At 38.2% G+C, this 72,089-nt stretch overlaps 2 protein-coding genes across 2 annotated transcripts; both read right to left on the bottom strand.

Moving 5' to 3' along the window:
• Positions 1-23,432: 23,432 nt before the first annotated feature.
• DTD2 (D-aminoacyl-tRNA deacylase 2) lies at positions 23,433-32,660 on the bottom strand. The gene is made up of 3 exons (XM_036881346.2): positions 32,477-32,660; positions 29,318-29,387; positions 23,433-25,234 (listed from the first exon to the last, which is right to left on the bottom strand). The coding sequence occupies exons 1-3, from the start codon at positions 32,585-32,587 to the stop codon at positions 24,909-24,911; spliced, it is 507 nt and encodes a 168-aa protein (XP_036737241.2). The 5' UTR covers positions 32,588-32,660; the 3' UTR covers positions 23,433-24,908.
• Positions 32,661-43,988: 11,328 nt separating this feature from the next.
• GPR33 (G protein-coupled receptor 33) lies at positions 43,989-45,004 on the bottom strand. Its single transcript, XM_036881203.2, is given in 5 exon segments — positions 43,989-44,084; positions 44,086-44,165; positions 44,168-44,523; positions 44,525-44,638; positions 44,640-45,004. Coding segments are annotated over 5 exon segments (1,011 nt in total).
• Between the last annotated feature and the right edge of the window lie 27,085 nt (positions 45,005-72,089).

Below are 72,089 nucleotides of genomic sequence, written 5' to 3'. Positions count from 1 at the left end.
CTCTGATACAATGACTCCAGTTTCCTACCAGCAAACATTTGGGAAACTGAAAATGATAGATTACCTTAAAGATTGCTTCTACTTCAGAGGTTACACAATTCAATGATGGTAGAAGAGTATTACCCCAGCAATGGGACTCTACAGTGTACCCATGGAACCCTAGGGTCCTGATGTTAGTTATACTCAAGATGTTAATAAGTGTCCCTTTAAAAGGAAATTCTTAAATAAATTTGAGAAACACTGTGTGTTAATATAAGCCATCTCTTAGAGAGTCATTATGTGTATTAGTAAGCTACATTTCATGCAATGCTTCCCAAGCTTATTTGGCAATGGAATATAGTATTTTTTCTTAGAAGAATGCATAGTAATATCTTTTAGAACTTATGTTCCCAGGAACAGACTGGGAAATGCAGCTCTGGAAGTTTGTTGTTAGTGATACACTCCAGTCATGTCAGTTTGCTCAATGCTGATGAAACCATTGAGGAGACTGGAGCCTATGTGTGGTCGGCTCATGTCACAAAACTCGTGTTGGGCACAACTGTCAGTCTCACTGTGATGTGAGGCCTGAAATGACATAGATATCCCACTCAAACAAAAGATCTGCTGGCCCTTTGTGATGCAACTTTCTACTTTTCGGGTTATTAAGCATTGCTCATCAATGTACTGCTAAGCTTGCTGCACTCTGTGACAACTTTTAGCACTAAACTTCCAGTAACAATTTTTGGCAATGGATAGGATATTCTTCAGCAGGCAAACTATCACTATCAATATTCAGACAAGAAGTACTTACAGGATAGCATAGATCTTGATCCCTGATGGCAAGTGAGCAATAGTAGGCCATCTAACCTCAAAATAAGCACTTAGGGCTGCTTCTTCTAAGCAGGAATACTGTACAAAGGCAAATCCACAACTATGTATTTGATAATACTTTACACAGGAAACGATTACAGATCTGTTCATACTTGACTAGGACACCTAAGGTCCCTTCCAATTCCTTATTGTCAGATCAGATTAAGAAATACAGTATTTCACATGTGCATAAACTTCATGGTTTGTTCCGACATTGCTGTCATATGTCTACAGGAAAGCCATGTAACCTCTTTGGGCCTCAGTTTCCTCCTCTGGCAAAAAAGTGAGTCATGGTTAAAGGTCTCTAAGATCTTCGATTTAAAAAATTCAAATATTCTATTGTTATTCTTACAAAAATCCCTTCAAAGTAAATAGGGTAGCTATTATTTGGAAGAAATAGAAACCAAAGCCCAAAATAGCTAAATGATTTGTCCATGTTTGGAACAAGATTCCAGAAATAAGATTTTAAAACTAGACTTTCTGAATACTTGTCTGATATTTTTTCCATATTATCACAGCACCACATATATTCAAAACTGTATAAAATATGTTAAACTAACAATGACTTAAAAAATGGTTCCTTTATAGGTATGTAGTCATATATATTAAAAAATAATATTATTAACATCAACTTGAAAATAATTTTTTAAAAATTAAATACACAAAAACATAATCCTACAGCCTCCACATGACAATTATTTTCATTTATTTGATTTTCTTCCAACTCTTCATCAATGTCTAAGCAAAGTCATATGCATATTTCACATCAACTTTGGATTCATAGTAATTTCATTACAACTGGCCATATACACATCAGTTCCTGCTTATGACATTGCTAGCACTCAGTCACATGGACCTGAGGGGAGGTGGAAACTTGCTGTCTCCTGCTTATAGGTAGGTATAATTGACAAGGAGTGAAGAGGACCTAAAATAATTCTGTAGTTTACTATGATCCCCTTTTCCTTCATATCTGGCTTAAAAAATCTCATTGTTAGAATCATTCCTCTGGTTTTCATGAGAAAGACAAGGAGAGACTTTTGAAAGTCAATGATGCTGTAACCTGGAGTGGGAGAGAAAATCCTGGAGCTCTGTTCTTATTCCTTTAATCTGTTTTCACCTTGAAAGACAGGGAGGTTATAACCCTGGAGGAGTGAGCAGCAGGAAAGGAAGGCTTCGGTAGAAAGGAGGAAGATCAGGCAGCAATAAACCTGCAGCAGCCAGGGGGAAGGCTCTGGATGACGGGATCTGGAGCCAACCCCAGAAAGGTGTCTGCGGGGAATCAATACTAGTGGGGCTGAGAGGAATTTAGAAAAGAGTCCTTGGTCAGCTTGTCAATTTTTCCCTGCCAGAAAGTTCCTGATGGGAACCACAGGAAGCACCATGATATGCCAAATGAATCACAAAGTCAATCTGTCAAGGTGAAGAAGCAAAATGTAATGACATTAGCAGCTCAGTTTGAAACAAGACCCAAAACCCAAGAAATGGGATAGGTCAAGCCAGTGCTAGGACTCAGGAAGAGGACTATGTTACTAATATTACACACACCCTCAGCTTCGGCTGCAAGCTCTTTAGGGAAGTAAACTGTTTACTTACAGAGAGGTTATTTGAGAGAATAATTTAGTCCTTTAATTTAGGCATGTTTCATCCTTTACAAGAAGCATATAAGGCATCCCACTGAACCCTCATTCACCAAATGGAGACATTTGAATGCAAAAACTGATAATGGATGATCATCCACTTAAAAATTAAATACATTGAAATAATAATCACATGAGATATTATGGCAATATTCACATCTACGTAATTTGTTGTAAAATTCATAATCTAACATTATTTGTATAGCTCAAGAAATCGAACTTACCCAGTAAAAGGGCAAAACTCTACCTTTTTGATAAAGAACATACTTACCGAATTATCATATGTGATGAAAAACTATATACAACATCATAAAGAAACCTATGAAAACTCTTAACAGTTGTATTTACGAATTTAGACCTATTATTAGCTTCTTGGGACACATCATTCCTGAAGTAAATTCTAATAAAAATTAGTTTATACATCAAGCTTTTGTTTAGCTACAAACTTAAGAAGAGAGAACCTTATCTAGATGCAAATATTTAACTGACCAGTAGGAATAATCGCTACAAATTAAATAAACCATATAATACAGTTAAAATAATCAGTGGAGCCAGAGTTGTAGATCATGGAAAAAGAAGAATAATGTTAATAATATGGAATAGAATTATATACTCTTGAACTCAATTTGCCAACCTACAGGCATTCATAGACCAGAGCCCAAATCCATTTATAGACCCTACTTGCTCATCATAATATTTTATTGACTTACACACTTTCTCTTTTTGCTTACTTCCTCTTCCTTACACTGCCTAAGACTAAAATTTAAAAATATTTTTCTTAAAATATTTATGATAAAATGTTAAGATTTTAAAAAGCAATATATAAAAATCCTTTTATAAATGAACTTTGTTAAAATGTTTGTGTGGTTATGATCAAACAGTACAAAGGAATAAATAAAAATGAAATAATTTTATTGAATATTGAGATTAGAGACTTAAAAAATTTTTTTATTAAGGGATGATTGATATACACTCTTATGAAGGTTTCACATGAAAAAACAATATGGTTACTACATTTACCCATATTATCAAGTCCCCACCCACACCCCAATGCAGTCACTGTCCATCAGTGCAGCAAGATGCCACAGATCCACTATGTGCCTTCTCTGTGCTACACTGTTCTCCCTGTGATACCCCACACCATCTGTACTAAACATAATACCCCTCAATCCCCTTCTCCCTCACTCCCCACTCACCCTCCCACACCCCTACCCTTTGGTAACCTATAGTCCCTTCTTGGAGTCCCCGAGTCTGCTGCTATTTTGTTCCTTCAATTTTGCTTCTTTGTTATACTCCACAAATGAGGGAAATCATTTGGCATTTGTCTTTCTCCACCTGGCTTATTTCACTGAGCATAATGTCCTCCAGCTCCATCCATGTTGTTGCAAATGGTAGGATTTGTTTCTTTCTTATGGCTGAATAGTATTCCATTGTGTATATGTACCACATCTTCTTTATCCATTCAGCTACTGATGGACACATAGGTTGCATCCATATCTTGGCTATTGTAAAAAGTGCTGTGATAAACATAGGGGGGCATATGTCTTTTTGAATCTGAGAAGTTGTATTTTTGGGGTAAATTCGAAGGAGTGGGATTCCCAGGCCAAATGGTATTTCTATTTTTAGTTTTTTGAGGAACCTCCATATTGCTTTCCACAATGGTTGAAATAGCTTACATTCCCACCAGCAGTGTAGGAGGGTTCCCCTTCCTCTGCATCCTCGCCAGCATTTGTTATTCTTAGTCTTTTTGATGCTGGCCATTCTTACTGGTGTGAGGTGATATCTCACTGTGGTTTTAATTTGCATTTCCCTGATGATTAGTGATGTGGAGCATCTTTTCATGTGTCTGTTGGCCATCTGAATTTCTTCTTTGGAGAACTGTCTCTTCATATCCTCTGACCATGTGTTAATCGGGTTATTTGCTTTTTGGGTGTTGAAGCAGGTAATTTCTTTATATATTTTGGATGTTAACCCCTTGTCAGATATGTCATTTACAAATATATTCTCCCATACTGTAGGATGCCTTTTTGTTCTGTTGATGGTGTCCTTTGCCATACAGAAACTTTTTAGTTTGATGTAGTCCCATGAGTTCATTTTTGATTTTGTTCCCCTAGCTTGAGGACATGCATTCAGGAAAAAGTTGTTCATGCTTATATTCAGGAGATGTTTGCCTATGTTGTCTTCTAAGAGTTTTATGGTTTCATGACTTACATTCAAGTCTTTAATCCATTTCAAGTTTACTTTTGTGTATGGGGTTAAACTATAATCCAGTTTAATTCTCTTGCAGGTAGCTGTCCAGTTTTGCCAACACCAGCTGTTGAAGAGGCTGTCATTCCCCCACTGTATATCCATGGCTCCTTTATCATATATTAATTGACCATATATGGTTGGGTTTATATCAGAGCTCTCTAGGTGGTTCTATTGGTTTATGGGTCTGTTCTTCTGCCAGTACCAAATTGTCTTGATTACTGTGGCTTTGTAGTAGAGCTTGAAGTTGGGGAGTTTAATGTCCCCAGCTTTATTCTTACTTCTCAGAATTGCTTTGGCTATTCAAGGTGTTTTGTGGTTCCATATGAATTTTAGAATGGTTTTCTCTAGTTCATTGAAGAATGCTGTTGGTATTTTGATAGGGATTGCACTGAATCTGTAGATTGCTTTAGGCAGGATGGCCATTTTGACAATATTAATTCTTCCTAGCTAAGAGCACGGGGTGAATTTCGATTTATTAGTGTCCTCTTTAATTCTCTTAAGAGTGTCTTACAGTTTTCAGGGTATAGGTCTTTCACTTCCTTGGTTAGGTTTATTCCTAGGTATTTTATTCTTTTTGATGCAATTGTGAATGGAATTGTTTTCCTGATTTCTCTTTCTGCTAGTTCATTGTTAGTGTATAGGAATGCAACAGATTTCTGTGTATTAATTTTGTATCCTGTAACTTTGCTGAATTAAGATATTAGATCTAGTAGTTTTGGAGTGGATTCTTTAGGGTTTTTTAATGTACAATACCATGTCATCTGCAAACAGGGACAGTTTAACTTCTTCCTTGCTTATCTGGATGCCTTTTATTTCTTTGTGTTGTCTGATTGCATTGGCTTGTACCTCCAGTCCTATGTTGAATAGACGTGGAGAAAGTGGGCATCCTTCTCTTGTCCCTTATCTTAAAGGAAAAGCTTTCAGCTTCTTGCTGTTAAATATGATGTTGGCTGTGGGTTTGTCATATATGACCTTTATTATGTTGAGGTACTTGCCCTCTATACCCATTTTGTTGAGAGTTTTTATCATGAATGGATGTTGAATTTTGTCGAATGCTTTTTCAGCATCTATGGAGATGATCATCTGGTTTTTGTCCTTCTTTTTGTTGATGTGGTGGATGATATTGATGGATTTTTTAATGTTGCACCATCCTTGCATCCCTGGAATAAATCCTACTTAATCATGATGCCTGATCTTTTTGATGTATTTTTGAATTCAGTTTGCTAATATTTTGTTGAGTATTTTTGCATCTATGTTCATCAGGGATATTGGTCTGTAATTTTCTTCTTTTGTGGTGTCTTTGCCTGGTTTTGGTGTTAGAGTGATGCTGGCCTCATAGAATGAGTTTGGAAGTATTCCCTCCTCTTCTATTTTTTGGAAAACTTTAAGAAGAATGGGTATTATGTCTTCACTAAATGTTTGATAAAATTCAGCGGTCAAGCCAACTGATCAAGGTGTGTTGTTCTTAGGTAGATTTTTGATTACCAGTTCAATTTCATTGCTGGTAATTGGTCTGTGCAGATTTTCTATTTCTTCATGGGTCAGCCTTGGAAGGCTGTAGTTTTCTAGAAAGTTGTCCATTTCTTCTAGGTTATCCAGTTTGTTACCATATAATTTTTCATAGTATTCTCTCATAATTCTTTGTATTTCTGTGGTGTCCATAGTGATTTTTCCTTTCTCATTTCTGATTCTGTTTATGTTTGTAGACTCTCTTTTTTTCTTGATAAGTCTGGCTGGGGGTTTATCTATTTTCATATATTTTCTCAAAGAACCAGCTCTTGGTTTCATTGATTCTTTCTATTGTTTTATTCTTCTGAATTTTTAAAATTTCTGCTCTAAACTTTATTATGTCCCTCCTTCTACTGACTTTGGGCCTCATTTGTTCTTCTTTTTCTAGTTTCATTAATTGTGAGTTTAGAGTGCTTATATGAGATTGTTCTTCTTTCCTGAGGTAGGCCTGTATTGCAATATACTTTCCTCTTAGCACAGCCTTGGCTGCATCCCACAGATTTTTGTGGTGTTGAATTATTGTTGTCATTTGTCTCCAAACATAGTTTGGTCTCTGTTTTTATTTGGTCATTGATCCATTGGTTATTTAGGAGCATGTTCTGAAGCCTCCATGTGTTTGTGGAATTTTTCATTTTCTTTGCATAATTTATTTCTAGTTTCATACCCTTGTGGTCTGAGAAACTGGTTGGTACAATTTCAATCTTTTTGAATTTACGGAGGCTCTTTTTGTGGCCTAGTATATGATCTTTACTTGAAAATGTTCCATGTGCACTTGAGAAGAATTTGTATTCTGCTGCTTTTGGGTGTAGAGTTCTGTAGATGTCTGTTAGGTCCATCTGTTCTAATGTGTTGTTCAGTGCCTCTGTGTCCTTACCTATTTTCTGTCTGGTTGATCTGTCCTTCAGAGTGAATGGAGTGTTGAAGTCTCCTAGAATGAATGCATTGCATTCTATTTCCCCTTTTAATTCTGTGAGTATTTGTTTCACATATGTAGGTGCTCCTATGTTGGGAGCATAGATATTTATAATGGTTATATCTTCTTGTTGGATTGACCCCTTTATCATTACATAATGTCCTTTTTGTCCTTGTGACTTTCTTTGTTTTGAAGTACATTTTGTCTGATACAAGTACTACAACTCCTGCTTTTTTCTATTAGTTGCATGAAATATCTTTTTCCATCCGCTCACGTTTAGTCTGTGTATGTGTTTGCGATTGAAGTGAGTCTCTTGTAGGCAGCAAATAGATAGGTCTTGTTTTCTTATCCATTCAGTGACTCTATGTCTTTTGGTTGGTACATTCAGTCCATTTACATTTAGGGTGATTATCGATAGGTATGTACTTATTACCATTGCAGGCTTTAGATTCATGGTTACCAAAGGTTCAAGGTTAACTTCCTTAGTATCTAAGAGTCTAACTTAACTCAGTTAATATGCTATGACAAACACAATCTAAAGGTTCTTTTCTTTTTCTCCTCCTTTTTCTTACTCCCCCATTCTTTATTAGGTATCGTATTCTGTACTCTTTGTCTATCCCTTGATTGATTTTGGGGATAGTTAATTTAATTTTGCATTTGTTTAGTAATTAGCTGTTCTAATTTCTTTATTGTGGTTTTATTACCTCTGGTGATCTATAGCAGTCCCACCAAAATAGACTGTAGACATGGTTTGTGGGAGGTAAATTCTCTCAGCTTTTGCTTATCTGGAAATTGTTTAATCCCTCCTTCAAATTTAAATGATAATCTTGCCAGATAAAGTAATCTTGGTTCCAGGCCCTTCTGCTTCATTGCATTAAATACATCATGCCACTCCCTTCTGGCCTGTAAGGTTTCTGCTGACAAATCTGATGATAGCCTGATGGGCTTTCCTTTGTATGTGATCTCATTTCTCCCTCTGGCTGCTTTTAACAGTGTGTCCTTATCCTTGATCTTTGCCATTTTAATTACTGTATGTCTTGGTGTTGCCTTCCTTGGGTCCCTTGTGTTGGGAGATCTGTGGATCTACATGGCCTGAGAGACTGTCTCCTTCCCCAGATTGGGGAAGTTTTCAGCAATTACCTCCTCAATGACACTTTCTAACCCTTTCTCTTCTTCTTCTTCTGGTACCCCTATAATGCAAATATTGTTTCATTTGGATTGGTCACACAGTTCTCTGAATATTCTTTCATTCTCAGAGATTCTTTTTTCTCTCTGTGCCTCAGCTTCTTTGTATTCCTCTTCTTTAGTTTCTATTTCATTTATCATCTCCTCCACCATATCCAACCTGCTTTTATTACACTCCATTGTGCTCTTCAACGATTGGGTCTCTGATTGGAATTCATTCCTGAGTTCTTGAATATCTTTCTGTACCTCCATGAGCATGTTAATAATTTTTATTTTGAACTCCCTTTCAGGAAGAGTCATGAGGTCTATGTCATCTTTCTCAGGAGTTATATTAATTGTACCCTGGACCAGGTTTCTTTGGTGTTTCTTATTTGTATATGGCGTCCTCTAGTGTCTGTAAGCTCTACTCTCTAGAGCTGCTCAGCCCCTGAAGCAATGTTGGGGGTCACAGGGTAGCACCTGGGGGGAGGAAAGAGCTGTTTTCTGCTTCCTGGCTGCTCTGCCTGTCTCCACTGCCTGAACCAATGGGCCAAGCACACAGATATAAGCTTTTATCCCAGAGCAGCTGGATATGGATCCCTGCTTTCCACCAGTGGCTGGGATCTCAGTCATCCAGGAATTCTGCCTGTCTTAGCTTTCCAACGCCATAATCATGACAGTATCATGAAAGCACCATGAAATGTAAGTTTATGCTCCCAGAGCACATCTCTGAAGTGAGGAATTCAGCAGTCCCAGGCGTCCACTCCTTCCCTGCTCAGTTTCTCCTTCTCCCACCTGGTGAGCTGGGGTGGGGGATGGACTTGGGTCCCGCTGGGCCACAGCTCTGGTACGTTACCCTGTTCCATGTGTTCTGCTCTTTTCTCCAGGTATATGCAGTCTGGCGCAGCCCTCTTTCCTGTTGCTCTCTCAGGATTAGTTGTATTAATTATATTTTTGTATTATATGCAGTTTTAGGAGGAAGCTTCTGTCTCACCTCTCATGCCGCCATCTTTAATCTTATTACAGACTTTTTATCTTTTTAATATTTGTAATTGTTCACATTTCTTTTACAAAAGAAGGGAAAGAATTTTTGAAGTTTTCTTTTTGCAAGTTCCTGGTGCAATTTTTCCTTCTTTGGAAAGGTACCCAACACATAAACATAAATTTGTTGAATAAATGTACAAAATGGCGGTTATGACCACTGGTAGATTTTCTTTAGGAAGAAGATAAATATGGCACTGGTTATGATAAGGTAAGGATAAAATAACTCAGTATGTACCACTCACCTGCCAAATGTTGCTAGTAGAGTGCTCATATAATTTTTTGTCCACCAGGACACTTTGGTGAGTGAAAAAGGGAGCTCTTTGTAAATATATACTAAGTTCTTAGCTACAACACCTAAAGTACAAGTAACCAAAGAAAAAAGTAACTTGGATGTCATCAAAATTAAAAATTTGGGTCATTATTGGAGAATATATTCATAAATGGCATATCTGGTAATGGGTTAACATCCAAAATATATGAGGAGCTCACATGCCTCAACACCCAAAAAGCAAATAACCTGATTAAAAAATGGGCAGAGGATATGAACAGACACTTCTCCAAAGAAGAATTTCAGATGGCCAACAGGTAAATGAAAAGATGCTCCATATCTCTAATTATCAGGGAAATGCAAATTAAAACTACAATGAGCTATCACCAGTTAGGATGGGCAACATCCAAAGACAAGGAACAAAAAGTGCCGGCAAGGATGCAAAGAAAGGGGAACCCTCCTACACTGCTGGTGGGAATGTAAAGTAGTTCAACCACTGTGGAAAGCAATATGGAGGTTCCTCAATAAACTAAAAATAGAAATAACATTTGACCCAGTCATTCCACTCCTAGGAATTTACCCAAAGAAAACAAGAGCCCTGATTCAAAAAGATATATGCACCCCTATGTTTATCACAGCACTATTTACACTAGCCAAGATATGTAAGTAACCTAAGTGTCCATCAGTAGATGAATGGATGAAGAAGATGTGGTACATATATACAATGGAATATTATTCAGCCATAAGAAGAAAACAAATCCTTCCATTTGCAACAACATGGATGGAGTGAGAGGGTGTTATGGCCAATGTAATAAGACAGGCATAGAAAGACAAGTACCAAATGATTTCATTCATTTGCGGAGCATAACAACAAAGCAAAACTGAAGGAACAAAACATCAGCTGACTCACAGGCTCCAAGAAGGGACTAGTGGTTACCAAACGGAAGGGGATGGGGAGGGAGGGAGAAGGGGATTAAGGGGCATTATGATTAGCGCACATAATGTAGGAGGGGCACAGGGAAGGCAGTATAGCACAGAGAAGACAAGTAGTGACTCTATAGCATCTTACCACATTGATGAACAGTGACTGCAATGGGGTGTGTGTGGGGAACTTGATAATATGGGTGAATGTTGTAACCACAATGTTGGTTATATGAAACTTTTATAAGATTGTATATCAATGATACCTTAATAGAAAAAAAAGACCTTGAGTCATTCAAAGGACATTATCAAGAAAGTAAAAGGACAACCCATAAAATGAGAGAAAATATTTGCATATCATTTACTGATAAGGGTCTAGTATCTAGAATATATAAGAATCTCTTATAATCAACAATAAAAAGACAAATAACTCAATTAAAATGTGGGCAAAGAATGTGAGTGGACATCTCTCCAAAGAAAATATACAAAAGGGGAATGAGCCCATGAAAATATGCTCAACATTGGTCATAAGGAAGCTGAGTATCAAAACCACCAAGACATCTACTTCACAGGCACTAGGATAGCTAAAATTAAGAAACAAAAGGAAAAGTACAGGTGTTGGTAAGGAAGTGGAGAAATTAGAACCCTCATACACTGCTAGTGGGAAAATAAAATATTGCAGCTACTTTGGAAACAGTTTGGCAGTTTATCAGAAAGTTGAACTGAGTTACCATATGACCCAGCAGTTTTACTCCTAGGTATATCCTCAAGACAACTGGAAACATATGTTCACACAAAAACTTTAACTTAAATGTTTATAGCAGCATTATTCATAATAGCTTAAAAGTGGAAACAATGCAAATGTCTATTGACTAGATGAATGGATAAAAAGTGGGATAGCCATACAATGGAATATTATTTAGTCATATAAAGGAATGAAGTTCCGATACATGCTACAATATGCATGAACCTTGAAAACATTACAATAAGTGAGAAAAGCCAGATACTTTTAATAATTCAAATGTGAATTATGTATGATTCCATTTACATGAAATGTACAGAATAGGCAAATCATAGAAACCAATGTTAGATTAGTGGTTGCCAGGGTCTTGGGATAGAGTGGAAATGGGGAATGACTTTAATGGGGACAAAGCTTCTTTTGAGAATGATACAGATGTTCTAGAATTAGATAGTGATGGTGTACAAACTTATTGCACTGTTACACAGTACAACAATGTTGCAAAACCTTGTGAATACACTAAAATCCTGAATTAGACACTTTAAAATGGTGAATTTTGTGTTATGTGAATTATATGTCAATAATAAAAAATATGATATGTATAAAAGCAAGTTGTGATAATGGGTGAATGGGAATTAAATTATGGTCATTGTAGATAAGGTACTCAATGTATTTCCAATCCTGAAAGAAATACTAGGAGAAAGTTGGCATTTGAGAAGATGCCTGTTTTTATCCAGAATGAAATGTTTAAACCTGAAATCTAAAATGTTTGAGAGGCTATACTAATATTAGATATTGTTTCCAGCTCATCTCCATTTTCCTTCATCTCTCCTAAGCAATAGTCAGGCATAATTAGTGTTTTGCTTCTGTTAATATTCTTTCTCTCTCTCAGTTTCTTTTGCTTCCTCTCTGACAAACGATATTCAGCTAAAAGCTGACATTATAATTCCATTCACATGTCTTTATTTACCTCTCTGAAACTCTTGTGTACTTCTCAGTGCCCCGTAGCCCTCATTATGTAAGTCTCTCTGGTTACTTTTCCTTTTTCCTGCTGTCTTTCCTTTCTCATACAACTCTGCTTGCAGATTTTCCTACTAACCCCATTTTTATCTTCTAAAATACCATCTTATTGCTAATAAACTTTCCTATACTCTTAACCTTTCCCTACCAATCTTTTCTCTTTCCCATAATGGAAACTCAATTTCTTCCTGACCACACAGGTCTCTTTAGGTGAAGGTGATTCCTATTTCATGACCAGGAAATGGAGCTGACATTTCCTGGCTTTCTCAGGGTTTTCAGACTATGGTTCTCCTTTGCATCTCCTCTGAAGTTCACACTCTCTTAAAACATCACTCTCTCCCCAGTCCTCATTGCTGACCTTTTCTGACCTTCATGTCACATTCTTACAGTGAATGGGGTAGCCATCCAACATAACAGCTAGTAAATTCCTTGACACTCTCCACTGCCGCTCACCTTCCCATGGACTCATCCTAAATCTTGTTATCACTCATAATGGCTCTACCTCATAGATCTCATACTGTGATGGGTCTCTAATCTTTGCACATCTCCCCCTCTAATGCTCTTTGAACTTCTTTCTAACTTCTTAAAAGCTCTAGTCTTCTTGAACTTTTCCCTCATCTGGTCTGTTAGCTCTTTGCTGATTTTATTCTTTTTAAATTTTTTTCTTTTTCCAGTTTGGTTGATGAGGTCAGTTATTTTAACCACTTTCTTACTAGCACTCCCAAATCCTTGCATTCCATGACCCTAATACATAACATTTTTCAGTTTGGTTGATGAGGTCAGTTATTTTTAACCACTTTCTTACTAGCACTCCCAAATCCTTCCATTCCATGACCCTAATATATAACATCTCCTCCGCCAGACTCTGAATGTGGATCAACCAACTGCTTTTTCCTATCTGCTCTTGGACTGCCACGTAAATTGTGCAGCTGTGCTTTCTAACTTGCTGCGTTACTTAGGACTTCTAGCCTTAGCTAGTTGGCTCCCTTACCCATTTCCTAAAGTGGCTATGTCAATCATTCACTACAGTCCTCTAGCCACTACTCCACACCATCTTCCTCTCTCCCACAGATCAAGTCTGATTTTTTGCAGCAAAAGTAGAAGGCATGATGTCTGAACTCCGTAAGAGCTCTCTCCTTTTTATTTTACACTCAGCCATGTTTTCCTCTTATCTCAGAGGATACCCAAAGTTTTCCAAAATCACCCCTCTCCTTACATTTTTGATGTGGGTTCTTACTCAGTAAGTCTGCGCCATAAGCCTCTATTCTTCTTCAATTTCTCTATCTCCTCTTCCTCCAAAAACATACCCAGATTTTCTGTATCTTAAAAAAAAACCCTTAATACTGTCTTCCTACAGAACTATAGTTTTTAATTTCCTTCAGCATCCTGAGAAAATTGTCTACACTTAACTATATTTTCATAAGTCCCAATCAATCCTCAAGATATTTGGCTTACATGATTCCAAGGATCCTGTACTCAATAATGTTCATCAGGACCTCCTCTCAATGACTTTTTAAAAATTCTTTTGCTATTTGACCTCCCCAGTGGATTGACTATTTTTCACCACAACCTACTGAATAGAGATTCTCCCTTCTCCTGGATTCTATGACATTATTCTCTTCTAATTTTTCTGCTTCTTCTCTTCCCACCCTTTGTCAGCCTCTTGATGTTGTCTCTTAATACACCTGTTTCTGAAGTATCAGCTTCCTCTTGTTTCTTTCTTGACATCTTTTCTACATACTCTTGGACAATGTCATCCACTTTGGTGACTTTTCTGTGTGTATATAGTTCAGTAGTTTGAGTTATACTCACATTGTTGTGTAACAAATCTCTAGAACCTTTTCATCTTGCAAATCTGAAACTTTATACACATTAAACAACAACTCTCCTTTCCACCTCTTCCCAGGCCCTGGCAACCACCATCCTACTTTCTATGAATCTGACTGCTTCAGATATCTCGTATCAGTGGAATCACACAGTACTTTAATTTTTGTGACTGGCTTATTTCACTTAGCAAAATGTCCTCAAGGTTTATCCATGTTGTAGCATGTAACAAGATTTTCTCTCTTTTTATGGCTAAATAGTATCCTATGTGTGTATAATAATATTTTGCTTGCCCATTCATCCTTTGATGGCCATTTGGGCTGCTTCTACATGTTGTTATTGTGAATAATGCTGCTATGAACATGGATATGCATATATTTCTTCAGGACCTTGCTTTCAATTATTTTGGGTATACACCCAGAAGTGTGATTGCTAGATGAGATGGGAGTTCTATCATTAATTTTTGAGGAAACACCATACTAACTTTGGTATTTAATAGTAGTTAAACTACCAAGTTTGTGCAGTTCACTTCCAAATCTATATTTCCTGCCCCAATCTCTATGTCTCCTTTAAGATACGAATCTACAAGGGAGAGGACAATGTTTTAATATTTTATCCCCTATTTCCCAGTACTGGGTATACAGTAGATTCTAAATAAATTCTTATTTAAAAGACTATGCCTTTTGAATTCTGCATGTGTCTAACGAAGAACTAGAAGACCTAAAGTCCAATTATTTTTTCTACTGATTATTTTGTAATTCAAGGCAAATCACTGTTGCTAGCATAATGGTAGGGACCTTTCAACATGTTTATCTGAAAGGACATAAAAATTCTCCATCATAATACAAGTTGGTCACAGGGATGGTAGTGCAGTGTGGAGAATATAGCCAGTGATTCTGCTAGATCTGTCTGTGTTGACAGATAGTAACTGCACTAGTGGGGGTAAATATTTAATAATATGGTTAACTGTTGAATACTGTGTTGTGTACCTGAAACCAATACAAGATTGAATATCAATGATACTTCAAAAAAAAAAGACAAACAAATACTAGAGATGTGCACTATGATGACTACAGGTAACACTGCTGTGTGGTATACCCAAAAGCTATTAAGAGTAGATCCTAAGAGTTCCCATCACAAGGAGGAAAAAATTTTTGTATCTACGTGAAATGATGGATGTTAACTGAACTTATTGTGGTGATCATTTCACAATATATGTCAAATTATTATGTTGTCTAGCTTAAACTTGTACAGCTCTGTATATTGATCTTATCACAGTAAAACTAGAAAAAAAGAAAAAAACATATTTGTTTGCTTATCATAATGCCTATCACTACTTTCCACATACTAACTAGGTAGTAAGTATCTGGTTAATTAAATAATCAACTGAGAGTAGCAATGGCCAATTATTGGAATGTTGAATAATTTGTTTTATCTTTAAATGAAAATAGCAAGAAAAAGGAGAAATATGGGAATTAAAGTATCATTACTATATTCCTATACATATTTTAGGTTAAACACAAATATGTAGGCTATATACTGGATGAACTTCATTCTAATCATATGACCTCAGTAAATAAGTGTTTGCCAATAAAATTTTTGGAAAAGTTTAGCAAATAGCAAATTTATAACATCACTGAAAAGAAAAATATATTTTTAAAAACCCTGTTGGAGGATAAATACTCATCATTATTATTTATGAGATGATGGCAAGAACACTGAGTAACATTTAAAATAATATTCTGAAATCATTTTGAAACTAAAATTAGGCCCAGGTTTATAATGGAAAAAAACATTTCCCAACACCAAGGTGATTGAGGGCACACACATTTAATCACTGCTTAAGACAATCAGTCACTTTTTTTTTTCATGGGTAAATACAGCTTTAAAAGTTGCAGTACCTTTTGCCAACTTAGAACACTGAGAAAATGTCACTTTCTTTTTAGGAAGGAGAAGAAGAAAAAAAGAATATTATCAACAGTGTAGAAGGAGTGCAGAGCAGCAGCAGCCTGAAGTGGACCTGGCAGACTGAATGCTGAAATCGCCAGGGAAACACACAGCAGAGGGCTGAGGGAAATGCCTGAAACTCATTCTGTGGTTCAGCTTTCAAAAACCAAATGAAAACTCATGAGATGCAAGATGAGTTTTGATATTTTAATAACTTCCATACTAGGTGAACTAAAACAAACAACTCTAGCTCAAGTGGACACAAATTTAAACATTGTTTTCAGTTTATCTGATTAAAGTTTAACCAACTCCTTCTAATTTACAAGACACAGTTTTCAGAGTTTCACTAAGTGGTAGAGCTGAATGGGATCTTAGAATTTGTCCAGTACAATTCTCTCCCCTTTATGAATCTTGGAGGGACTGAGTTAACCCTGGGATAGTGTGAAACACACCGTCCATGGGAAAGCTAAAACTCCCAACAGAATCCTCTTAGCTCTTGGTTCAATCAGTTCTCAGATGCTAGCCTGTATAAAAGTCACATGTGGGGGAAAAAGTGTCTCTCAATGCTGATTCCCAGACCTCATCTCAGAAATTCTCATTCAGTTGGTCTAAGATAAGATGCAGGAATTTGCATTTTTTAGTAAGTTTTCCTAGTAATTCAGATCAAGGTGGTCCTCAGATCATACTTCGGTAAGTTGCTAGAAAGCTAGACAAATACTGGAGTCATTTAAAAATGATGTAGTGCAGGGACACTGGGACAAGCATCATAGTTAATTGTTCCTGCTTAAGATGAAAAATGCTGAAACATAAACAGTATAATAAGAACAGGAAGGATTCCATCTTAAGGCTAAGATTCTATTTTAAAAACCAGGAAGTTAGGAAGTAAGATTCCTAACATATTCTTTAGCAAACAGACAATAACTCAATCCACTTTGGGGCCAGGGTGGGCAGTCTTGATTGATATGTTCCCAGAGGGAAGCTGCCATCCTGGAGAGGAACTGACCAATTTCTTGTGCTAAGATAATTTTGTAGAATTACCTGGAGTACTGATAATAGAAGAGACTCACCGGAGATAAGCATTCTGAGACCACTTTGCAAGTCTATACCCCCGGCCCTTTGAGAAATGTTTAAGACAGAAACCCCAGTCCTTTTCTCTTTAAGTGCATACCTTTAAATAAAGCTTTCTCATTGCTCAACTTACTGCGTTTTGTCTTTTTGCTATTTCATTCTATTTCCAAGTCTCCATTTTACCCTGATAAGTAGGGATGGACTGCCAAGAGCTGCCAGATTTGGGCCTGCGAGGTCCCATCACCTGTGTGATCCAGAGGGAATTGCAGCTGCAGGAGCCTGCCTGAGGACCTCCCTTCTTTGGGAAGTTCTCAGAGTATAGTGTTGCTCCATCCATCCCATGCTCCACGGCTCCCCAGATCCTGGGGTGGTAGGGTCTGGTTCCACACAGTGCAGATTCAAGCGGACATCAGACACCAAGTGACCCTGGCTTCAAGAGATGGGAAGGGCTTTGCCCTATACCAAGAAAATGTTCAGCAAACTTTTCCTGTGCACCTCTGCATTTTCCTGCTCACAGCTGCCTACAAATCCTGCTGCCATTCATTTCTACTCTTGTTCTAATGAATTCCTTCCTTACCTACACCCCCAGAATTCTTTTTTTCTCCTTCAAAGTCAAGAACCCTCCCCTGTCCAGGATGAGGTTTCACCTGGTGCGCAGGGAGACACCTCCCAGTTGCAGCTACCCAGCAACAAAAATAGGCTCTTTTCTATTCCCAGGGGATGTCCAGGGATAGAAAGCTAACCTAACTAGAAGGGTGGTAAATTGTTTCTCCCATGAACCATCATTTAGGACCTTCCTTTAAAGAGAAAGGCACATGGAGTATACAGTCTTTCCTATAAGTATAATGAGTTTGGGCGTATTGGTGAAATGCAGCAAGTTCATATACAATCTGGGCCTCTGAGAGGATTTGTTAACTAGTAAAGGCAAAGGGGTAGAAAGAATAGGAATAAACTCTTGTTTATTCTCATATTCACAGCCACTACTGTGAATAATTCCCTTAGGTGTGCAGTACTAAAAAAAACCAAAATCCAAAAACCAAAACTGTCTTCCTGCTGTTGGGAAGGAAAGGACTCAGCTGGGTGTCGCAGGGAAGTCAGATACAGTGAGACAAGAGACCAAAGTCAAGAAAGCAAAGTAAGTTTTAATACATTGCATAGAGTAGCAGAGCGGGCCTGCCTAAGATAAGACAGGCAGGCGTGGATGCTCATTCTGAGGCTTCTTTTATGTGGTTTTGGCAGGGCAGAGTGGTCCTTGATTGACAGCTGTCAGCTTTCTAGACTTATTCTGATTGGTGAAATGGGGACAGAGGCTGTGCTGTGCCTGTGCCTCTGATGTTTCTTATCTGGGGGGACCCTGGACATATCCTGAGTCACTCTTGGACCCTGTGGCTTCACCTGATTAACTCTTTGAGTAATTTCTGGCTTTCTGGTTCTATTTGATCAACTTCCTGAGTCATCTTTGGGGGGCCCTTTCTCCTATTCATCCCGCTCATTTCTTTCTTTCTGCCTAACATTGCACTGGATTTTCTTCTCTCTGATATCCTTATGTGCCACTGCCAGCTCTACCCTCCTAAAAACTGTTTTAATTATGTCCCTCTTCTCTTTAAAAGCCTTCCATTGTACCTTATTACCTATGTCCAGGCAAAGTTTGAAATGCCCTTTCCTACCCCTTGTGCCTTTAGAAATTCTACTCATTCTTCAAAGGAAAGCTTGAAGTTGTCATTTTAACAACTTTTTAAAAGTTATTTACCACTCCAGCCAGAAGTATGTTCTTCCTTTGCTGCTATCCTGTAGCTCACTGATCACATATTACCTAGTATATTTCTGTGTCTACTTGTCCCCCACTAGATGGTAAATTCCTTGGGGTTAAGGGTTATATCTTGAACAATTTTTATTTCACACAGTTGCCAGCTCCACCTCTGACCTGCAGGTTCTGAAGACTACAACCTTTATATGGAGAACAATTAGTCATGAAGCAGTATTAAGCAAAGTCAGAACATTTTCAACATCAGGTTTAAAAAAAAGGCAAATTTGCATACAATGAAAAGAAATCAAAGCCATGAGAACTATTTGAATGTAACCAGGAGATAAGATAATTCAGGCACCAAGCAAATTAAACTTTGAAGATGATTGTAGTTACTCAGAAAGAGACTTACCTTATGGCTGCAAAGTAAATTAAAAGAATGACTGGAGTAGGAAGTGTGCCTTTGTTTATCTATACTGGTACAAAGCTAAGTAATCAATATCTCATAGTTGGAGCCAAGAGTGGCATTTTTGCTAGTATGGTCAGACATTCCTTAAAAAAAGAAAAACTCCATATCTCTCCCATATCTTTGAAAAATACTTACACGTCTCCAAAGAAAAGTCCACAATTTCTTTCCCAACCCCAACAGTTTATAACAGCATGAACTAATGGTTCTCAGATACTGTTATTCAGGGTGTGGTGCATTCTCTACATACATTCTTTTCACTCAGAAAAAAAGCTGATGTAATAGGTCAAATTTTATTAAGCTTAAGAAAAAAATGCTGGCTCAGTACAAAGAATACGGAAAAGACCAGTAAAAAGAAGTAACGTTATATTTATCATGAAGTTAGTTATTTGTGATGCATCACCCAGAACTGCTTTATTTTGTAATTAAATAAGCTTAATAAAGCTTGTTGCATCAAAATTCGTATTTATAAATAAAATAAAGGTATCTTAATTTGGTTCACAAAAAGTTTGTTTTATGAAGGATTCAAATATGGTTTCCTTAAATGAAATAGGTTTTCTCTTCTGCATTTTAAGAATGGCTTGCTTTTTATGTGCTTTTAGGTAAGTTATTACATAAATACAGTTGTACTATATTAGAAAGATACTATAGAGTGAAACTTAATAAAATGTAAAGTGACCACTTTGATAAAATAGAATAGTAAAATAGAAACAGCAACGCCCACATGTGTTCAATCTCAAAAATCCATTATGGTTTGTCTCTAACTTTTCTGATGTTACCTACTGTATTAAAAACAAAGGGTAGCCATGTTAAACTTGCTTTGTTCACAGTCCAATCTCTTTTTTTTAAAACATTGATTGTATTTTTTTAATTTAAAAAGTTTTGGTAAAGTATGCATAACATAAAATTTACCACTTAAATTACTGTAAAATTAGTCCAATGGCATTAAATACATTCACATCATTGTGCAACCATCACCATCATCTATCTTCACAACTTTTTGATCTGCCCGACTGAAACTCAACACTTGTTAAACAATAACTCCTTATTAGCTCTTGGTAACCACCAAGCCTTTATAATTCTCAGCAAGTTACTGTGAGACTTGACTCTGGTCACTGGATATAATCTGCCAGAATATGGAGATTTTTTTTTTCTTGAAAGATGTGAATTTGGTTTTGGCATGCTGACTTTTGAGGTGATATATTCAATGCAATCTCTATTTCTTAATGGCAAAGAAATCTGTATTTGAAATACTGATATAAATGAACCCAGAGGAAGAGTATTCTGGTCACTGACATATCTCTGTATTAATTGTGATATTTACTGAGATATTTACATAGATATTTACTGATATTTATTGAGCATGGACAACTGTGCTATGGAAGTACTGTGGGAGATAAAAACAAATTTTACTATGTATGCTTACTTTTCTGCCCAATAGTATTTATACTCTTGCAGTTAAGACATATAAACATAAAAGAATTAAAGCCAAAGTACTCCACCTCATAAGACACATCACAAGTGTCAAGACACATCATAGACAACCACAATGTTGAAGAAGGTAGAGGCAAGAGAAATTATTGTGGGGTCAGAAGAGATTGACTTAAGCTAGACATTGAATGATGATGGATTTAGAGGAGAGCAGAGGGCAACTTAGGTATAGGTGTGATGTAAGAAAAATATAAACAAGAGTTATACTGAAGAATTTCTATAGGGGAGAAGTGGAAGGTTTTAGAAAGTTGAGCTGGAATCAGATTATAAAACCATGATACCAGCATTAGAAATCTGGGCTTCATTCTGAGTAACTGCTTCTGGGATTCCAGTGTACACAATCACATGGGGAGACTGGGGACTAGACAGATATTAACTCCTGAGATTCTGATTCAGTAAGTTTGGGATGGTTATAGAAAACTGAATTTTGTTAAAATCGTTAGGTTCCCCACGTGATTCCTGTACAGGTGGTCTACTGGAACACTTTGAGAACTCTGCCCTAGAACAAAAGATTCAGAATCTTTTTCTACTTCTATTTTTTTTTCCCATGGGAGAGTATTTTTAAAAATTTTTTAATAAGGTGTTATTAATATACACTCTTATGTTTCGCATGAGAAAACAATGTGGTTACTACATTTACCCATATTATCAAGTCCCCACCCATATCCCAATGCAAGTCACTGTCCAGCAGTGTATTAAGATGCCACAGATTCACGATTTGCCCTCTCTGTGGATACACTGTCTTCCCTGTGACCCCTCCCACACCATGTGTACTAAACATTGTACTTCTATTAACTTGGAAATTTTACCCCAATTTTCCATAAGCTCAAAACACCTAACTGCAAGTTCCAGAGGTCTCTCCTCAGTCTCCGTTACCATTTTTCAGTTTCTTCACATAGGACATCAACTTTGCCAATGTTTGTATCTTGAAACCTACCTTCTGTTAACAATGCATTTTTCCAGTACTTTCTGTCTCCCTGATCTCTACAGTGTCCTCTGGCCTCATGTTACCCTTTATGTTTTCTTCAGATTCTGTCCTTGGTCTGTTACAGTTCTCCCTGCATGATTTCATTCAATCCTACAGTGTGGAGAACTTTCATGCTAGCCTCAAAAGCTTAGACTTTGTTCTGTAGATAAAAGAGTTGTTTTTGAATGGTGAAATATCATGGAGAAAAGAATGTTCTAGGAAAATTACCTTGGAGACAGTCTGTAAAAAAAGAATAATAATTAGGAGACTATCAAAATAAACAGACATTTAAAATCATTACAAAGGAGTAGCTTCAGAATGAAAGTAGTACTTTAGTAGTTCTTCCCTTTCCAAAAGTAGTCTTATTCCAATAAATTAATAGATATGGCACTTATATTAGTTTATCATGTGGTTTAAAATATAAATTTATTAACAAGCCAGGTCCCCTTTAATGTTAATCATACATAGTAATAATTTGACGTCGTCATTGAATTCTTATTCTCCAATAAAAAGTGCCATCTGATTCTACAGTATTTGATCCTTATATTTGATGTTTATTCTTTCACTATGTAGTGAAATAATATCAATAGATATTATTCATAAATGGTAAACCTTTTGACTTGAACTAATAAAGGAATGGTACAAGTGTTTGATTTTACTTCATGTAAGTATTTCAAGATACTAAAACTATACTCATTGATTATACACAGTATTTTCTATAATTGAATTCATGAAGTTTCTAAATGGATAAATTGTATTTAGAAGTGATATTTTAATTGAAACATTCTAGGATCTTAGGAAAAAGAGGCAGAAGTCACCTAAATGAAGTGCAACCCTACAACCACCTTATTTAGTAAATTTATTGGCTGTTCTTTCTCAACTGATCCACACTGAGAGATGCTAACTCTTTACCAAGATCAATTTCAACAACTGTCACAAGAAAAATCAAGAGGCTGGAAATTATCCCAGAAATTTGGTACTGTGTGATCTTGGGAAAATTATTTAAGCCTTATCTTACTTTCCACAGCACTATTCTCATTATATGTGAACATAAAATGAGGTATCTAGTGAAGGTTCTTTGAGCACCTTGCATCAGAAGAAAGCCAAGGTGTACGTACGTTCATGTTTACCATTTTTCTTGCCTTGTCTTTCTTGTTCTAGCCTTCTTGGAATTGAAATAAAATTGGCTCTCACCTTCTAGAAATTGAAACTGCTGTTCGCCATAAGTACCTCAAGCAAATATTTTAAAAGGAGAATTGCCTGAACTATAAAACAGCAATCTAAGGCTGTAAGCATTTTACCTACACAAAAAAATGATTTAAAATAGTAACACATAGTCTTCTTGAAAGACATATACACCTTCTTGAAGGAACCTTGGGAAAATTGGAGTTTGCAAGTTTATGAATAGTTTATTACATTTCGATAAGTGTATCATGAATCAATAAAGCAAAAGTTAAGGACAATGAGCTCATTACCAAGCCAGTTATTGATTCTCATGTTCCAAAATAGAATAGTACAGGAAGGATATAGAAAAAACAGGATTTTTTGTAAGAACAAAAATTTTAAGTATCTTAGGAAACAGACCTAAAGAAATTAAAAGACACAAAGGCATTTTCAACAGCTACTTAAAATGTTTATTCCAATTAATTTCTTCATCTTTTTGGTAATTTGAAGTATTTGGTTGTTTTTAGAGTATCTTTTAAAATCAAGTCAGAGAAGTTTGTAAGAACTCTTACCTTTCATTGATTCATTTATTCTCTCAATTTCTTATATACCTTCCTCTCGTCTCTGAAAAATCTACCTTATTGGCTGTCTACCTTACATCACTGTCAGTCTGGGCTGTAGCAATATACCATAGACTGGGTGGCTTAAACAACAAATTTATTTTCTTACAATTTTGGAGGCTAGCGGTTCAAGGTCAAGATGCCGCCATGGTTGGCTTCTCGTAAGGGTTCTCCTCCAGCTTGTAAAGGGCCACCTTCTCACGGAATCCTTACATGATGGAGGGAGCAAGCAAACTCTCTCTCTTCTTATGAAGACACTAATCCCATCACGAGGGCCCCCCTCTTAAGACCTCATAAATCCTGGTTACACCCCAAAGGGCCCATCTCCAAATATCATCACACTGGAGGACTTGAACATGAACTTTCAGGGTAGAGGGGGACAAAAACATTCACTAATAGAGAAAAATGGCCCTGGCTCCAAGTCATTATGTAGATAATCTGGAAATGAGCAAGTCAAGTTGTTTTCAAATAATACCAGTTGAAAGCTTCCCTTTTTCTTCCTTTTGTAGCAATCTAATTCAAGAAGAAAGGAACTTCCTAAATAATTTATGAACTAATTTCATGAACTTTTCATGAAAGTTAATTGCAGTAACTTTTCTAAACCAATGACAGAAAATGATACATACATTGTTTTGGTAAAACACTGAGAAACAGAAATATTAACCATTGGTATATTTAATAAAACAAATTTTAATCCATGTATCTTCTTTCTATATCAACTAAAGATTCTTAAAATGATTTAAAGCAACTGGGTGTCTTTGGAAACTAATATTATAATGCAGCTATATTTCTGTATCATAGGTATTAAAAGGAATAGTAAATTGCTTCTTTTTTTCATTCAAAATATGGAAAACTGAAATAGTAAGACAGAACTGACAAAATTATAATAGATTTGGATTTTCACTTAATTTTAAGGTGAAGCTATTTTTATTACATACTACATATATTTGAGGGTATAAGAATTATATTTTTCTTGATGGCACAAAATTCTTCATTGCAAAATACTTACATACACCTCTCTAAGAACATTTCCACAATAACCACAGAGTGAACAGAAAGCATTTTTCAAATTTTTAAGTGGAAGCGTAGGGAAAAGCTGATGAAAAGTGACTGAGATCTAAAGTGTAACTAAGTTGGCAAGATCATCCAATTAGTAAGTCACAGTTGTGGATAGGACCCAGGACTTTTTTTTTGTCTGAAAGTGCTGCAGATTAGTGTATTGGAGAAGAAAGGGAAGAAAATCTAATTATGGTCCAGATCACTTTGTATCAGAAAACAACTATAGAAACTAGCTTTTAATTTTTTAAAACTCAATGAGGTGTGTGTAGGGCCCATTGGTATGCAGCTGCAGCACCTGCCTGCTCCCGTAGGTGCCGTGCTCCACCACAACCCCAGCCTCGGCGCACTTGCTGTTAGCAGCTAGTTCTTCTTCGCACAGAGTCACAAACTGGGAGTAAAGTTCTAACCCTTCTTCTTTTCCGGAGTTAGAGTGATACTGCATGTTTCTTCCTTTCACTCTCCCCCCAAGGGTGGCTTGAGGGATGATAAGGATGTTTCCAGGAAGATCCAATATAGACACGTGCTTGCCATTTTCTGTTTCACTTAATTTCACATTTAACAGTGTATTAACTGGGTGGGGAAGAAAGGGAAAACATTTTGAAGTGAAAAACATGAAGGAAATCAACAATCTTCCAGTCAGCAACTCTCACTGTTTAAACTCCTGCTTGTCAGCTCATGCTTTTCCTCAGAAAGTCTCTATTTAAAGAACTGCTTCTCAAAGCTAAATGATCTAAGCATGAAAAACCAGGCAAACTTCTTACAGATAATGGTATGATGTTTTAAATCTGACTTGGAAGTTAAGGTCTCCTAAAATAAGCTCATCCAGAAGGGGCTAATGAATTAACTATATGCTGGAACCTTAAAGTATTATTGCCCCAGGGAGATAATGAGAAGATTTTGCCTTCTTGTTCCTTTTTATTTTTCATAAGCAAATTCCAATGGAAAAAGACCATGATAAATTACCCTCACACAAAATTGTTTTATAACAAAGAATATTAAATAAAAATATTAGTGCATTTATTATTTTAAATTTAGTTGCCTAGAGTTCTAGATTGAGATAAAGGTTCCAGGCTCAATCCTATTATAAACCAGCTGATTTTGCAGTTTCATAACCTAAAAGGTTCTATTAACATGGACTAATTATTTAACCAATATAACCCATGGAAGAAGGGTAGAGGTGAAAGCAGGCATCATAAAAAATTCATTGTTACAACTAAGAAAGTAAATCAAAAGGTGTAGAGTTACTGGCATTATCTTCATAGACATAAAAGAAAAGACTATTACTTTCATGGCATTTATGAAATTATACTCTTATAGCTAAGAAGTGTCAAAATCACCATAAATATCTATGTATACCCAAAAATCTAAACTTAGAAAACCTTTACATCTCAACATTAGCTTTTTTCAAAACAATAAAAAAGAAATGCCTAATATAAATAGCCTTAGGGTCTCCTACCTCCATAAAGGGTATAAATAACTTTTGCTCGTAAAGAATAGTCCTGAGAGGACAAATGGTAAAAGAGACTATATTAATCTCACACTCCTAATAATTAGGTTCGGAAAGGTAGGCTTTCTGGTGGGGTGGCCAAAGCTTTCAATTATTAGAGGGTCTGTAGTAAACATTACTGAGGATTTGGAATGGTTGCCCCACTCTACAAATCAGGGAATTAACCTGGTAAAAACCTGCCAAGGTGAACACCTAAGGATTCCTAAGCTGTGTATTAAGTGCTATCAAGTTTCACTGAATTAACATCTGTTTTAAAAGACCGCTAATTTTCTCTGTTACACAGAGGACTTTGCTATATAGCCAGCAGTCATTACTGATTGTTTCTAAGCAAAATGTAACATTCCAGAGCACTTCATACAATGGAAATCAGAAGCCAGCTCTCCAGGCCTCAGGCTAGTGATGGACTACAGGGTCAATTTTAGAACAACAGGCCAGAGGTAAGTACAATGTGTTATACTTCTACACACCTCCCTCTACTGGCTATAACTGAGAATTCAATTAATTCTGTTGGTGTACAAATACCAGTATGTAGAAGTATATGCAATACAAATACAAATGTCAGAAAGAAGAATTAAAATGAGACAATGAATTAATGGTATGTTGGAAATTCAAAGATCCTAAGACAGGTTACAAGCATCTCTAATGATGTATATGGGAAGGCAAGCTTTGACAGGTCCCTGGATCTCAGTCCAATCATACTGAAGATGAAATGAAGAAGATTCTGCATATCTCTGTGTTAGCCACGCTACTTCAGGTTTATGTTATGTATATGGCTGGTGGTTATATTCCCAAGGGTAACATGACTTGATTGGAAAGATCTGAATCACTGTAATAAGTATGAGATGGGGTTTTACTTTGTCTCCTGGAATAGACGGAAGAACAAGCTAATGTTATCAATAACAGATGGACTTCTTTTGCTTATAACTCATACCAGAAGAATGTGATTCTTAGTCACGGTCCTTTACTGAGAATCATGATATATAAAGCTTTGTGTTAGACTAGCCACTAAGACAGTTAATGTTGTCCTGCTCTGAGTTTTTAATTCACCACAACCTTATGCATGTATTCAAAGTGAACTCAGAAAGAAATATATGGAAGCACAGATTTAATTACTGTAAAACACAAGGCAGCTTGAATCTGGTTGGTTCACTTTATCTTCTTATGATTAAGATCGATTTAAAAATATATATGAAACAACTTTAGAGTATCAATCTTAAGTCACAATAACAAAAATTCTCTTCCTGTTTTTGAAGATTTTTACTATACTTTTTTATTGTCAATAAAGATTAATTCAAGACAAAATATTAACTCAGGAAAACGGATGGAATGTCCAGTACCCAATCATTAGGTCCTGGAAAATCAACCACTATAACAGAAGACCTCTCATTTCTTTTTTAAGCCCTTCAAAGTTCCTTTTTATCCTGCAGATACAAATTTCAAATGTTTACAGTTACTGGCTTTTCATCTGCACCTGCTGTAGTCCCTTCTTAAGTCTAGTTTTTATCCTCTAACAAAGCTGTCTAACTGTTTAATGTCTGAGTATAAAATTCCCTCTAGAAGCTTTAGCCTTTGTCCAAGTTGTTTCTGATGTTTACCCTCCAAGTTCCACTACCTGAAGCTCTTCTAGATTAAATTCTGCATGCTTCAACTACCCACTTATATTTTTATTGCTTATTAATCCAACCAATGGGTGCTGTCCTTTAGTAATGAAGAGACTATAACTTATCCCCAACCTTAGGGATAACTCCATTTTTCCAGAGTTGTCTAGACATAACTGAGACACAATATACTTGAGACAGCATATGATTTGATTTAGTATGTCTGAACCTATGGATTATCACAAGGAATGTGTAGTGCTATGGACTACCCAGGACACTGGAAAGCTGCACTCAGGTAAATTATTGTTCAGAAATGCCTGAACAAGGACTCTACATTCTCTGCCCCTGAAAGAGGTATGGCTGGGATGACACTGGGCCTGTACATATACTTCTACATACTGAATTAGGAGAACCTTATATTTATACACATTCCTACAAAGAAGTGCATGAATGGTTAGATACTTTCATGATAATAATGTAAAGCCTGGGCTGTCTTGATTTGATAGGACCCACATCTATCACATAGAGTGTTACCTACATGGCCCACTCAGGAACTCTGGGAGATAAGGAAACTATATTAAGAAATGCAGCATCAGGAGCCCAGTTTGAAAAAGACATATGCACCTCTATGTTTATCGCAGCACTATTTATAATATTCAAGAAAAGGAAGCAACCTAAGTGTCCATCAGTAGATGAATGGATAAAGACTATGTGGTACATATACACAATGGAATACTATTCAGCCATAAGAAGAAAACAAATCCTACCATTTGCAGCAACATGGATGGAGCTAGAGGGTATTATGCTCAGTGAAATAAGCCAGGCAGAGAAAGACAAGTATCAAATGATTTCACTCATCTGTGGAGTATAAGAACAAAGGAAAAACTTAAGGAACAAAATAGCAGCAGACTCACAGAACCCAAGAATGGACTAACAGTTACCAAAGGGAAAGGGACTAGGGAGGGTGGGTGGGAAGGGAGGGAAAAGGGGAAAAAAAGGGCATTACAATTAGCACACATAATGTGGGGGAGGGGCACAGAGAAGGCAGTATAGCACAGAGAAGACACGTAGTGATTCTATAGCATCTAACTACACTGATGGACAGTGACTGTAATGGGGTATGTAGGGGGACTTGATAATGGGGGAAATCTAGTATCTAGTAACAACAATGTTGTTCATGTAAGTATATATTAATGATAGTAAAAAAAAAAAAAAGAAATGCAGCATCTGTTTCTTCCTATGTGGCCGCCCTGCTTCCAGCAAGTTTCTGTATCCTTGGCTGCATCTCAGCACATTGTCTGTAAGTCTATGTGTGTACACTCTTCAAATCAATCTATAACCCAACTGAAATGCTGGTGTTTTAAAAGAATTCCACCATACTCATTTACTTTACATTTTGGAATAGGCAAATAGCTAAAGTCAACTGTACACAGAGTGAAGTCATTTATAACTTCCATACCAGAACAACTTAAGATGGTGCTTTCCTTCTGGTTCATCTATCGCTATTCATTCTCACTCTAAAAAAAAGAAACATCATCAGACACGTACCCATTTTGGGAAGAAGTTCTTTATCAGCTCCCTTGAAAAAGCACACATAGATCACTAATCCTCTCTGAACCTATGGGAAATCACCACAGAAAACTCAGATTAGAAAGAAACTTCTGCACAGATACAGAGGTAAATGAATAAAATTTCACAACTGTTATAGTGGATAAATGCCAAGGAAGTGTCTTAACAGCACATTTGTGTTTACAATAGATTTGATTTCTTAAATATGTGAGAAAACAATCTTTTTCAATATTCAATCACCTTACTTACCATTTCTTCCAAAAATTAAATTTATAATATAGTGAGAAGAGTGAAGACCACAAGTTATACCTTCAAACATTACTTCTAATCAAAATCAGTAGACGATGAACTAGCCTCCTCCCCGAGTAAGGCTGACAGATTTAGAAACATTTAGTTTGCAAGGGCCCCTTTATTCAATGCCAGAGGAATTCCCATTACATCAGATATGGCTGATGCATAAGCTACAGTGTGACCGGCAGGTCTTTTGACATCAGCACCCTTTCTTCCTCCTAATCCATTTACTTGCAGATAATGAAACTAAGGGTCTGATTCTATTTCAGTGAACTCCAACAAACTGTCTAATTTGTATTTTGTCATTGTTAATGCTTTAAATCAACATAATAGGGCCTTGGACAATGCAGTTATGATATTAAAGTCTACATCACAAGGTTGTCTGTTATCAGTGTTAAACAAAACTCAATGGAGTAAATTTGAAGATTTAATTGGTGTAAATGATTCATGAATAGGGCAGCATCCCATTTACCAAGTTGAGAGATGCTCCACTGAACTGCAGAAAAGGTTTTTAAAGGTAGAGAGTGAGTGGAAAAATGGAAATTATTAAACAAAGGATCCATTGTTTTAGGCAAGGTCACTCTCCTAAGGGGAACAGAAGGGGTTTTTCAGTAAATTTCCTAGTGCTGATTAGGAAATTCCATGTTGACAAATTAAAAGTTACATTCCTGAGAGAGCTGAGACTGGATCAGGTTAGGTATTAAAGTAAGACAGTGTGCCTAGTTTATAGTATGAGCTATTTGTTTATTAAATGAATATGTAAAAATAAACTTAAGGGCTTAAGCACAATTTATTTTACATTTTAACACCCAAAGCACTTTATACAGTTTTGTACATAATAGGGACTCAGTTTATCTGTTGATTGCATTTAAGTTCATCTGTATCTTACAGGCCCTGTGTACTATCTAAATAGTCTTCTATGTAAATATTAATGCAGCTCTGCACTTATCTGATTTACCTGGAAAATAAGTAATTTTAAAAATTGTGCTTCTGGAATAACCAAGGGCTGTCAATACACATCCATAATAAGGAGCTGGCACGTTGAATGATGGAGATACTTGTGCACTGTCACAGGCTTCTCTCCCCTGGGATTTTTAGCATGGGTCAAAAACCACTTGTAATGTCAGAATTAAGTGTCTAATTATTTGCAGAGATAGACATCTGTTCTTTCCACTCACCATTCTACTCCCTCATTAAGGTGTTGAGTTTATTCCAATAATTGATCTTAAGGAACCTACAAATTCCTCTCTTGAAGTGAAAATCACTTTCCTTGCAGCTTCCTTTGGTATAAAACATTTCAAATACATAGAAAAGCACAGATAATTCTCACTGTAGCTTTAAAAAGTTCATCTCCCAAGAAGAAAAACATTAGCCTGTGATGGGTGGCAAAGGTTAAAATGAATGAAAACAGAGAACGCGCAAAGTAACCTTCAAATCTTTTGGCAATTAAGACAATGTTTTTAAAAATTTAGAACTTTCAATAATAGAATAGGAAAGAGGTTGTTTGGGAAAAAAGTAAAGAATATTTTGTATCTAATGACTTGTCTTTATACTAATTTAGCCATGTGTGGGAGTGGAAGGAAAGCTTTAAAGTAGCTTTTAAAGTTTATAAACACAAACTGATAGTGTGGAAGGCTGCCATAAAGTATCTGTGATTTTGTGTAAGGGATGTGACTTGAATTATAAAATGAAAAGAAGACTCGAAGAAATCTAAATGATTAATAGTTTGGGATTTGCAGTCCCATTAGCAAACTACAAAAACAGGCAGTTCTTTGGATGGGATGACAAACACAGAATAAAATTTCACAATACGGATGAGAAACCAAGACCTCAAAAAGAGGCCAGAACAGAAATATTAAGAACTATGAATTGAGAAAGAAAAGGGGAGGGGAAAATGTAAGAATGTTTATGTTTATAAATATTTCTGAATTAGCAGAGGGTAGCAGATTCTGATTTAATAATAATTACATACATATCATAATTTATAGGCAGTATTTAAAATTGACTAGGGTTGTGTTAAGGAATGCTTGATCTGGGACCAAATTCAGTAAATGAGTCAATAACATGCTCCTAAAGTTTCTGATTACTTCCAAAGTCTTCATTATGAACTAGCATTTTTCTTCATTTCAGCTTACTCCAAAAGTTAAGTCAGGGGCCTTAAAGAGCATTTCATTTGTTTTTGCATAGAGTGGGCACAGGTTGTGTTATCACGGCAAATATGCAAGTAAGAAATTACAAAAAAGTAGTGATCTTTGTTTCTAGTTGGAAATAAAAAATTTTAAAGTTTCTTAAAGAGAATTGTTTCATGGGAAATCTCATTTCCCAGGCTAAAACCTGACTTCAGTCAACATAAAAGGGAATTCGATGGGATGTGGAGTATAAGTTAAAACAGATCTTTAATGCCTGCAGTAAATCTAACCTACAACCTCGAACCAGACAAGCAAACCAGACTAGCAGTCTGAAAAACGCGAAGGGCGTGGCAAGGCCTTTGCTATTTGTCTCAGAAGCAAGAGGTCTGAGACAATTAAGCCTGAAGTCCACCGACTCAGGTAGGCCCAGGGAGAGAAGTTCAAATTCCCGCGGTCCTGAGCAGGTGACACGCTTACTCTGGGGCAGTAAGTCCGAGGGGATAAGGCCCCGGCGCCCGCGGTGAAGGACTCAGTACACAGGTGAAGTTAGGCGGCCCACTGTGGGCATGGCGGGCAGATCAGCCGGAAGTCCCGCGCTGCCCATCGTACGTGCAGGGAGCCCAGCAAGGAGTGTGGGGGCGGCCAAGTCCTGGACTCAAGCCCGAAATAACAGCCCCGGCGCGCCGGAAGATAAAGGGAGCTGTGCGGCTGACGTTACCTCCACCCACTGCGGCGCAGCGTCCCCCTCCGCTGGGTGTACTTGCAGCCGGGCATGCAGGCATTGCTGCAGGAGCGCGCGAGCCTGAGATGCCCGGCCATACTCAGCCATGACTCCACCGAGCACGGCGACTCGACCGGCTCAGACCACACTCCACGCACGCTCCGCCCACAGCGCGCAGGGTGGACCCGGGGCAAGCGGCGCGGCGCGGCGCGGCGCGGCGGAGGGACGGCCTGATGGCCCTGGCCCCGCCCCAGAAGGGCGGGGCCTCTGCCGGGCTCTCGGGTGACCCGGATGTGCGGTCTTAAGGGACAAGTGTACCAACCTCTATGCAGAACCTACCCAGCTGTAGAGGGCGGTGAATGTGGTTTCCAACAGGGAAAAAGATTAAATCTCTTCCCTACGCGCTTTTTAAAGAAATATTTTTCAGTTCAGAAAGCTTGTTTCCAGACGTTGAAAAAATTTTAATCTGCTAAAGTCCATATTATGCCCATTGTGAAGACAGGTAAGTAGAATGAAAAAATTGAATCACAAAACAGGCGAAGATGGAACGAAAAGCTGTCTTAAAAATTTTTTCTTAACCCAGTCGATTAAGCAATGCTGCCTCCTCTATCAGGAATGCTATAAATCATTCTGGTCCCGCAGTAGCAGAAGGGTATTGATATGCTGTGTGAATACACATTTGGAGGTCAATCCTTTAAGAAATCATCTTTGCTAAAAATATTCTTATCCAAGAAAGTATGTGTTGTTATTTTTTTTTACCTGCTACTAATACAAAAAAAAAGTGATGTATTCTGATACACCTAATGATATTAAGTTCTGTGATGTGTTCCTTGTAAGTACATATTAGAATGTACATAAAATTGAACAAGGGCTTGATTTTCTTTCCCACATAATGTATTCATTGAACATTCATCAGATTAGCATTATTTTTCTGTGGACTTGGAGGGTTTAGATGAGGAATAATAGTGTCACCCTGATTGCATTGCCCAGGTCATTGATTTGGGCTCAGTTGGCACAATATGCCTATACATTTGGGTCTGTTATTTTAGAAGATGACATCACTTGAAGTGTTGCTATTCATACAAAGTAGTGTAACTGAAGAAAATAATCCATGCATAATCAATGGTCCTTTCTACACAAAATTGAAGCCGCCTGTTTGCTAGTTATATTGTGGACTGCATTACACTTTTTGTAAATGCAAAGCAAAATCTCACATTATCTCCAATTGCTGCATTGCAGAGGTTTCTACATTTGTTGAAATTTGTCTGCAAAGCACAGACAAGTTGCATTGTCTGTACCTTTGTGTCATAACAATTGAGTCACTTTTCTTTTTCACTTCCAGACTCAAGCTTTTACAAGGCTGGAAAGAACTTTGACACAGAGGTCCTTAGCCTTGACCCAGAATAAGAGAGGACTTTGATGTCCTTTTGTATTTGGGTACACAAGACAGGGAGCTCTTTTGAAAATAGGGTGCATTGTTCGTAAAGATCTTTTCACAGAGAAGAGACTTTAGCAAATTGGGAAATCTTTCTTGTGAATACATGGAGTCTGGTTGGTAATGGTTAGCATCTCAAAAATCACCAATTACTTTAAAGTTTCCTATTGGGTGAGGATCTCAGGACATTACTATTGGTAGTAATAGGTGGGGCACGCTTCTTATTTCCTTCTACCTGTAGAGGGCAGTAGAGAGTAGGCACCAAAAAACATTTTCTTTCTGTATTTTATTTATTTTCTGAACATTTACTCTCATTCCACAAAGAATTTAAGAAGGCAAGACATACACATTTTACAATAAAATATTAAGATATCAAAAAATAAAGCATTAAGAGTATATAAAATAGAATTATATCAGTAAGTCGCAATGGAGAAGTTGAAAACAAGATAGTGACTTTTGACTGGAGTGTTGAGATGATATAGTATGCAACAAAATTTTCACAGACACATAGCATTAATTTTTGTTATAAAACAATTAGGTCCACATATCTAATGTTGAGATGCAGCACATTGTACAATTTCTAGAATTAAAAAGCAAAACACAGCATTAAGTTGGCTCTAGATAAAGATGGTGGTTCACTGAAACATAAGAGAGCTTTGTCTTCTGAGTGTATAAGGAACCACTGTCTGGGCAGGAATAGTTCTCAAACAGTTACAGTCCTGAAAGGGGACCATATGGATAGTGGGTTAATTATGAATGCATTCTAGGCCCTCTGAGGTAGTACAATGATTGATTTAGAGTTGTTTTAAGTTGTTTAATTCCCTCAAATTGGCTACCCCAAATTTTAACATTCAGAAATACTTCGCAAACATGAAAAATTTGAGAACCACTTCTCAAAGATTATTTACAATTGATGCTAAGTTTCTTGATTGTAAAGAAGAAAGGAAAGAGAAAGAAACTAAACTGTCTCATAATAAGCAGAGGTTTTCCTAAAACTTAGCTCTGAAATGAGCCTTGCATGGGGGTATGTTAATTGTAGAGGTGCACCTGGAAGGAAGCAGATGTTTCATTTTAGGGAAGGCTGGAAGATATCTAGCCCCCCACCCAGTTCAAAGCTCAGAGCTTTATTTTTTCAGTGCTTATAATGGTGATCAGGTTCTGAGAAATTGGTTCACACTAATTAAAATGCACATGAATTGGGGCAGAACCAGAATACTAATTTATTCATTTATAGTGAGAAATATTGCTATGACAAAGAGTGGGAATTCTCACATAGGGCATGATCAACCCCCTTTTTCCCTGGCCCAGCATGGGATACCAGGTCATATCCAGAAGGTTCTTCATTAATTTACTGTGAGAGATGATAGTCCCTCTTCAACCAGGGCATCTACAACTGAGGTGTGAAAGACCCATGTGAATTCTGGCTTAAAGACACTTGTCACATGCATTAAGACTATGAGGAAAGAGGAAATAACAGATTTAAATAAGAAACTGAAATAAAAAAGTCCAAGAGCAAATGCTCCAAGTCACAACCATGTATTTTGTCGTGGAGCCTTCTCTTACATGGGTAGAAAACGAGGGCATGATTGCTAATGCAGTTGATGCCACTCCCTACAGAATTATGAGTTCTGGGAAAAGATTAATTCCCACCTAAAGGCTGAGCCTATCTTTAACATGAATGGTTTGCATGACCAAGTAGGGGATGGAATTTAGTTTGGAGCTTGATATTGATTTTTATTCAATTTGCTTTTTTTCTTATTTTATTACTGTACCATTTGCTGGTATGTTGCTTAGGCAACATAATATAGCAAGTGTTTTTAACTCTAAAGGTTTCCATAGCAAAGGCTGATAAATTACCTTGATCTTTGGTTTTTCTGTTCATAGTATTGTGATAACTTAGCACAACATTGCATAACCTTTTGAATATTTGTATACTTTTGTTAGCCTTTTTGTCAAGTCAGGCCAGCCTGTTCTAATGGCTTTTTAAATTTTGATGCCTGCATCCTTTGTAGAAAAAAATTGTGAAGGATTTTGAAATGGACAAAAGAGATTTCTAGATATCCTTTTAATGGAATGTTGGAGCCTCTGGGGATTTCCTGGCCCCATGTGGCTAAACGGGATGTCTTTGACTAGGCTGTCTCATAGCCCTGTAGAAACAGAAGTTAACTTTTTGAACACTAATAGTATGCAAATCATTCCTGTCCATTAAAATGAAAAATTTGATTATTTTTCTGTGGGTATTAACTGGATTTGCCAGTTTTGCTTCCATTTGTAAATTCATTTCAGCATTCCTTACCTGAGTATAAACATACAGCGTCTTGAATTCTCTCTTTTTAAAAAATAAATTTTAAATTTTAGGATAGATCTAGATTTACAGAAAAGTTGCAAGACAGTACACAGAGTTACCACATGCTCCTCACCCAGTTTCCCCTATTATTAACATCTCAGATTACTATGGTATGTTTGCTGCAGCTAAGAAACCAGCACTGGTTAATTAATTAAACTCCATACTTTACTCAAATTTCATTAGTTTTTCTTTAAATCCATTTTCTGGATCCCATCTGGGATACCACATTACCTTTAGTCATAATGTTTCCTTAGGCTGTGTCAGTTTCTCAGACTTTCCTTGTTTTGGGTGACCTTGACAGTTTTGAGGAGTACTGCTCATGTATATTATAGGAAGCCCTTCTATTGAAATCTGCTGTTTTTCCCATGATTAGACTGGGATTATGGCTTTTGGAGGAAGATCACAAAGGTAAAGTGCCATTCTTATCACATTCTATCAAGGGTACAGTCTGTCAACAGGTCTTATTACTGCTGATGTTAACCTTGATCACCTGGCTATTTGCCTAATTTCTCCACTGTAAAGTTACACCTTCGTTCCACTTCTATAACTTACTCTTTGGGAGTGTTAGAAAAAGCATAAAACCTAAATGTGATTTATTCCCACCAGGAGGTTTAAACATTTTAACAGTAATGTGTTAACAAAGGACCACGTAGTGGAAAATTTGCTAGGAAGCTGCTCAGGCTGAGAGTGGGGGGTGGGGAATTGATAAGGACCTGGCTATACCTGTTTGAGAAGAGAAAGAAGTTTTAAACCTACCAATGGAATTAAGACAAATGTAAGAGAAAGCCTAATATGGATATAACTGGCTTAGGCGACATCCGGGAAAGAATGTGAACACTGTAGTACTCAGCCAATGAGGAACCAGGGGAGGGACTTGCAGCACTAGGGAAATTACTTGCGCCAACTGCCCCAGGTGTGCATGCCCACTAGACAGCCGATCTTGCAAGACTGTCATTAAAACCTCGCTCTGCTGTTCTCTTTGTCTCCATGTCCACTTACTGAGTTTGGACCAGTGAGTGTGTTTCTCATAGGAGCAAACTACTAAACACAGCCCATACTCAAGAGGTGGGATGTTATGATCCACCTCCTTGAGTAGGCAGTATCAGCATGAAATATGTGGAATTCTGCATGTGGGAGACTTGAACTCTCTTTTGAACTGTTCACTATATATTACGGGGTCCTTCCTTACTAAGTAAAATATGAATAAAATAAAAATCCTTGACTCATGTTGGTTTTATATTTGTATAGGAGTTGTGATTTTATTCTCTTTTTAAAATTATTCTTTCCTATCTTTCTACCAAGAAATATTGTGGGGATTATTTTTATAATAGTCCCTTGAAATCCATAAGTAAATACCACAAACAAATACATTATTTTGAAAAGAAGATATTAAATGTTATTTTAAAACATAAATTATTTTATCACATTGACTGTATCAGCCAGGGTGCCACCAGCAATCAAATAACACACTCTAAATATGATAACCTGAGAAAGTTTTATCCTATTTACAAATGTGTGGGTGTAGGGGAACCATAGCAGGTGGTGTAGCAGCCCAGGGCAAAGTAACAGCTAGGATGTCACCATTCCCTGGGCCCAATAGGGGAAGGACAGGACTTGGAGGGGAGCCACCTCCTTGAAAACCTGAACTAAACTGGGGAGACTGGCCTTAACTGGAAAGAAGATAAGATCTTCCCAAACAATTGGCATAAAATGGATTTTTCAGGGCTATACCATGTCTAGGCAAAATTTTTCTTAGACTCTTCTTTTCAGAATACCTCTGTCTCCTTTCTCTCTTAATAGCACTTCCCTACGCACGTATTATGCTGCCTTCTCCAAAATTTGCTCTAGGCTTGACCTCCAATTCAGGTTTCCTTTCTCTGGGCCACGGTCAAAAGTCTAACGTTCTGAGTACTGTGTTTAGCTTCTCTCTGCTGGGTGTGAAACTGATTACAGTAATTCCCACTAATTTTTGAATGAAACTTACCTTTCTTAAAAGTTATATTTGCATTTTAATAGCAGTACCTTAACACAAATTAATCTCTAATTGATAGAATGTGAGAGAGTTACTTTTTGTGAGAAGGAGGGGGAATTACTCCTTAATTCTCTAAATTTAAGAGTTGCTACTCACAGAGCATCTGTATTCTCACCTCCCAGTCACTCCTCAGCACAATGCAATTTTGCTTCACTTCCTGAAGCTAATTGCTCGGAAAAGCTCTTCAGGTAAAATTCAGTGGGCATCATTTTCTGAATAGTTTTTGTATTTAGGGCAATTCCCACAATGACTATCCTTTTCCCTCCCATATAGAAATCAGAACTCAGCTTCCCAACCTCCTTTGCAGCTAGGATGCATGCATGCCTATTATATACCCTCATGCAAGATTACATTTGGAAGTGAGCAATGGGAATGAACAGGCTCTGCATGGAGTGTCCATTTCATGATGTTGGTGTTGCCAGAGCTTCCAAGTGTTCGAGACTTGATACAGAAGTGGCGTTGGTAGTAGTAGCAACTGCAGGGAAACCAAGTTGCTGGCATTTTGGGCTCCGTGCCAGTGGCAGTTGGTAGCATTTACTGACATAGGGAACACCAGCGACAGACTCCTGGTCTGGATGGCTTTGCTGCATGTTTTGGGCACTGTTCCTGGGAGTTTAGTCTTGAGTGTTTCTCCATTCATTCTCAACTTTCCCCTGACCCTCAACCCCTCAATCAGCAGAATGTACAGTACAAGTCTGTCCACTTTACTCCATCCCCACGTGCATTTCCTTAGTGCAGGCCACAGCGTCTGTTCTGAGATTGCTGCAGCAGTATCCAACTGGGCCATTCACCTCCAGTTTTGACCTCTCTGTCAGAGATAGAGACATCTTTCTAATCTATTACTCTTTGGCGTAAGACCTTTTGGTGGCTCCCTAACACCTTCCAGATAAAATCTAGGATTAGTCCAAACTCTCTAGAAGGGGCTTTCAGGATCTAGGCCTCAATGACCTTCTCAATTTATCTTGGCCATGTCTGCTTCTCATACGTATGCTCCAAATATCCTCTTTTCTTGCTCTGCACCAGCATCAGTGGATCCCCTGGCATCTGCAGAATCTCAGTCCTCCTCCAGATTTACTGAATCAGAGGTGGCTTTTTAAGGAAAGCATTAGATGATTTGTATGCATATTCAAGTTCTAGTCAAGCTGCTTTATAGCACTATGTGCTCTTTCCCTCTGGGGCTTTAACACTTCTGCTTCCTCTTTTGTACTACCCTTCCCCTTCTTTATATATGTTTAACACCTTTCTGTAGGACTCAGCTGGGAAAACTGGTGAAAGCTGGATTGGAGATTTCATTTGTTACCCAAAACATAGGAGTTATTCCTTTGTACCATAATAACCTTTTAATTCTGTTTTCTTTCCAACTACACAGGGTTTTACTATTCTGGTTTTACTTTGGAGTCAACCTGAGAACTTAAGATTCCTATCTGTAGAGATTTTTATTTTAATTGGTTTGGGTAAGGCCTAGATACTGTTTTGTTTGTTTGTTATGATTTTTAAAAATTAAAGTATAGTTGATATACAATACTATATTGGTTTTAAGTACGTGACATAGTGATTAAACAGTTATATACATTATTAAATCCTCACCCCAACTAGTGCAGTTACTGTCAACTTAGAAAGATGTTACAGAACCATTGACTATATTCTCTATGTTGTACTTTCATCAGCTTAACTAACTTACATTATGATTGAGAATTTATGCCTCTTAATACCCCTCAACCCTTCCCCGCCACCTGAGTCCCTCTCCCATGGTAACCAAAAGTCACCTCTCAATGTCTGTGAGTCTACTGCTATTTCGTTCATTTTGTTTTGCTTTTTTTTAGATTCCACATGTAAGTGAGATCACATGGCATTTCTCTCTCTCTGCCTGGCTTATTTCACTGAGCATAACACTCTGTAGATCCATCCATGTTGTTGCAAATGGCAGGATTTCTTTATTTTTTATGGCTGAGTAATATTCTATTGTATATATGTACCACATCTTTTTTACCCATTCATCTATTAATGGACACTTTGATTGCTTCCATATCTTGGCTACTGTAAATAGTGCTGCAAGAACCATAAGGGTGCATATATCTTTTCAAAAACAAGCGATTTTGTTTTTTGTGGATAAACTCCTAGAAGTGGGGTTACTGGGTTGTCTGGTATTTCTATTTTTATTTTTTTGAGGTACTGCCATATTGCTTTCCATTGTAGACACTGGTTTTTAAAATAAGTATTTCAGATGATTATAATGTGGAGCCAAATTCAGAACCACCACACTAGACTTTAAGCTTTCTAAGGACAGGTGTTGTGTCTTATTCACTGTTGTACCTACTATAGAACCAGGTACATAAACTACACTAGTAAATAATTGTTGTCCCTAGTTTCTTAGGGATATAGAATCAGCTTCACATTGTGCAAACCATCCTACTTTATACCCAAATGCTATCACATATGTTAGCAGCTGGGCAGCCCATTAATCTCATTAAACAAAGAATCATTTCTTGAGGAAAAAACTTGTTCTGGCATTTGAAGCATATTTTTAATTACCTCTGTAATCTGTTCTTGGGCCTTGATACTGATATAATGAAGCAGGTTTATATAATTGGATAGTAATAGGCACATTGTTTTGAAACACTGTCTCTAAAAACAAAGCTATTGAATCTTTATTTACAAACTTCTTGGATCCTGAGAACTCAGTGGTGAAGAGGTTGATGAGATCAACACAGCTATAACAAGTAGGTTTTCTAAAAGCTAACCATAGGTTTATGGGAGGTTAAAAAATACATTTTGGGGGAATTTTATTAAGTTTACACTACATTTTCTTAAAATTTAAGGTAGCTCCTTAAAAAAAAACCTCTTCATATCTTATATTTATGTAGTGCTTTATATTTTAGCAGAAATTTCATATCCATAATCTCATTTGGAGATGTCCCTGCATTACAGATGAGAAAGCTGAGGCCCAGAAAATGTGGAACCCTGACCTAAATAAAATGCCAAGCTAGAGACAAAGCTAAACCACCACCCAAATCTCCTGATTACAAGTTCAATTTTATTTTATTTTTTTCACTTTGTTTGTAGATCTTGACATTTTCTGAGCACCTCTGTCTCATTTTTGCAGTCAAGAAGGTGACTGCTCCTGAAATAATGAGACTAGGTGGATCTGGGCAGACAGCCCAGCCTCCCTGCCTCCTAGCTGTAATCTCAGCAGCAAGTCTAGTGGTTAAGAGCATGGATTCTAGCACCAACTGCCTTGACTTATAATGCTGACTCTTCCAATTGCTTGCTGTATGGCAAGTGTTTCAGTCTCACAGTCTATAAAATAGGGATAATAATGTGACCTCCTTCATAGAATTGCTGTAGGATTAAGTAAGTTACTCTTTGTAGAATCTGGCACCAAGAACGATGCCTGGGAGCAAGGTAAGGGTGTTGTGAATCTCTGTTAAATAAAACTCTGGCTAAGCCCTATTATTTTATACCTAAAGTTTTATTAACCATATTCAATTTTCATTAAGTATCTTTTCATATTGATTGTGATATTATAGAAAAGAAATAGTGTGATTGATGGGCTTTTTGCTGTCCTTGAGGGGTTTACAATCTGTAGGGAGGTAGAACAAAGACCACAGGTCTGAGGAGGGAGACAAGAGTTCTCTCGGGAGTATCCAAAGTATGATTCTTCTTTCAAGTAATCATATGTTCCATCTAATCACTTTCTAAGTTCTGCATTATAAACTTGAGTGGGCTTGTCAGGACCTGGGAGAGTGTGGGGAGGGGAGAAGTCCTTACTTGTTGCAGGGACACTGAGAGCCAAGCCTGGTCATTAGCCCTACTCCTCCCTCTCTGGGAAAACTGTTCAGGCTCCAAAAGCTTGAAGTAGGGGCCAGTGCTTGAAATTAAAACAATGGAAATTTTCATCTATCCAAAGCTTTTGGTCCCTCATATTCAAAGTGACAGACATCAAGTCCCCAGTCATCCAGGGAAGCAGTGATGCCAAATCAATCAGAAGGATTTCTAGGTCATCAAACTTCTATTACTTTCCTCTTTAAAAAGTTAATAATGAAGGTTAACTTCCCTTCCTTTCTGTAACCTCTTATAATTAATATCATCCATTTAGGGGATTTCTGAGTAGGATATATGCCTGTGGCTTGGAATGGTTTGTGCAAAGCTATCAGGAATATATAAGTACTGAGTGTGCATTGTGGCCTAAATATCTGCATTCTGTATCAGTTGAACTAGATAGATGGAACTATCTATTGATGGATATCTATTGACACAACTAACTAAATAAAAGGTAATAGGTCAGTGACAGTATGTGGTCCTACATAGCTTAGGTGCTGTAGTATAATGTAATTACTGCAGAAATTTGAAGCAAAACTTCAAAATGGAAGACAAATTAATATTGTTAATGCTATTCTAAAATGAATTCTACTATAACATTATGCATGCAGATTCTTAAACATTTATAATTGTCTTAGTCCCATGTTTCTGAGAAAGCTTCATCTACAGGTATTGAAAAAGACATTTATCTTTATAATTAAAACATTAATGTATAAATCTTTATACTTCACCGTGGATATGACAAGATAAATGCCATACCATTACCAAATTAAATTTTGTCTATATCTGTTAAGTAATTTAGGTGTTATCTAAATAAAGAGGGATATTAGTCCAAATGTCAATTTGTTAGAAGAGTCTATGACAGAAAATTCAGATCAATGGATAGTATGGGTATTTAGAAATTGATATTCCTATGGCCTCAAAATTAAAAGGTTGAGAATCACATTTGCACCACTTCACCCCAGCTAGAATTGCTATAATTTTTTAAAAAGGGGAAAATAATAAGTGTTGTGGGGGTATGGAGAACTGCAGCTTTTATACAATGCTGTTAGGAATGCAACATGTTGTAGTTGTGGAAATGTTTGGCCATTCCTCAAAAAGTTAAACATAAATTTGCCATATGACCTGCAGTTCAAAATAATTTGAAATAATTGAAAACAAGAACTTGAACTAATACTTGTGTACCAGTGCTCAAAGTAGCATTATTAACAATAGTCAAAAGATAGAAACAACCCAAATGTCCCTTAACAGAAAAATGGATAAACAAAAATGGTATGTACATACAGTGAAATGTTATTTAACCACAAAAAAGAATGAAGTTCTTGTCCATATTACAAAATGGATGAAACTTGAAAACATTAAGCTAAGTGAAGAAGCCAGGCACAAAAGAAGAAATATTGTATGATTTCACTTGCATGTAATATCTAGAATAGAAAATTCATAGAGACAGTAGATTGGGGGTTATGAGGGGTTGGGAAGGGAGGAATGAGGAGTTATTGCTTAATGGGTACAGAGTTTCTCTTCAGGGTGAGAAAAAATTTTGGAAACAGATAGTGGTGATGGTTGCAAAACACTGTGAATATAGTTGATGCCACTACAATATACACTTAAAATGGTGAAAATGGCAAATTTTATGTTATATATATTTTACGACAATAAAAAGAGTAAAAAAAAACAATAAAAAGAGAGTAAAAAAATCACATTTGCAACATCACCCATTGCCTGCTTTCTTACAGCCCTCTTAATATTAATAGATCTAACTACAGGATAGCCTAGATGTCTCTTTAAGTTAAGGACTATATTATACAAAAGCAGAGGGTATATGTCTGGTGCTATAATTGACTAAGAGTCCATTGTTCGCTTTGGGATCCAGAATTTAAAGGTAGGTTTCTGAAGTTAGGTTTTGTGTCATTTCTGCTGAAGAATCATTACTGAATGTTGACTCAAACAGAGAAAGAATGAACTTCTTAAAAAACGTTTTTGAAGTTCTCCCTGGTAAATATGTTGAGTGTGGAAGAAAAGATAGTATTGAAAGAAATGGTTATCACTGTATCAGAGTCAACTGTAAAAGTAGTGATTGGTTCTTAGTGAGAATTAAGCCTTGGTATACCTGGTAGGGCATCCGACACACAAAGAAACAGGTAATGGCAGTCATCATGACTTTGAAGGGCTTGTTGGATTTAAACAGGCCCCTCTCTTTCATCTTGTTGGCTACTCTTTCATAACAAAAGGTAATGATGAAGAAAGGTAGAAGGAAGCCCAGCAAGAAGTGGCTGATGAAACAGGTTACATGAATCCATTTCCTTAATGTTTGCATCTTTTTACTTTCCCAGTTAGCAGACACAGCATAGTTATTTTGGCAGGTCACCATTCCTTTATGGCCATCAGGTGTCTCCCTGAAAACCAGATAGCACGCTAAGGGCAGTGGCGGAGATCCAGACCCCCAGAATCATGCTGGAAGCCCAGCATGGGGTTTGGTGCAGCTGTGACCACACTGGGGGAAGATTGAGGAGGTAACGATCGACACATGGCAGAGAGGAAGAAAGTAGAGGCGAACATCCCTGTAGACAAAGTGCAATTGAAGATCTTGCACATGGCAGTTCCAAAGCTCCAGTGATTGTCCTGAAGGTATGTGGTGGCTATAAATGGCAGAATCAAGGTTGAAATAAAATATGAGAGAATGAGATGAAAAAATAGGATAGTATTGACAGTCTTTTTCATCTTGAATTTTAACACCCATAGGTCGAGACCATTGATGATGGTACCAATTATAAATGACATAAACAAGGGAAGGGCAATGATCATTTCTGAGGCAGGAGCTGGGAAGTGAGTACTGTTTCTTACTAAAGTAGGGACATTGAGCAGGTAATTAGTAGAGCTGATCAGATCCATAATGACCTGTGGAGTCAGAAACTGAAAATAACAGTAAAAAAGAAGCAAAAGAAAAGATTAAATATAGACATTAAAATAGTAATTTTTGCATAGTAACATTCAAAATGATAGTATTTTTTAAATGGCAAACATAATACTTAAAAAAAATTGGAACATAATATTTCTACAATAATACAAATCAGATATTTTTTCTAAGGTTCATACTCTAATTTTGTATGAGGAATTAAGATCAGATTAATAAAGGAATAGTGACCTGCCAAAATAACTATGCTGTGTCTGCTAACTGGGAAAGTAAAAAGATGCAAACATTAAGGAAATGGAGCATCAAAAATGGAAATAGTACAGATAAATTTAATGTGAAACAGAAGTTTGGGATATTTTGACTTTGTTAAGGTCAAACTAAGGAATTAATTTAGTTAACTAAAATGACCCTTCTTGATGGGCACAACTTCTTGAATAAGGCAATGTAGGATCAGTTTTACTTGACTTAAGACTTGGTCAGGGCAAATGTTGCTAATGAAATCAAATACCAAAAATAACAATGTGCTGCAAATTAGTAATCATGAAAAGTGATAGGTAGATTTCTCTCATGAGCTAACTGCATATAGCAAATGCTATTATCTAGTATTCTAGTATTCAACACCTATCAGTAAGACTGATACTCATATGGGAGCCTTAGGGCACCTTAAGATTGTAAAGTGTCTTCAGAATCATCAATGAAGGAGGAAAATGTATTTAGAATATAGTAGTAGTTCTTTCTTACTTGGGGAGGGGAGAGCAGGAGAGAAGTCATGAGAGTGTTATTTATGCAGTCCCAGGAGCTTTATGTAAAAATTGTTTCTTTTTTTCTCACAAAGGCAAATATTTAAACAGAGGAGAAAGTGAGGCTTACAACAGTTAAATTTCTTATCCATCAACATCTCCCACCACTGTGTTCAGGTTCAGGTGGAGAACCCAACTAGTGTTTTATGCTACTGTACTTTGAAAATTGGTAATTTATATGTAGTGTTTTGATACTGCTCCATGAATCAGATTATTTAATTATCCAAAATATCCCATTTCTTGGATAATTGTTCCTATAGTACTGAAAATATAAACCTAACAATGTTTTGGAAAACAGCTATTAGAACAGTCATATCAACAAATTGGTCTTTGACAAATTGGATAAAGCAATGGGAATTACTAATGATGTTTTCTTTTTCACTAAGCAAAACATTCTTAGAATATACAGAGAGAAGGAATAAAATAATTGCTATTAAAACCACAACTGCCTTAAGTTAATTCTGCTTTCTAAGGGGTTGCAAAATTATACTCCAAAGTGGAAAATGGTTCTCTTCAGGAAAATAGCTTAGTAGTCTGCTTTGGGAATAAAAACTGAAGCCAAAGAACATGAAATGAATAGGCAATGGCAAGTGAAGGGCTGAGAACCTGAGAAAGAGGCTATGTGAAAGTCCTGGGGCCGTGAGCAGAGGGAGGAGGAGTAAGGAGATCTTTAGATTGGGGGGTACAGGAAAATCACAACAGGAGGCTAGGAGGCTGGACGAGGAGAAAGGGCCAATGAGATATTCTAAGAACCATAAGTGACACAGGGGATTTAAAATGAGGACTGTCCAATATTCTATTTTAATCCATTTGCTAGGCTTTGACATGGTGGGGTATCCCCTCTCCTCATTAATCACAACTGTCTTGTGGTGGTGGTTGCTGGAAACTGAAGGAAAAGACCTGGGATGGAGGGGGTGTACGCCAGTGGAGACCAGCAGCAGAAGGTGAGATGTGAATGAGATGATGAATATGCTGGAAATTGGACAGATGTTGGAGCATAACTAGACAAGGAGAAACAAAAGCCTGTGGAGAATTTCAGATACTGTGTGTTTATGGTCTGAGTGTGTCCATCTGTATGTGTGTGTCTGTACATCTGTAGTGTGTTTGTGTCTGTATTTGTATGTGGTTTCTGTGGGCATGGTGTGGGGTATTTTGGGACTGTGTATATTAATCTGTGTAGTATGTGTATATGTAGTGTTTATGTGTGTGTGTGTGTGTGTGTGTGTGTGTGTGGTCTCTTTGTGTATGTTCATGTGAGAAACTGGACACCTGAATTACAGGGAAGATTTTTTTTTTAATTGTGTGGCTGAGCTGTAGAATGGCATTGAAAGTAATATAAGGACTTTCCCCAAATCAACATTGGTAGTGGGTTCTGAATAGCATATAAAGTTTCCTAGGAACTTTGATTTATTGCACACAACCAGGGGATTTTTCATCCTTAGATATCTTTTAAAATGGCTTTAAAGAACTTGAGTATTAATCAGTGGGGCAGAACTTGGGCTCTGGCTTCCCACAGAGCTGGGTTTTGATTCTACCTCTACTACTTACTAGCTCTGTGATCTTGAACACTTAACTATGAGCCTTTTTCACCTTATAAACGCCACAGAGTTTTTATGAGGACTAAATGAGATAATGTATGTAAATCACTTAGCTCCCATCATGGCACATATTAAACACTTAATAACTTTTTACCAATTACTTTCTCCAATTGTTATGTTAAGGCTGGCAGGTGCCTCATTTTGTCCTCTTGATGCTGCAGTTCATAATCCTCTCCTCCTCAAAGCCTAGAGTACATCAGGGATTTCTGAAGAAAACCTAAATGTCCATGTATTGACACAGAAGCTCTCAGTTTTAGAGTTATTTTGAAGCCTTGCTGTAGTGATACCTTTGGCACAAGTGGCTCTCAAGAAGACCCTCCTTCTGCTTGGGGACACTGTGTTCCCGGGCCAGGGGCACAAGAACCTTGGGAGTTTGATCTGGTGTAAGCCTAGAGGGTCTGTTCAGATGGTAGCACTGAGATAAATGTGCTGGCTCAAGGAATCTCACCTTGAAGTTATGTCCTCATGTCAAATGGTCTTAGGCAGGCCAGAGTGACTCTAAATCTGCAATCTTCTTTCCAGGAAGAGAGGCAAAAATCATTGACCCTTTGACTTCCTTTCATCTGCTTTTCTTCTTGCTGATGCTACTCCTCAACTTTGAGACTACTCAGTGAGGTCTTCCTGCTCTTTCCTGGTTCCTTTTTCTGTAGAATGTTTCCCATGGGCTGGAGGTAGAGGGATGAGTACTTCTTCAAACCATTTCTCCATTTTAAGGGGGATTTTAAAATTCCATAAACAAAGTTATGCTATTTAAGGTTAATAAGCTCATTTCAGGTGTTAAAACACTGATTAGAAATTACTTTCTTACATTCGGTCATTCCACCAGGCACCCACTCTGTCTCAGTTCTAGGATGTTTATTAACATATGGATGCATAGTGTTGGATACATAGGGAGGTGGTAAATAACAAATATGGAAAAAATAGAATCTGGAAATGAGCTACCTGAATTTCCTGGTAAGAAAATCATCAGAAAGAAAAACAAACACGTAGTTTCACATTAAAATGAAATGTATAAGGACAGGCCAAAGATTAATATTGTTTAGTTTGAAAGGATGAAGAGTGACTAGTAGATCAGTAGATCAATTTGCATCTGTACAATTGTTGAGAATGGTTGGAAAGAACAGTGTGGGTTGCCATATCCTAGAAGATGATCTCATTAGAAGGAAAATCCTATAAAACAGATAATACATTTATGAATTGAGTCCTGCACTTTCTATTTTCCTCTCTCTAATCCATCTCTGGTATTTTTCAGGATCAGCCTCCGTGCTGACGTCAGTGTCTTGATTTCTTTCCTGCTTGCTTTTCCTCTTACCTCTGCACTGCCTGTGGAGAAAAGTACATCAAAAGTGCTGTGTGGCTTCAGTGGTGAAGCTTGGGAATCAGTTATCCAGTCTGGTTAGACTTGTTAGAATTTTAAAGCTTCCACACTGTATATCCTTATTAAAAATAGGCTTATATTTTAGTTCTTAATTCACCTGGGGTCGTGACCTTCAACTAAGAACTGATCTGTGCTTCAGGATAAGTTTTCAAAGTTGCTACTGCATTTTAAAAGCAAGATCTTGCCAGGTTCTTACACCCTTTCTGTTAATTTACTATCTTGAGCAACCTGATATACTATTTAGTCCCAACCCACTAATTTTTTTACAGTTATCTACATTATTAAATGCTCACCCCAACTATTGTAGTTACTGTCAACAAAGACAAACCCACCAATTTTAAAAATTAGAAAACTAAGAAACAGACAGTGATTAACAGTAGTTTTTCACCAAAAACAGAACCAAAGGCTCCTTCCACTTCCCTGTGCTATTTCATTAATTAGAAAAAAAAGATATTGGATCAGGTTCTTCCTCCTTTCCCTTGCTCTCTATATTTCCAAATTTTACAATCAGTAAAATTCATAAATAACAAATATGTTAAGGACTAGTATTTAATCCCCCTCACCCAAAAACATGCATGAGGGCTAGTAGTACCACAACCAGATAGCCTAAAATTTCATTCTTCTATAACTCTCCTCAGAAATATTCTCATTAGTGAGTATTTTCTTTTAATGGGTAGTGATATAAGCCAATGATGTTAACCTCTGTTGGGGAATATGCAGACTGTGTTGAGGAAGCAAATTCTCTTCTGCGGTTTTGGTGATGTGACCCCATTTATTTCTCTCCATATTTCAAGTTAAGTCAGGTGGTTTCTAGAAAAGAACTCATGGGAATGGGAACTGTTTTATTTTGTGTTGATATGATAACAGTATGAAACATATAGAAATGTAGATGGTGTTGTAGAATCAGATGTTTGAAAGTCTAGGAACTCATAGATGCATATAATTTTTAGAGTTGGAAGAGACCAAGGAGTTAATTTAATGTAGTTCTTGATTCTGTAGGTGAAGATAATAAGACCCATAGAGATATTTGAGAACTTGCCCTATATTTCATTGTTAGTTAATTAAAGAGTTGGGGCAAAAATAATGTACACTAAAATACTGATGCACTGCTTGTGGGCATTATATTGATTACACAAGACAGTAGAGGATAGAAAATGAACCCTATATTTAAATTCCAACTCTGCTACTCACCACATATATAACCACTCTGAGCCTTAGTTTCCTCATTTGCAAGTATAAAAACAAAACACCTCTCTTGAAGTATTCTTTTGAGGATTGAATGAGATACTAGAGGTGAGGGCTTAGCACAGTACCTGGCACATGGTCATAAATATTAAGTAAATGATAGCTAATAATAATATCATGAAAGTTGTAGCAGAGGACACCAGTAAGCCCAGTGGGCTGGAGCAAATCTTTGAGTAGCACAATTCAAGAAACATTTATTGAGTATCTAACATGTACCAGACAGGGTTTGAACCTGGGCAAAGCAAAGTATATGATTCAAAATGATCACCCTTAGTATTTATAGTTATTAAAGAAGATGATACGTGAACTGAACATGACGCGAGCACATTCTAGGCCTTGGAAACAGGCCTTGTTTACAGACCTAGCAGAAGACGGCAATGCTTCGTTTGTCTGGCCTTGTTCTGCACTTGTCCAGATCACTTCTCACTACTCTCTGCAGCCCAGCACAGTGAGAACAACAGCGCAATTATTAGCTCACCAGTTTCCATTCTGGCCGAAGTCAGATTCACTTATAGGTCTTCAGAAAATACAGATTATTCCTGAGGTTTGATTCATGTATCTAATACAAGTATTTACTGTATTTGAAGCACTGTTCTTGCCATGGGGATACAGAGGAAATGAGAAGAGCTTTGTTCTCCTGGGGCTTACATGCCAGTGGGGGGAGATAGACAATAAACCAGTAAATAAGTATCAGCTAGCACTGCAGTACCATGCAGAGTATCAAAACATAGAAATGTGATGAATAACTAAGTGGCTATTTTAGATGAGGTGCTTGGGAAAGGCCTTTCTGAAGGTGACATTTGATGGGATTGGAATGACATGAAGGAACTGATTGGACAGTGATGAAGAAGAAGAGCATTACCCTGGACCTAACTTATGCCTTCCTCCCTGTTTTTTCCCTCTATATTGGCTCCTGTTAACCTCCGATCTGCTTTTACCCTCCTAATTGGGTCTCTCTGTTTATTGGAACCTTTGGCTCATGACTTTTCAACTTCATTCCAAGACTTATGGCTTGCATTCTCCTCCTTAGCAGAGTCCTTGTTATTATAGCATTCCTGGAAACAAAAATCAGCTCTATTCAGGAGACTCTCTCCTGGGTTCTGCTTCCATCCTTATTGGGTCTGACCCACTACATCAGGCTCCAGATCCTCTCCATGTCTGGACAGCATTCCTGAAACTTCAAGTAGGATGTTTCTGAAGGAGAGGCAGAAGGTGAGGCTGGGTTGTAGGCCCAGGTCTTAATTATGAAAGGATTTGGATTCAGGTTTAGTCCCAGGGGAGAAAGGTTTGGCATTTGGAGCATAGGCTTTCAACAGGAGGAAAAGAGTTCAGGTCTTGGCGAGATTTGTTAATTCTAGAAATTCAAAACCAAGGTAATTTGCTGAGAGGGAACAGAGGAGGGATGTTGGAAAGTGATGACAGTTTGGAAATTCCTATGAAAGTAATGAGACATATAAAAATTATTGAGTGGTGCTAAGGGTGTGTGAGATTAAGGACCATTTATTTGTAAGTCTACCCTCCTGGGAAAGGGGAGAATTCCTACCTGTGCTAATTTTAAATTCTAAGATGCTCCATTAACTTCCAGTTTGCCTGTGGAGGCAGAAACAGATTGTCAAAGTATTCATGGCTGATGGTTCCCAAGCTAATACTTCCAGGAGAGGAGGCCAGCAGAGAAGAGAGCGCTGATGAGAGAGTGGTGGAAGAGATGTTGCTGGGGGTTCCTATAGGAGAGCGAGCATGCAAAGCCATGATGAGTCCGACGGATGGACGACATGGAGGGATTGGTGGTACAGGGGGTTTGGGGCTCGCAGAGCTGTAGTGTTGGTGTAAGTATTGGAGACCAGGGTCAGTGTGGACTATTGAAATTTTCAGTTTTCGAGGTGTAGCTGTTCTGTGTGATGTAAGGTCTCCTGAGTATATAGCAAAGGAACTCAGGTAGCACAGAATCAGTGGAATTGAAACTAAGGTATCGGATGGTCTTTATCCCAAGAGCAGTGGAAATCACTCAAAGGTTTTAGGTAAGAAGTGATACAGTCACAGTGGTAATTTAAAAAGATAGCCTGGCTTTTGAGGCGGAGATTGGATTGGTGAAAGGTGAGAGTTGAAGTGGGAAGACCAATGATCTTAGTTTGGGTTCCTCTAGAAGAGACCCCAAGACAATGATTTGAGGGCAGATAGTTTATTTGTGAAATGATCCCTGGAAACTCAGGTAAGGGGTGGGGAAGAGAGATAGGGAAGGGCAGGAGCTAATAAAGGGTGAATTCTTAAGATGCAGCTGTGGGTGATTAATGCTCAATCCCACTGAGAACTCTGGAAAGCTGTGTAGAACACATACTGCTGGGTCACTCCACCTGAGGGACGAGGAACATGGGTATTTATACACCAACTCCTGTCAATTATTGGCTGAGGGATGATCACAGGGCGTGTAAATGTCTTGGTACTTCCTTTGTCACACATATGAGCAGAGTGGGGTCTATGGCTAGAGAAGGCTTCTGGGAGCATGGGATGGGGTGGGGGGGAGAAGATTCCAGCAGAAGGAAATTTGATTAGCAAGGACTCATGATAAAGACTTGGAGTTATGAGTGAGTGTGGATAAAATGAGAGTTCCTGTGGCCAGAATTCTCACCTGGCCCTGGTTGACTAGCTCACTGCACACCTGTGGGCAATACGTAGCTGTTGACTCTATAAAAAGAGCTCCACCCACTGCTCTGGGCATGCCACGGTGGCAGGGCTGCAAGGCTACAGGAGAGCAGAGCAGAGGCTAGAGTGGTGACAGTGCCGAGGACAGAGGCCCAGAGGATGGCTGTGTGGGACGACTGTGCAGAGAGGCCCGGAGGACAGCTGTGCATGATGGCTGTGTGGACAGAGCGGCCCAGAGGATGACTGTGCAGACAGAGGGGCCCAGAGGCAGAGACCGGCTTGCTGCATGCAGACTTGCTCTGAGTGCATGGGATTTTAGTGACTGACCTGCCACCTGGAAAGTTGGGTATAAGCCTTTCACCCCAAAAACGTTTTGCTGCCATTTTCTTTGGTCACACTGAATCCACAGCAAACTTGCCGGGGCTGAAACCCATTGGCAAGACAATTGGGGAAAGTCAGCAGGGTTCACCGTTGACCAAGGAAAAAGACAGGCTGCCCTTATGAGACGGGTGCTTCAGTGGGCTGCCCCTGTGAATGGGGAGACAGTGGATCGTCTCCCAATGGGCATGTGGTCTGAGGTGGCTTGCCTCCTAGAGGACTGAGTCCCACTCCAGGATGTAAGTGGAGGTGACACCTGAGGCAGTAGGAGTGGCCCTTGGTTTAGTAAGCAGATCCTTTGAGAAGCAGAGTGCCCATGAGGCAGCGGGGACTGTAGGTTGGCTGCTTCTCACAGTCTTAAAAAGGTCTACAGAGGAGACCCAAGAAATGGCTGCATGAGAACGCGAGCTGCAAACTTCTGTGGATTCCCTGAGGAGGGAGATGGCATTGATGCAGGAGGAGGCAGCACCAGAGCACCACAAGGTGCCATTGGAGATGAGACAGCAGTGCTGCCAGGTGTACTGAAGGAGGAAGAGGCCATCAAGGAAAAAGACAAACTCCTGAGAGAAGCACAGGTGGAGATGGCACGAGAACATCAGCTGCGAAGCACTGAGCTGAAGGTAAGAGAGCTTCTGAAGAATGAGCTGGCATTGTTGCGAGGCACTGTAGCAGAGGAGGCACTCAGGGGAGTGGAGAGAAAGGTGCCATCAGTTCCAGAAATGGAGGAGCTGGGGAAGGAAGAAGGGGTGGTGCCGGAGGCACTGGCGTCTCCTGTATTGAAAGCACGCCCAGTGGTTGTAAAGAAAATAAAGACCCAGCAGCTGCAAGTTCTCCAAGGAGAGGAGCAGCCCCCTCCCCAGGTCGGAGAGCACTCTATGGTCCGCCCCTATACTCAGGCTGAGCCGGTGGCTGTGGGACTTAGGGGTGGATGGAACTTTTCTGTCGGGATCAGAGATGGGAAAGCTGGCTTCCCTGACAGTGCAGCCTCCCTTGAGGCAGCGATTACAAAATGCGAGGTGACATGTACAGTAGCTGAAGCAACAAGAACCCAGAAAGAAATAAGACCTGTTACAGGAGGAATTTGAGGGGCCTCGTAAGGGTTACGAGGATCCAGATGTGGGTTGATTTGATCTGGGCAGGAGCAGATGGAAGGAAATTAGACAGGAAGCCAAATAGGATCTTACTAGAGTTATGGCAACAACTGAAACCAGAGCAGCAGTTCCAGCCATTAAGACCAAAGAGGCAGAGGTCAGAGACAGAGCCACGAGTCCAGCCTGTGTGTCTGCAAGACTTTTTGCTGGAGAGGCTGGAGAACAATGTTCGAGCTTCCTTGCACAGGGACCATGGCAGAGGACTAAGGGCACATAGATTGAGAGGAGAGAATCCTGGAGGGGTGGAGTGTGGATAAAATGAGAGTTCCTGTGGCCAGAATTCTCACCTGGTCCTGGCTGACTAGCTCACTGCACACCTGTGGGCAATACATGGCTGTTGACTCTATAAAAAGAGCTCCACCCAGTGCTCTGGGAATGCCATGGTGGCAGGGCTGCAAGGCTGTGGGAGAGCAGAGCAGAGGCTGGAGTGGTGGCAGCACCAAGGACAGAGGCCCAGAGGATGGCTGTGTGGACAGAGCGGCCCAGAGGCAGAGACGAGCTTGCTGCATGCAGATTTGCTCTGAGTGAATGGGATTTTAGTGACTGACCTGCCACCTGGAAATAAAGTTGGGTATAACCCTTTCACCCCAAGAACATTTGCTGTCATTTTCTTTGGTCACACTGAATCCATAACGAAATTGCCCAGGGCTGAAACCCATTGGCAAGGCAGTAAGTATCAGAGAGGATCTGTGACATCCATCTTAATAGTCCAGACAAGAGACAAAGGGGGCTTGGACTAGGGTAGTGGTGATGAAGATGGAGAGAAATGAAAGGATTTAAGAGATGGATGTTGTGGGGAAAATTGAAGTTCCTATGGCCAGTATCCTCACCTGAACCTAAACTACTTGATGTACTGCTAGGCTACTGCTTCCATACCCACAGACAACGAGCTATTACTGACTTGAGTCACTATATAAAGAGTTCTGCCCTGTGCTCTGGGTGGAGGCAGAGACAGAGGTGGATTACGGAAATGCAGACAGCTGGATGCAGATATGATCCTAGTGCTTGACCTATTGCTGGCATAATAAAGCCAGGTATAATCCCTTTTACCCCAAGAACATTCCATTGTCCTTCATTAATCTCACTGAATTCTAGTGAACTTGCCTGGGGCTGAAACCCAGTGGAAAGACACATATATACTGTTTTTGTGCACATTTGTTTTTTATTATTTTTATTTTGGTATCATTAATCTACAATTACATGAGGAACATTATGATTACCAGACTCCCCCATCACCAAGTTTCCCCCACATACCCCTTCACAGTCACTGTCTATCAGCATAGTAAGATGCTGTAGAATCACTACTTGTCTTCTCTGTGTTGTACAGCCCTCCCTGTGCCCCCCACACTATACATGCTAATCATAATTCCTCCTTTTTTTTCCCCCCTCTCCTTATCCCTCCCTTCCCACCCATCCTCCCCAGTCCCTTTCCCTTTGGTAACTGTTAGTCCATTCTTGGGTTCTGTGTGTCTGCTGCTGTTTTGCTCCTTCAGTTTTTTTCTGCTGTTTTGCTCCTTAAGTTTTTTTCTTTATTCTTATACTCCACAGATGAGTGAAATCAGTTGATACTTGTCTTTCTCTGCCTGGCTTATTTCACTGAGCATAATACCCTCTAGCTCCATCCATGTTGCTGCAAATGGTAGGATTTGTTTTCTTCTTACGGCTGAATAGTATTCCATTGTGTATATGTACCACATCTTCTTTATCCATTCATCTACTGATGGACACTTAGGTTGCTTCCATTTCTTGGCTATTGTAAATAGTGTGCACATTTGTTTTTTGCTCTCCTTTTTGTTATCCATATTTGTGAATGATTTACATTTTTGATCCTCTTAAAGTAATTGTAAGCCCAGGATATCTCAAGAAGACAGGAATAAAGTCTGATAATCTTAATTCTGAATCAAAATACTAATTTAAAAATGTGAAAATCTAAGGTAGTGCTGTACAATAGAAATACTATCAAGCCACACTAAAAATTTTGTAGAAAGCTTTAAAATGTAAAAGGAAATAGGTAGAATTCATTTTAACAGTATATTTCATTTAACCCAAAATATACAAATATTATCATTTCAACATGTAATCAATATAAAATTATTGATGAGGTGATTTACATCCTTGTTTCGTGCTGTTTTTAAAATCTGGTGAGTATTTTATACTTAAAGCACATCAAAATTTGAACTAGCCACATGTCAAGTGCTCAAATGGTCTAGGGTATGGTTTGTTTAAGCAATGTGTTCTTGTAGAGGGTGTTATAAATAGCCCCCACATAGCAGGAGGAAGATGTTTTGTGTTTAAGTATTGAATGTTAAAACTAAATGGAACAGGCAATATTCATATGGTTTCTGACTTCCTTCCACATACATTACTTTTGATATTTCCAAATCAAGTGGGAGACATATTCTTAAACTTAGTATAGGTTTCTCCTAATAAGAACTAGACAACTAGAATGAGAACTTTTTCTATTGAGATATAATTGATGTACAATATTATATTAGTTTCAGGTTTATAAGATAGTGATTTAACATTTGTAAACATAGAAAAATGATAACCACAGTAAGTCTAGGTACCATCTGTCACCATACAAAGTTAATACAATATTATTGACTATATTCTCCATACTGTATATTACATCCCCATGATATACTTATTTTATAACTGGAAGTTTGTACTTCTTGATCCCTTTCATCCATTCTCCCATCAACCCCCTCCCCTCTGGCAACCAGCAGAGTTCTCTGTATCTATGAGTCTGGGTTTGGTTTTGTTTGTTTTGTTTTTAAATTTTACATATGAATGAAATCATGTGGTATTTGTCTTTCTTTGTCTGACTTATTTCACTTAGCATAATGCTTTCAAATAGAATGACAAATTTCTTAAACTTCTTTGACCTTAAAATAACTAGTAAGGGTGGCTTCCTGAAGATAAATATTTTTTATTGTTTTCCAGTTGGACAGGAAGTCCTCTTTAAGTTTTTATATCAAATCAGGCTTTTTACAGCTTACTTTACTTTCAAGTCTCTTAGGCAGTATCCCAGTGCCCTCTCTTCCTTTTCTTATTTCAAAAACACAATTATCAGAGGTAATATAAGACTGGAATTCAGAGTTCCTGTTTTATGAATCATGTTCCTTTTCTTCCTCCAACCTCATGATGGAAATGAAAATTTCTACTGCCAGGTAAGTGAAATAACTTAGGACAATATAAAATGGTCCTTTCCTGAGATTATGATCTAACTATCTAAGATCCAGAGATACTCAGAGGAATGGCATTAAATATTTTAATATACTTTAAAAAGTGTATCCTTTAAGAATTCTTCCGAAAGCCATTGTCAACTGTGGGTCGTTTATGTTTTTCCTCCCAATTTAAGCATATGGACAGTATAAAAATGAAGACAACTCAGGCCTACCATGGCTTACTCAATCTAAGTAAGGAGTCAACATAGCCATATCCAATTTAGAGTTGAAGGGTTTACTACTGGCTACCAGAACCTCCTCTGCATGAGGCCTGTAACTCTAGGGGAAAAATAAGTTCCCAGCCCAGGGCAAATTACCTTTGAAGCCGAAATCAGTCAAAGAGAGAAATAAAGTGGGAGAAATCTGTTTATTGCTAACAAGCAGCCATCCACTTCTGGTTGCCCATGTCTCTCACTACCCAGCTGTAAAAAGAGACCCCACCATACCTCTTTGGTCCAGATATACTGTCACTCCCCCAAACCTTGTATCACCTGAGATTTCCCTGAGGAAGTGACATTTGACCTAAGACTTGAAGTTTGATGGGTAATGAGAATGGAACTTCCAGCAAAGGAAACACTTGTGAGGAGGCCCCAGGTCTGACTAGGAATTGAAGGAAGCTAAGGTAATGTAAGCTGGAGGGCAGAGGGCTGGGCAAAGTGATGAGGCTGGAGATGTGCATAGGGCCAGATCAGTTAGGGCTTTTTAGGCCATGTTAATTACACTGCATTTTATTTTAAGGGTGTTGGAAAGGGGGATGATACCATATGTGTTAGTCGTGAGAGTTGTCATAACAAAATACCACAGACTGGGAGGCTTAAAAGAAATTCATTTTCTCACAGTTCTAGAGGCTGGAAGTCCATGGCCAAGGTGCTGGCGGTGTTGGTTTCCTCTGATGTCCGTCCCTTTGCTTAGCTTGCTCATGGCCCCCCTCTTGCTGCTCTGCATATGGTCGTTTTTCTGTGTGCTGTGCCCCCTGCAACTCTTTGTGCGTCCAAATCTCCTCTTGTAAGGACACCAATCAGATCGGATTTGGGCCCACCATAATGGTTTCATTTGCCCCCTACCCCATCCTTTTATTTGGCATTTAGGAATTTTTTTAAAAAGTAAGATATAATGGACATATCACAATGATTCAATATTTGCATACACTACAAAATGATCCCCATAGTAAGTCCAACTAACAACCTTTCTATCTTTAAAGGCCCTATCTCAAATGCAGTCACATTCTAAGGTCCTGGTGGTTAGGGTTTCAACATTAGACTTTCTAGGGAACACAGTTCAGCCCATACCACTTTAGTGGTAATAGTGTGGAGGATGGATTAGAGAGGGGCAAGAGTGGAGATCCTGGGAGGTCATTTTGAAAAATGATAGTGGCCTGAGCAGGATGTGTGTTGTGAAGGTAGAACAAAGACACTGGGTTCAAGAAGCATATCAGTGGAGGACTGATGGGATCTGAGGCCTAAATTTATGGTCTCTGCATCTTGCTGGATGGTGATATGGTTAATTTAGATAAAGAACAATGGATATAGCACAGAGGAGACAAGTAGTGACTTTATAGCATCTTACTACGCTGATGGACAGTGACTGTAATGGGGTATGTGGTGGGGACTTGATAATGGGGGGAATCTAGTAACCACAATGTTGCTCATATGATTGTATATTAATGATACCAAAATAAAAAAAAAGAACAATGGAGAAAGAGAACAATGGTTTGCAGGGAAAATGATGGGTTCAGTTCTGTATGTGTTGAATTTGAGGTGCCTGTCAAATATCAGTGGAGATGATGAGTATATTATTGGTGAAGAAATCAGCCTCCAAAACCAGACAGAGCTGATTTTCATATAGATCAAACTCTATAATAGAAAAAGTTGCTGTCATCTGGTCTTCATCGTTTATTCTCTATTGAAAAAAATCTGTAGCCCTCTTGGCATCCTTAGACATTTGTTCTCAAAATTTGTGAGACTGGGGTTCAATAGCTGCTTACAGTTAACAGTGCAGAATATTTCTTTAACAATTTTCCATAGCTTGACTTGTGAGTTAATGTGCCTAAAGAAATTGCCTTATATTATTACTCTCTTCTTGAGGATAAAGTAATACTTTTCATTTCCTTCCTGCATGCCAACGCTTAGTAAAGGATGAAGTCTTGTATTCAAAATGAAGTCTGTACACCTCCAGTGTAGATGGTGGCAGCTCAAAGTCCCAGGCAGTATAGCCGTGTGGGACTTGGTGGCCCCTCAGTGGGAGCAACGGTCTTAGTGATAGATGGGGAGCAGAAAGGCAGTATCAGTTCTGGTTTTATTTGCCTCAGACTGAAGAACCAAAGACCCCACATCTGTTAGGGTCTCGATTTACAGGGTACCCAACTCACCCCAGTTTAGTTAAAAGTAAAACTCATTCCATCTGTAGTAAAAGGACAACTACAACTTGCTTTTTATATTTTTAATAAGTTAGAGATCATTATGGAATGTGCTGTGGCCCCAGGGTCACGGTCAGGATGCCCACATCCTTGGAATGAAGGCTGAGCTTTGGGGAAGTTGGAAGCAGGCTGGAGCGAGGTCAGAGGATGGGAAAGAGCTGAGTCAGTCCTGATAAGAGGTTTTTGTTGAGCGCCCTGTCCCACATTACTTCAAGGGCCAAGGAGGAGATGCCACCTTGCTGAAAGGTAGCTGTCAGAAATTCGGGTGGTTTGCCTGGTCTACCTGGGCCTAAGAGGATTCTGAAACAAGGGACTTTCAGTTTTAAAACTAGGAAAGTCCTGGGGAAAACTGGGATCAGTTGGGTACCCTGTAAAAATATCCTAACATGTGGAGTCTTTAGTCCTTTAGTCTGAGGCACATAAAACTACATCATTTATTTACCATAACTTCTTAGTAAAAGGACTACAATTTGCTATTTATATTTTTAATAGATTAAATAACTTATGTTTTTAATAAATTAGAGATCATTACAGTGACCAAATGTTCCAGTTTGCTTGGGACATTCTGGTTTATGCCTGTTGTCCCACATTATTAATAGTATCTTCTTCAGTCTCAAAGTGTCCTGATTTAGATGACAAATTATAAGATAACTCTATCTTTAATAAAATCTCCTTTCTAATTCTTAAGCAAGAGTACTATTTTGTGAATCTTGTCAAAGCAGGCCAATCTTTTATATCATGACATTTGACAATGTTCCCTTTAAGATTATTCACTATTCACTACTTTTAATAAATAAAAGTTAAAAAATTAATAGTTTTTCTATTCAGAAGTACTTGACCATAGTTCTACCTCTAAAATCAGAATTTATTACACACATGTATTTCCTCTTTCTCTCACGTTTGACCATCTCATCATTTCACAAAAGTATCATGGAATTTAAAATTTATTTCTAATTAAACTAGTTTTTCAAAACATTTTATAAGCAAGAAATAAGAAGTTGAAAGGAGGAATGTTACATAATAGAAAAGAGCTGATGCAAATTAAGTTGGGGTAGCAGAAGAACGATTATTCTATCAAGAAAACATCTAAAAAATTATCTGGTAATATCCTTATTACTCAAATATATTAGATGATTTGACATGAAAAGAACACTCTTATGAATAGGAAATTAATTATACAGAATGTCTATAAGTTATTAGTAAAAAATAGAAACACATAATCAGAGAATAGAGTATTTATATATGGTATCTAAAGAAACTGTATCCCAAATAAACATCTTGTCAGATTATGACACATAGATTTGAATACATTTCACATTTATTTACATCAAAATGGAATGTTCACTCCCAATTTTCACCCACATTTAAGGTCACCCTTGTCTGGTTTTCCATCTCAATAAATATTATTGACCACTAGAGGGAGAAACAAGAAAAGCTTTGAAAATTTTGACAAATTGGAGAGAGAAGTTAAGTGCCAGTGGTAAAATGTACTAATTGTAGTGAAATGCAGATTCAAGGAAGACTAACAGGAACTATTGGCTGGTGGAGATCTGTTGATTCTATGGGATCCTATAGAAATAATATAACAGAAAGGTGATGCGACTTTTTTTTTTTAAGAATCCTTGATATACAATCTTATATTGGTTTCAAGTATACGACATAGTGGTTCAACAGCATACCATATTCTTAAACCCCATGACCAACTTATATTATGATTGAGAGTTTTTGTGCCCCTTTATTCCCCTTATGCTTCCCACCCACCCACCACAGCCCCTCCCCCATGGTAACCACCAGTCACCTCCCAGTGTCTATGAGACTACTGCTATTTTGTTCATTTTGTTTTGTTTTGTTTTTTTAGTCCACAAATAAGTGAAATCATATGGTATCTGTCTTTCTCTGCCTGGCTTATTTCACTGAGCGTAATACCCTCTAGGTCGGTCCATGTAGGTGCAAATGGCAGGATTTCTTTTCTTTTTTTGGCTGAATAATATTCCATTGTGTACATGTTCTTAAGTCATTCATCTATTGATGGACACTTTGTTTGCTTCCATAACCTTGCTTTTGTAAATAATGTGGTAACAAACATAGGGGTGCATATATGTTTTTGAATCAGGGATTTTGTTTTCTTTGGGTAAATTCCTATAAATATAATTACTGGGTCATATGGCATTTCTATTTTTAATTTTGAGGAACCTGCATACTGCTTTCCACTGTGGCTGCACCAATTTACATTCCCACCAACAGTGTAGGAGGGTTCCCTTTTCTCCACATTCTCACTAAAACACTTCTTATTTCTTGTCTTTTGGATAGTGGCCATTCTGACTAGTGTGAGGTGATATCCCATTATGCTTTTGATTTGCATTTCCCTGATGATTAGTGATGTGGAGCATCTTTTCATGTTCCTGTTAGCCATTTGTATTTCTTCTTTGGAAAAATGTCTGTTCAGGTCCTCTGCCCATTTTTTAATCAGGTTATTTGTTTTTTTTGGTTTTGAGGCATATGAGTTCTTTATATATTTTGGATGTTAACCCCTTATCAGATAAATCATTTAAAAATATATTCTTCCATACTGTAGGGTGCCCTTTTGTTCTGCCAGTGGTGTCTTTTGCTGTACAGAAGCTTTTTAGTTTGATGTAGTTGCACTTGTTAATTTTTTATTGTTTCCCTTGCCTGAGGAGATGTGTCCAGGAAAAATTGCTCATGCTTATATTCAAGAGATTTTTGTATTTTCTTCTAAGAGTATTATGGTTTCATGTCTTACATTCAGGTCTTTGATTCACTTTGAGTTTACTTTTGTGTATGGAGTTAGGCAGTAATCCAGTTTAATTCTCTTGCGTATAGCTGTCTAGTTTTCTCAACAACAGTTATTGAAGAGACTGAATTTTTCCCTTGTATATTCATGGCTCCTTTATCATACATTAATTGGCCATATATGTGTGGGTTTATATTTGGGCTGTCTGTTCTGTTCCATTGATCTATAAGTCTGTCTTATGCTCATACCATACTGTTTAGACTACCATAGCTTTGTAATATAGCTCAATGTCAGGGAGTGTAATCCCCTAGCTTTGTTCTTTCTCAGGATTGCTTTGGATATTCAGGTTCTTTTGTGGTTCCATATGAATTTTAGGATTATTACTCTAGTTCATTGAAAAATGCTGTTGGTATTTTGATAGGGTTGCACTGAATCTGTAAATTGCTTTGGGCAGGATGGCCATTTTGACAATATTAATTCTTCCTATTCATGAGTGTGGGATAGATTTCCATTTATTTGTGTCTTCTTTAATTTCTCTCATGAATGTCTTATAATTTTCAAAGTACAGGTCTTTCACCTCCTTGTTTAGGTTTATTCCTAGCTATTTTATTCTTCTTCATGCAATTGTAAATGGAATCATTTTCTTAATTTCTCTTTCCACTTATTCATTGTTAATATATAGGAATATAATAGATTTCTGTGTATTAATTTTGTATCCTGCAATTTTGCCAAATCCAGTTATTAGTTCTAATAGTTTTTGGGTAGAGTCTTTAGGGTATTCTATATATAATTTCATCATGTCATCTGCAAATAGTGACAGTTTAACTTCTTCCTTAACAGTTTGTATGCCTTTTATCTGTTTGTTTTGTCTGATTGCCATGGCTAGGACCTCCAGTACTATTTTGAATAAAAGTGGTGAGTGTGGGCATTCTTGACTTGTTCCTGATCTTAGAGGAAAAGTTTTCAGCTTTTCTACATTGAGTATGATGTTCACTGTGGGTTTGTCATGTATGGGCTTAATTATGTTGAGGTACTTGTCCTCTCTACCCATTTTGTTGAGAGTTTTTATCATGAATGGATGTTGAGTTTCGTCAAATGCTTTTTTTGTTTGTTTGTTTCTTTTTTTTTTTTAATAATTATTTTTTATTGAAGGGTAGTTGACGTACAGTATTACATTACATTAGTTTCAAGTGTACAACACAGTGGTAGAACATTTATATACATAATTCTAGGTTCCAGATATCACCCTACCAAGCTGTTACAATATCTTGACTATATTCCTTATGCTATACATTACATCCTGGTTACTTACTTATTTTACCATTGGAAGTCTGTCCTTTTTTTTTTTTTTTTTTTTGTGAGGGCATCTCTCATATTTATTGATCAAATGGTTGTTAATGACAATAAAATTCTGTATAGGGGAGTCAATGCTCAATGCACAATCATTAATCCACCCCAAGCCTAATTTTCGTCAGTCTCCAATCTTCTGAGGCATAACAAACAAGTTCTTACATGTAGAACAAATTCTTACATAATGAATAAGTTACATAGTGAACAGTACAAGGGCAGTCATCACAGAAACTTTCGGTTTTGCTCATGCATTATGAACTCTAAACAGTCAGTTCAAATATGAATACTCATTTGGTTTTTATACTTGATTTATATGTGGATACCACATTTCTCTCTTTATTATTATTATTTTTAATAAAATGCTGAAGTGTTAGGTAGATACAAGATAAAGGTAGAAAACATAGTTTAGTGTTGTAAGAGAGCAAATGTAGATGATCAGGTGTGTGCCTGTAGACTATGTGTTAATCCAAGCTAGACCAGGGCAATAAAACATCCACGTATGCAGAAGATTTCTCTCAGAACAGGGGGGGTGAGGTTCTAAGCCTCACCTCTGTTGATCCCCAATTTCTCACCTGATGGCCCCCCTGCGACTGTGCCTGTCTTAGGTTGTTCCTCCCTTGAGGAATCTTACCCGTCTCTGGCTAACCAGTCATCTTCCGGGGCCATACAGGGAAATGTAAAGTTGGTAAGTGAGAGGGAAGCCTTATTGTTTGAAAAGGTTAGCTTTTTACTTCTTTGCATATTTATGCCCTGTGGCTTCTATGCCCAGCATTTGTCTTGAGGTATCTTTACCACTTGGAAGATTTATGATACTCGGTAAATTTGATATGAGGCACGAATTCTATTTAAGGGTTGTAATTAGGAAGGAAGAAGAAAAGCTATAGAAGTAGCAGGCGGCAGAAAACATGGGAAGATTGATTATTTCTTTGACATATCTTCTTGTAGAGTAATTAAGCATGTATAGGATTTAAACTACTACTTAAATTGCGCACACACATTAACATAATAGGAGTATAGTTACATAACCAAAGCATATCTGTAATTACCAGCCATCTCCAGTGAAACCAAGAAAACCAGTTAGGCACCTTAGGCATTTGTGAAAACTTATCTATGATATGGTGGATATTGTCCAACTGAACTTGAACAGTCTGAGAGAAATCAGACAAATTAAAACAACCCATTCCTGGGGACTGTTCACATGCCATATGTTCTTTTAACAGTAAATAGTCTGTAGTTGTAAGACTTTGGAGCGCTACAATTTGCACTTCTCCAAATTCTTGGTTGAGTTCCAACAGTATAGATCCAGTCAAATTTGTTGTTTTACTGTATGCACAGGCCAGCTTAGATATCTCCTTCCTCATTCCCATGGCAAGTCCAGGAACTGGTGGGATGAGTGCATCTACAGCTGTAGCAGTGCGTGAATCTTTGTTGGGGTTTTTTGATGATCATCTTCTGGCATGAGTCTCCCAGAGAGTGCAGATGTTGGAAGTTCTTTTTCATATCGTATCTTAGTTCATTTTCGGGGTAGCCCAATTAGGCTTTGATCCTCTGTATAAACACAAACAGACCCTTTGCCTACACTTTTATTTGCCCTTGTGTAGAACTCGTTGGAGGTTACCACACAGGAACTCCCCCCCTTTTTTTTTTTCTTTGTTTTTGATATCACTAATCTACACTTACATGACGAATATTATGTTTACTAGGCTCTCCCCTATACCAGGTCTCCCCTATAAACCCCTTTACAGTCACTGTCCATCAGCATAGCAAAATGTTGTAGAATCACTACTTGCCTTCTCTGTGTTGTACAGCCCTCCCTTTTCTCCTACCCCCCCATGCATGTTAATCTTAATACCCCCCTACGTCTCCCCCCCTTATCCCTCCCTACCCACCCATCCTCCCCAGTCCCTTTCCTTTTGGTACCTGTTAGTCCATTCTTGAGTTCTGTGATTCTGCTGCTGTTTTGTTCCTTCAGTTTTTCCTTTGTTCTTATATTCCACAGATAAGTGAAATCATTTGGTATTTCTCTTTCTCCGCTTGGCTTGTTTCACTGAGCATAATACCCTCCAGCTCCATCCATGTTGCTGCAAATGATTGGATTTGCCCTTTTCTTATGGCTGAGTAGTATTCCATTGTGTATATGTACCACATCTTCTTTATCCATTCATCTATTGATGGACATTTAGGTTGCTTCCAATTCTTGGCTATTGTAAATAGTGCTGCAATAAACATAGGGGTGCATCTGTCTTTCTCAAACTTGATTGCTGCATTCTTAGGGTAAATTCCTAGGAGTGGAATTCCTGGGTCAAATGGTAAGTCTGTTTTGAGCATTTTGATGTACCTCCATACTGCTTTCCACAATGGTTGAACTAACTTACATTCCCACCAGCAGTGTAGGAGGGTTCCCCTTTCTCCACAGCCTTGCCAACATTTGTTGTTGTTTGTCTTTTGGATGGCAGCCATCCTTACTGGTGTGAGGTGATACCTCATTGTAGTTTTAATTTGCATTTCTCTGATAATTAGCGATGTGGAGCATCTTTTCATGTGTCTGTTGGCCATCTGTATTTCTTTTTTGGAGAACTGTCTGTTCAGTTCCTCTGCCCATTTTTTAATTGGGTTATTTGTTTTTTATTTGTTGAGGCGTGTGAGCTCCTTATATATTCTGGACGTCAAGCCTTTATCGGATGTGTCATTTTCAAATATATTCTCCCATACTGTAGGGATCCTTCTTGTTCTATTGATGGTGTCTTTTGCTGTACAGAAGCTTTTCAGCTTAATATAGTCCCACTTACTCATTTTTGCTGTTGTTTTCCTTGCCCGGGGAGATATGTTCAAGAAGAGGTCACTCATGTTTATGTCTAAGAGGTTTGTGCCTATGTTTTCTTCCAAGAGTTTAATGGTTTCATGGCTTACATTCAGGTCTTTGATCCATTTTGAGTTTACTTTTGTATATGGGGTTAGACAATGGTCCAGTTTCATTCTCCTACATGTAGCTGTCCAGTTTTGCCAGCACCACCTGTTGAAGAGACTGTCATTTCCCCATTGTATGTCCATGGCTCCTTTATCAAATATTAATTGACCATATATGTCTGGGTTAATGTCTGGATTGTCTAGTCTGTTCCATTGGTCTGTGGTTCTGCTCTTGTGCCAGTACCAAATTGTCTTGATTACTATGGCTTTATAGTAGAGCTTGAAGTTGGGGAGTGAGATCCCCCCTACTTTATTCTTCTTTCTCAGGATTGCTTTGGCTATTCGGGGTCTTTGGTGTTTCCATATGAATTTTTGAATTATTTGTTCCAGTTCATTGAAGAATGTTGCTGGTAGTTTCATAGGGATTGCATCAAATCTGTATATTGCTTTGGGCAGGATGGCCATTTTGACGATATTAATTCTTCCTAGCCACGAGCATGGGATGAGTTTCCATCTGTTAGTGTCCCCTTTAATTTCTCTTAAGAGTGACTTGTAGTTTTCAGAGTATAAGTCTTTCACTTCTTTGGTTAGGTTTATTCCTAGGTATTTAATTTTTTTCGATGCAATTGTGAATGGAGTTGTTTTCCTGATTTCTCTTTCTGTTGGTTCACTGTTAGTATATAGGAAAGCCACAGATTTCTGTGTGTTGATTTTGTATCCTGCAACTTTGCTGTATTCCGATATCAGTTCTAGTAGTTTTGGGGTGGAGTCTTTAGGGTTTTTTATGTACAATATCATGTCATCTGCAAATAGTGACAGTTTAACTTCTTCTTTACCAATCTGGATTCCTTGTATTTCTTTATTTTGTCTGATTGCCGTGGCTAGGACCTCCAGTACTATGTTAAATAACAGTGGAGAGAGTGGGCATCCCTGTCTAGTTCCCGATCTCAGAGGAAATGCTTTCATCTTCTCGCTGTTCAATATAATGTTGTCTGTGGGTTTATCATAGATGGCCTTTATTATGTTGAGGTACTTGCCCTCTATTCCCATTTTGCTGAGAGTTTTTAACATGAATGGATGTTGAACTTTGTCAAATGCTTTTTCAGCATCTATGGAGATGATCATGTGGTTTTTGTCCTTCTTTTTGTTGATGTGGTGGATGATGTTGATGGACTTTCGAATGTTGTACCATCCTTGCATCCCTGGAATGAATCCCACTTGGTCATGGTGTATGATCCTTTTGATGTATTTTTGAATTCGGTTTGCTAATATTTTGTTGAGTATTTTTGCATCTACGTTCATCAGGGATATTGGTCTGTAGTTTTCTTTTTTTGTGGGGTCTTTGCCTGGTTTTGGTATTAGGGTGATGTTAGCTTCATAGAATGAGTTTGGGAGTATCCCCTCCTCCTCTATTTTTTGGAAAACTTTAAGGAGAATGGGTATTATGTCTTCCCTGTATGTCTGATAAAATTCCGAGGTAAATCCATCTGGCCCGGGGGTTTTGTTCTTTGGTAGTTTTTTGATTACCTCTTCAATTTCGTTGCTGGTAATTGGTCTGTTTAGATTTTCTGTTTCTTCCTGGGTCAATCTTGGAAGGTTGTATTTTTCTAGGAAGTTGTCCATTTCTCCTAGGTTTCCCAGCTTGTTAGCATATAGGTTTTCATAGTAGTCTCCAATAATTCTTTGCATTTCTGTGGGGGTCCGTCGTGATTTTTCCTTTCTCGTTTCTGATACTGTTGATTTGTGTTGACTCTCTTTTCTTCTTAATAAGTCTGGCTAGAGGCTTATCTATTTTGTTTATTTTCTCAAAGAACCAGCTCTTGGTTTCATTGATTTTTGCTATTGTTTTATTCTTCTCAATTTTATTTATTTCTTCTCTGATCTTTATTATGTCCCTCCTTCTGCTGACCTTAGGCCTCATCTGTTCTTCTTTTTCCAATTTCGATAATTGTGACATTAGACCATTCATTTGGGATTGCTCTTCCTTTTTTAAATATGCTTGGATTGCTATATACTTTCCTCTTAAGACTGCTTTTGCTGTGTCCCACAGAAGTTGGGGCTTAGTGTTGTTGTTGTTGTCATTTGTTTCCATATATTGCTGGATCTCCATTTTGATTTGTTCATTGATCCATTGATTATTTAGGAGCGTGTTGTTAAGCCTCCATGTGTTTGTGAGCCTCTTTGCTTTCTTTGTACAGTTTATTTCTAGTTTTATGCCTTTGTGGTCTGAAAAGTTGGTTGGTAGGATTTCAATCTTTTGGAATTTTCTGAGGCTCTTTTTGTGGCCTAGTATGTGGTCTATTCTGGAGAATGTTCCATGTGCACTTGAGAAGAATGTATATCCTGCTGCTTTTGGATGTAGAGTTCTATAGATGTCTATTAGGTCCATCTGCTCTACTGTGTTGTTCAGTGCTTCCGTGTCCTTACTTATTTTCTGCCCAGTGGATCTATCCTTTGGGGTGAGTGGTGTGTTGAAGTCTCCTAGAATGAATGCATTGCAGTCTATATCCCCCTTTAGTTCTGTTAGTATTTGTTTCACATATGCTGGTGCTCCTGTGTTGGTTGCATATATATTTAGAATGGTTATATCCTCTTGTTTGACTGAGCCGTTTGTCATTATGTAGTGTCCTTCTTTATCTCTTGTTACTTTCTTTGTTTTGAATTCTATTTTGTCTGATATTAGTACTGCAACCCCTGCTTTCTTCTCACTGTTGTTTGCTTGAAATATGTTTTTCCATCCCTTGACTTTTAGTCTGTACATGTCTTTGGGTTTGAGGTGAGTTTCTTGTAAGCAGCATATAGATGGGTCTTGCTTTTTTATCCATTCTGTTACTCTGTGTCTTCTGATTGGTGCATTCAACCCATTAACATTTAGGGTGACTATTGGAAGATATGTACTTATTGCCATTGCAGGCTTTAAATTCGTGGTTACCAAAGGTTCAAGGTTAGCCTCTTTAGTATCTTACTGCCTAACTTAGCTCGCTTATTGAGCTGTTATATACACTGTCTGGAGATTCTTTTCTTCTCTCCCTTCTTGTTCCTCCTCCTCGATTCTTCATATGTTGGGTGTTTTGTGCTGTGCTCTTTCTAGGAGTGCTCCCATCTAGAGCAGTTCCTGTAAGATGTTCTGTAGAGGTGGTTTGTGGAAAGCAAATTCCCTCAGCTTTTGTTTGTCTGGGAATTGTTTAATCCCACCGTCATATTTGAATGATAGTCGTGCTGGATACAGTATCCTTGGTTCAAGGCCCTTCTGTTTCATTGTATTAAATATATCATGCCATTCTCTTCTGGCCTGTAGGGTTTCTGTTGAGAAATCTGACGTTAGCCTGATGGGTTTCCCTTTATAGGTGACCTTTTTCTCTCTAGCTGCCTTTAACACTCTTTCCTTATCCTTGATCTTTGCCATTTTAATTATTATGTGTCTTGATGTTGCCCTTCTTGGATCCTTTCTGTTGGGGGTTCTGTGTATTTCCGTGGTCTGTTCGATTACTTCCTCCCCCAGTTTGGGGAAGTTTTCAGCAATTATTTCTTCTAAGATACTTTCCATCCCTTTTCCTCGCTCTTCTTCTTCTGGGACCCCTATAATACGGATATTGTTCCTTTTGGATTGGTCACACAGTTCTCTTAATATTGTTTCATTCCTGGAGATCCTTTTGTCTCTCTCTATGTCAGCTTCTATGCGTTCCTGTTCTCTGATTTCAATTCCATCAATGGCCTCTTGCATTCTATCCATTCTGCTTATAAACCCTTCCAGAGTTTGTTTCATTTCTGCGATCTCCTTTCTGGCATCTGTGATCTCCCTCCGGACTTCATCCCATTTCTCTTGAGTATTTCTCTGCATCTCTGTCAGCATGTTTATGATTCTTATTTTGAGTTCTTTTTCAGGGAGACTGGTTAGGTCTGTCTCCTTCTCTGGTGTTGTCTCTGTGATCTTTGTCTGCCTGTAGCTTTGCCTTTTCATGGTGATAGGAATAGTCTGCAGAACTGGGACGAGTGACGGCTGGAAGGACTTCCTTTCTTGTTGGTTTGTGGCTCTCCTCTCCTGGGAGAACAGCGGCCTCTAGTGGCTTGTGCTGCGCAGCTGCGCGCAGACAGGGTTTCTGCTTCCTGCCTGGCTGCTATGGAGTTAATCTCCGCTGTTGCTGTGGGCGTGGCCTGGCTCGGGCAGCTACTCCAAAATGGTGGAGTCGCGTTGGAGCAGGAGCGGCTGGGAGGCTATTTATCTCCGTAAGGGGCCTCCCTGCTCCCTGCAGCCCAGGGGTTAGGGTGCCCAGAGATCCCTGGATTCCCTACCTCTGGATTAAGTGACCCGCCCTGCCCCTTTAAGACTTCCAAAAAGCACCCTCCAAAACAAAACAACGCCCACCCAAAAAAAAAAGGAAAAAAAAATTTTTTTTAATTAAAAAAAAAAAAAAAGTTTTTAATTAAAAAAAAAAAAAAAAAAGGTGGTCGTTCGTTTTTCTTTATTCTCCGGTGCCAGCCTCAGGCCTCTGCTCACCAGTCTTGCTGCCCTGTTTCCCTAGTATTGGGGTCCCTATCCCTTTAAGACTTCCAATAAGCGCTCGCCAAAACAAACAGCAAAAAAGCAAAAAAAAATGGTCGCGCGCTTTTCTTATGTCCTCTGTCGCCCAGCCTCCAGTGCCCGCTCACTGTTCTTGCTGCCCTGTTTTCCCAGTATCGAGCGCCCTGCACTCTGGCCCGGATGGCTGGGGCTGGGTGCTCGGCAGTCCTGGGCTCCATCTCCCTCCCGCTCTGCCTGCTCTTCTCCCGCCGGGAGCTGGGGGGAGGGGCGCTCGGCTCCCGCGGGGCCAGGGCTTGTATCTTACCCCCTTTGCGAGACGCTGGGTTCTCTCAGGTGCGGATGTGGTCTGGATATTGTCCTGTGTCCTCTGGTCTTTATTCTAGGAAGGGTTGTCTTTGTTATATTTTCATAGATATATGTTGTTTTGGGAGGAGATTTCCGCTGCTCTACTCATGCCGCCATCTTCCGCCCCTCTCCTCAAATGCTTTTTTACATCAATGGAGACAATCACAGGGTTTTTCTCTTTTTTTTGTTCACGTGGTGTATCATGTTGATTGATTTACAAATATTGTACCATCCTTGCACCCCTGGAATAAATCCCACTTGGTTGTGATGGATCATCCTTTAGATGTATTTTTTAATTTGGTTTGCTAATATCTTGTTGAGGATTTTGCATTTATGTTCATCAGGAATATTGGT

This window comes from Manis pentadactyla, chromosome 11 (genome assembly GCF_030020395.1).
Source record: "Manis pentadactyla isolate mManPen7 chromosome 11, mManPen7.hap1, whole genome shotgun sequence".
Taxonomy (NCBI): Eukaryota; Metazoa; Chordata; class Mammalia; order Pholidota; family Manidae; genus Manis; species Manis pentadactyla.
The sequence above is the reverse complement of the archived record's forward strand: the minus strand, read 5'-3'. Positions and strand labels throughout refer to the sequence as shown.

Bases quoted from the DNA above. Each gene is read 5' to 3' on its own strand.
- DTD2 (XM_036881346.2), bottom strand. From the start codon at position 32,587: ATGGCTGAGTATGGCCGGGCATCTCAGGCTCGCGCGCTCCTGCAGCAA. The intron at 29,388-32,476 runs GTAACGTCAGCC...GATTTCCCATAG, and splicing joins CTGCGCCGCAGTGGGTGGAG to GTTCAGAGAGGATTAGTGAT. The intron at 25,235-29,317 runs GTACGTGTCTGA...TTCCCCACCCAG, and splicing joins AGAACTTCTTCCCAAAATGG to TTAATACACTGTTAAATGTG.